General features: G+C 43.6%; 2 protein-coding genes across 3 annotated transcripts; one reads left to right on the top strand and one right to left on the bottom strand.

The window, feature by feature from the left end:
• The first annotated feature begins 31885 nt into the window (after positions 1-31885).
• On the top strand, positions 31886-35667 carry kcnj15 (potassium inwardly rectifying channel subfamily J member 15). Of its 2 annotated transcripts, none has more exons than XM_064981879.1 (2): positions 31886-32147; positions 32666-35667. In XM_064981879.1, exon 2 carries the CDS (start codon positions 32732-32734, stop codon positions 33752-33754), a length of 1023 nt encoding a protein of 340 aa, XP_064837951.1. In that variant the 5' UTR covers positions 31886-32147; positions 32666-32731; the 3' UTR covers positions 33755-35667. The 2 variants fall into 2 exon arrangements, with proteins under 2 accessions (XP_064837951.1, XP_064837952.1); XM_064981880.1 differs by lacking the exon at positions 31886-32147 and adding an exon at positions 32311-32391.
• LOC135550772 (transcriptional regulator Erg-like) lies at positions 35526-58412 on the bottom strand. Its single transcript, XM_064981878.1, is given in 12 exon segments — positions 35526-38035; positions 38205-38267; positions 38600-38647; positions 38743-38799; positions 39084-39146; positions 39669-39743; positions 40200-40229; positions 40232-40279; positions 42430-42633; positions 47281-47435; positions 51657-51874; positions 58071-58412. Coding segments are annotated over 12 exon segments (1500 nt in total). The 5' UTR covers positions 58089-58412; the 3' UTR covers positions 35526-37514.
• Positions 58413-72089: the final 13677 nt, after the last annotated feature.

Raw genomic sequence — 72089 nt, 5'->3', positions numbered from 1 at the left:
CAACAGTGTGTGAAAACGTTTGACCTCTGTCATTGCCAACAAAGGGTATATAACAAACTATTGAGATAAACTTTTGTTATTGACCAAATACTTATTTTCCACCATAATTTGCAAAGAAATTTTGTCTGTCATAGTTGAAGTGTACCTATGATGAAAATTACAGGCCTCTCTCATCTTTTTAAGTGGAGAACTTGCACAATTGGTGGCTGACTAAATACTTTTTTGCCCCACTGTAACACAAAAAAAATACAGCAACAGATTTAATTTACACATAGGTTATTCTACTAACAGCACAAGAACTTGCATTACCCGAAACAGTTACAAGCAATACAAAGTTAAAAATGCTCCAATAAATGTTCAAAATGAGCAAGGGGGACAAGAGTCTCAAGATTACGTTTAGTCTGCAGGCTATTCCATAGGCAAGGAGCGTAGCGGGATAAGGTAGCCATACCCAACTCTGTGGAAATCGCATGGGCCTCAAGTGTAATCCATGCTTGAGACATGATTTTAGGAATTCTAATTCTAATATTGATGAGTGATGATAAATAAGAAGATAGCTTATTCAGAAATGCTTTATAGACAAACACGAGAGCGTGTTGTTCTCGTCTCACGGACAGCGTAGTTCAACCCACATTTTGATATAAAACACAGTGGTGAGTTCTGTAGCTAGCACCCGTAATAAACCTATGTGCTCAATTATAAGTAGCATCCAGCGACTTAAGTGTTGATGCCGTAGCATGCATGTAGATAATATCCCCATAATCTATAACATACATAAAAGTAGCTTGCACAATTTGTCTTCTATTTGTAGAGGACTGTTTCTATAGAGCAAACCTAGCTTGATTATTAGCCGTTTACAAAGTTTGTCAATATGCATTTTAAAAGACAGATTATCATCCAACCATATCCCTATGCATTTATATGCAGAGACCTGATTAATTCGAGAACCATCTAAGCTCGTAAGTGCAAGTGTATTTTCAACCAACTTCTTGAACCTATTAAAAATCATAAAATGTGTTTTCTTTGCATTTAAAACAAGTTTCAGCTGTATAAAAGACCCTTGTAATATTACATTTACATTTAAGTCATTTAGCAGACGCTCTTATCCAGAGCGACTTACAAATTGGTGAATTCATATCTTACAATCTGTTTCTAATAGTGATAATGCTTGGTCATCCGTTGAAGCGATAGAGTACATGACAGTGTCATCAGCATATAAATTAATTTGACACTTTCTTATCTCATCACCGATATTGTTTATGTAGAGTGAACAGCAGTGGCGTGCCGTGGGCCTGGGGCCTGGGCCTTCAGTGAAGTCCTACACAGTCCCACCCAAATTAAACCACCTCTTATTACCATCATTATGATGCCATGGCTCTAGACACTATACATTTAGACAGAAATGCGGTATAACCAGGCGTTGCGTCACCTTGAAATTGACATTTTTATTCAGAGAATTGCAGGGGAAGAGTACAATACCTTTTCATTGTACAGCTTCGTTGCCCTGCGCGCTTGTTCGTTGAGCTGTAGATCCACTCGGGTGTCCCCAAAAGTTTTCAAAAGCACCATTGCTTGTAAGTGTCCAGCCGTACTTTGGTGTCTTGTTGCTGCCTTGGTTAGACAACTCAGGTTTGCAAAGCCAGTGTGGCTCCAAACACCAAATCGATCACTTGCAAATAATAGGCATTATCTTGGCCATGTTCTTTTATAATCTCCACCCGGCACAGCCGGAAGAGGACTGGCCACCCCACATATGCTCTCTCTAATTGTCTTTCTTTCTTTCTCTCGGAGGACCTGAGCCCTAGGACCATGCCCTGGGACTACCTGACATGATGACTCCTTACTGTCCCCAGTCCACCTGGCCGTGCTGCTGCTCCAGTTTCAACTGTTCTGCCTTATTATTATTCGACCATGCTGGTCATTTATGAACATTTGAACATCTTGGCCATGTTCTGTTATAATCTCTATCCGCTACAGCCAGAAGAGGACTGGCCACCCCATATAGCCTGGTTCCTCTCTAGGTTTCTTCCTAGGTTTTGGCCTTTCTAGGGAGTTTTTCCTAACCACCGTGCTTCTACACCTGCAGTGCTTGCTGTTTGGGGTTTTAGGCTGGGTTTCTGTACAGCACTTTGAGATATCAGTTGATGTACGAAGGGCTATATGAATAAATTTGATTTGATTTTGATTTGATTCCCAGCAGTACAGTTTGCAGTGCTTTTCGGAGCCTGTGAGCCATTGATAGCGCTCGTAGTTGGAACTTTAAAAGTGGCGAACAAACCCCTTTCCCGCCTGTGACAGGCTTTGTAGCGTCGGCGTCGACCTCTCCTGACAATGTCTAACTTTTCTTGAAAGGTTTGTCTTGATAATGTCGTTATAATTATATCCTCGACCAAATCGATATCTTCTCCTTCCGCCATTGTGGGTTGAAAAAACAGCTTAGTAGTACGCAAATTAATTTGTTTATCAGTTTCCTAGTTCTGAGACCTGCCCATATAGGACCTGCCTCTCAATATTGGTAATCCAATCAAAAGATGTGCACGCACTACGCCTGCTCGCTGGCTCCTGTGTAACACTGGAGCCAGCCAGCAGGTGTACAATAGCCAACACTAAAGCTGATTGGTTGACACTAAATTTTTATTTCCATTCACTTTAAGCTACAAGCGCCCGCACTGTTGATTCTGAAGGCCTTGGGGCAGATTTTAGACCCCTGGCAACACATGATGGCTGAATATGATTGGATAAAAGATCTAACAAAGACCAGCCCTCCAAATCTCAACCTGGGGCTGGAAGCAGTGCAACCAAGAGGAAAGCTATGAAATGAAGAGTGTAACTCATACTCTGGGGAATAATTTAATACATATTTGTGGGAAAATATATTTAAAAAAAATTATATTCTGATGATGTTTAGGCCAGCAGAGAAGGCCTTGCTGGCCCTGACGGCCCACCACTGGTGAACAGTAATGGACCAAGTATAGAATCTTGTGGGACCCCTTTAACCAACTCCAATGGCTCTGACTGGATGCCGTCGACTCTAACAGCCTGACTTCTATCCTTTAGATAGTCATGAAACCAACGACAGGCATCCAATCCCAGTCCTATTGACGACAGCTTACCCAAAAGTATCGCATGGTCTACAGTGTCAAAAGCATTAGATAAATCTATGAACAAGGTGGCACAGTACTTTCTTGGGCATTAGTAATATCATTTACAACACGTACAGTGGCCGTAATTGTACTGTGTTTAGGTCTAAGCTAGATTGATTACTAGAAATAGTATTGTTAACAGTTAAAAAAGATTGTAGTTGCCTATTCACCAGTGACTCTAAAATATTTGCCAGCTTGGAGATGGGCCGATAATTATCCAATTCACTACCATCATCTCCCTTGAGGAGTGGTAAAACAAAAGCTGTTTTCCAAGCTTTAGGAATCTTTCCTAGGACAAATGTTTTATTAAAAATATGCGTCACTACACCAGCAATAATAGGTGCCGCACACTTGAGTAAATATGGATCCAGATTGTCAGAGCCTAATGGTTTCTTAGAATCTATAGCCGATAGTACAGATAAGACCTCATCTTCTGTGACTTTTTGAAAATTAAAAACCGGCTTACTGTTTTCCACAACAGCTGAAGGCCGAGGGACTGAAACAATAGAGTGGTACGGATCATGTTGGCCATTTTTTCTTTCAAGAAGAAAACCAGCAGAAATAAAATGCTTATTAACCTCTTGGAACTCTAGGGGCGCAATTTCATTTTTGGATGAAAAACGTTCCCATTTTAAACAAGATATTTTGTCACAAAAAGATGCTCGACTATGCATATAATTGCTACCGTTCGAAAGAAAACACTCTGACGTGTCCAGAAATACAAAGATCTTCTCTGTGCGTGCCCTTTAACGTGAGCTTCAGGCAAAACCAAGATGAGATGGCATCCAGGAAATGACAAGGATTTTTGAGGCTCTGTTTGTCATGATCTCCTTATATGGCTGTGAACGCAAGAGGAATGAGTCTGCCCTTTCTGTCGTTTCCCCAAGGTGTCTGCAGCATTGTGACGTATTTGTAGGCAGATCATTGGAAGATTGACCATAAGAGACCACATTTACCACATGTCCGCCCGGTGTCCTGCGCCGAAATTGGTGCGCAAAAGTCACCTGCCAGTATTTTTCCAAACAATACAGAGAGTAAAGCAAGTTTCCACGAACTGCATGTCAATGAAGAGATATGTGAAAAAACACCTTGAGGACTGATTCCAAACAACGTTTGCCATGTTTCGGTCGATATTATGTAGTTAATCCGGAAAAAGTTTTACGTTGTAGGTGACTGCATTTTCGGTTCGTTTCAGTAGCCAGGCGCAATGTAGAAAACGGAACGATTTCTCCTACACACAGACGCTTTCAGGAAACACTGCGCATTTGGCATGTGACTGAGAGTCTCCTCATTGAAAACATCAGAAGCTCTTCAAAGGTAAATGATTTTATTTATTTGGTTATCTGGCTTTTGTGAAAATGTTGCGTGCTACATGCTACACAAAATGCTATGCTAGCTTTGCATACTCTTACACAAATTAGTCCATTTCTATGGTTCAAAAGCATATTTTGAAAATCTGAGATGACAGTGTTGTTAAGAAAAGGCTAAGCTTGAGAGCAAACGCATTATTTTAATTTTATTTGCGATTTTCAGAAATCGTTAACGTTGCGTTATGCTAATGAGCCTGAGACTTTAGTCACGATCCCGGATCCGGGATGGGGAGTTTCAAGAGGTTAAAACATCACAAGCTGCCGCGAGCTTCCCAGTGACACAAGTCTACCAGATGAGCTAAATTGCTTCTATGAATGCTTCGAGGCAAACAACACTGAAGCATGCATGAGACCATCAGCCATGAAGTGCTCTGAAAGGCTGGTCATGGCTCACATCAACACCAACATCCCAGAAATTCTAGACCCACTCCAATTTGCATACCGCCCCAACAGATCCATCTATTTTTTTATTTTACCTTTATTTAACCAGGTAAGCCAGTTGAGAACAAGTTCTCATTTACAACTGCGACCTGGCCAAGATAAAGCAAAGCAGTGCGACACAAACAACAACACAAAGTTACACATGGAATAAGCAAACGTACAGTCAATAACACAATAGAAAAGTGTGTGCAAATTAGGTAAATTAGGGAGGTAAGGCAATAAATGGGCCGTAGAGGCAAAGTAATTACAATTTAGCATTTAAACACTGGAGTGATAGATGTGCAGAAGATGAATGTGCAAAAAGAGATACTGGGGTGCAAGGGAGCAAAAAAATAAATAACAATATGGGGATGAGGTAGTTGGATGGGCTATTTACAGATGGACTATGAACAGGTGCAGTGATCTGTAAGCTGCTCTGGCAGCATATGCTTAAAGTTAGTGAGGGAGATATGAGTCTCCAGCTTCAGTGATTTTTGCAATTCGTTCCAGTCATTGGCAGCAGAGAACTGGAAGAAAAGGTGGCCAAAAGAGGAATTGGCTTTGGGGGTGACCAGTGAAATATACCTGCTGGAGCGCGTGCTAAGGGTGGGTGCTGCTATGGTGACCAGTGTGCTGAGAAAAGGCAGGACTTTACCTAGCAAAGACTTATAGATGACCCGGAGCCAGTGGGTTTGGCGACTAATATGAAGCGAGGGCCAGCCAACGAGAGCATACAGGTTGCAGTGGTAGGTAGTATATGGGGCTTTGGTGACAAAACATATAGCACTGTGATAGACTGAATCAAATTTGCTGAGTAGTGTGTTGGAGGCTATTCTGTAAATGGCATCGCCGAAGTCAAGTATCGGTAGGATAGTCAGTTTTACGACGGTATGTTTGGCAGCATGCGTGAAGGATGCTTTGTTGAAAAATAGGAAGCCAATTCCAGATTTCATTTTGGATTAGAGATGCTTAATGTGAGTCTGGAAGGAGAGTTTACAGTCTAACCAGACACCTAGGTATTTGTAGTTGTCCACATATTCTAAGTCAGATCCGTCCAGAGTGGTGATGCTGGACAGGTCGGCAGGTGGTGTCAGCGATCAGTTGAAGAGCATGCATTTCGTTTTACTAGCATTGAAGAGCAGTTGGAGGCCACGGAAGGAGAGTTGTATGGCATTGAAGCTTGTCTGGAGGTTAATTAACACAATGTCCAAAGAATGGCCAGAAGTATACAGAATGGTGTTGTCTGCATAGAGGTGGATCAGAGAATCCCCATCAGAAAGAGCAACATCATTGATGTATACAGGGAGAAGATTCGGCCTGAGAATTGAAACCTGTAGCACCCCCATAGAGACTGCCAGAGGTCCGGACAACAGGCCCTCCGATTTGAAACACTGAATTCTGTCTGAGAAGTAGTTGGTGAACAAGGCGAGGCAATCATTTGAGAAACCAAGGCTTTTGAGTCTGCCGATAAGAATGTGGTGATTGACAGTCGAATGTCTTGGCCAGGTCAATGAATACAGCTGCACAGTATTGCCTTTTATCGATGGCAGTTATGATATTGTGTAGGACCTTGAGCGTGGCTGAGGTGTACCCATGACCAGCTCGGAAGCCAGATTGCACAGTGGAGAAGATACAGTGGGATTCGAAATGTTGGTGATCTGTTTGTTAACTTGGCTTTCGAAGACCTTAGAAAGGCAGGGTAGGATAGAAATAGGTCAGTAACAGTTCGGGTCTAGAGGATGGCCGCGGCAGCTTTCCAATCTTTGGGGATTTCAGGCGATACAAAAGAGAGGTTGAACAGGCTAGCAATAGGGGTTGCAACAACTGCGGCAAAAAAAAATGTGCAACCCTTTCAGAACATCAGCTATCTGGATTTGGGTGATGAAGAAATGGGGAGGCTTGGGCAACTTGCTGTGGGGAGTGCAGAGCTGTTGACAGGGGTAGGGGTAGCCAGGTGGAAAGCATGGCCAGCCGTAGAAAAATGATTATTGAAATTCTCAGTTATCGTGGATTTATCTGTGGTGACAGTGTTTCCTAGCCTCAGTGCAGTGGGCAGCTGGGCGGAGGTGCTCTTATTCTCCATGGACTTCAGTGTCCCAGAACCTTTTGGAGTTTGTGCTACAGGATGCAAATTTCTGTTTGAAAAAGCTAGCCTTTGCTTTCCTAACTGCCTATGTGTATTGGTTCCTAACTTCCCTGAAAAGTTGCATATCACAGGGGCTATTTGATGCTAATGCAGTACGCCACAGGATTTTTTTGTGCTGGTCAAGGGCAGTCAGGTCTGGAGTTAACCAAGAGCTATATCTGTTCCTGGTTCTACATTTGTTGAATGGGGCATGCTTATTTCTGATGGCGAGGAAGGCACTTTTAAAGAATATCCAGGCATCCTCTACTGACGGGATGAGGTCAATATCCTTCCAGGATACCTGGGCCAGGTCGATCAGAAGGCCTGCTCGCTGAAGTGTTTTAGGGAGCGTTTGATAGTGAGGAGCACTGGCCGTTTGACCGCAGACCCATTACGGATGCAGGCAATGAGACAGTGATCGCTGAGATCCTGGTTGAAGACAGCAGAGGTGCACTCCACACTGCCATTTCCCACCGGGACAAAAGGAACACCTATGTGAGAATGCTATTCATTGACTACAGCTCAGCGTTCAACACCATAGTGCCCTCAAAGCTCATCAATAAGCTAAGGATCCTGGGACTGAACACCTCCCTCTGCAACTGGATCCTCGATTTCCTGATGGGCCGCCCCCAGGTGGTAAGGGTAGGTAACAACACATCTGCCACGCTGACTCTCAACGTGGGGGACCCTCAGGGGTGAGTGGTCAGTCCCCTCCTGTATTCCCTGTTCAACCATGACGGCAAGGCCAAGCACACCTCCAACACCATCATTAAGTTTACCGATGACACAACAGTGATAGGCCTGATAACCAACAACGATGAGACAGCCTACATGGAGGACCTCAGAGACCTGGCAGTGTGGTGCCAGGATAACAACCTCTCTCTCAACGTGATCAAGACAAAAGAGACAATGGTGGACTACAGAAAAAGGAGGACCGAGCACACCCCCAGTCTCATCGACAGGGGTGTAGTGGAGCAGGTTGAGAGCTTCAAGTTCCTTGCTGTCCACATCATCAACAAACTATCATGGTCCAAACACACAAAGACAGTCGTGAAGAGGGCACAACAATGCCTGTTCCCCCTCAGGACACTAAAAAGAGTCCTTAGATCCTTAAAGAGTTCTTCAGCTGCACCATCGAGAGCACCCTGACTGGTTGCTTCACCACCTAGTATGGCAACTGCTCAGCCTCCAACCGCAAGGCACTACAGTACATCACTGGGTCCAAGCTTCCTGCCATCCAAGACCTCAGAATTGCCCTAAAAATTTCCCTAAAAAGACTCCATCCACACTAGTCATACGGTTCTCTCTGCTTCCGCACGGCAAGAAGTACGGGAGCTTCTACCCCCAAGCCATAAGACTCCCGAACAGCTAATCAAATGGCTACCCAGACTATTTACATTGACCCCCCATTTTTACGCTGCTGCTACTCTATGTTCATTATCTATGCATAGTCACTTTACCTCTACCTACATGTACTTATTACCTCAATTACCTCGACTAACAAGTGCCCCCGCACATTGACTCTGTACCAGCACCCCCTGTATAGAGCCTTGCTACTGTTATTTTATTGTTGCTATTTAATAATTTGATATTTTTCTGTTCTCTTCTTTTTTATTATTCATTTTTTACTTTTTACTTTCTTAACACTTATTTTTCTTAACTGCATTGTTGGTTAAGGACTTATAAGTAAGCATTTCACTGTAAGTTGTACAGCTGTTGTATTCGGCGCATGTGACTAATAAAATGTGATATTTTTGGTGTGTCTGTATGGTATATGCTGTATCTTGTAGTTTATTTTTGCTGTTTTATTGATTTATTGAATTATCATGTTGTGAGTTGTTTGTTCTCAGGGCAAAATGATGAATGAGATCCATATCTAAATTGGGCTCCCCTGAATAAATAAGAATTGTCAGTTCCCCAGCTCTGTTCCCCGCCGATGCATTGATTGTTTTTTGTCTTTGTTTTCTTCTATTCTGACGCTGTTCCTGTCTGGTTCCATGTCCGTTCCTTATTAAATGTTTGACTCCCCGTACCTGCTTCGTCTCTCCAGCGTCAAATCATTCCATGTGATAGTTACATCTTCGGCTGATGTATGAAAGATGCATCGTTAAAAACCTGGAAACCTAAGTTCCATCGCTATCGGGAAACCGGGCCCTGGCCCGTGCTATGTCTATCTCCACACCAGCAGGAGTATAATGGAAAAAACACAAAGAACCCTGCATGCCAGCCCAGGGTCCGGTTTCCCGATGGTTTTGGGAAACAGCTCAGTGAGTTAACGATGCACCGATGAAGGTTCGTTCTAACAATGAACGTAGCCTTAAGATGCATTTGGTAAACCGGGCCCTGGTATAATCATCCTCACCATCTGCGGTTCAGCTGCACCTTTCAACACTCCTTGCTAAAGTCTGCACTCACACACAGACACACCACCACCACCATTGGATCTCATATGTTTGCAGAGAATATTCAACCACTCCTCCTGTTTGTACAGTATGAATTAAGGTGAATCATTTGAGTAATTGCACTGGTACAACCTATTGAGCTGCAAGACTGGATTTTTTTTTTTTTATCTACTCAGTAGTGCCCTCTGCTGAGACTTTTACAGTCTCAGCAGAGGGCCCCAGTGCAGTCAAAAACATGATTTGCCAATGTTTTATGTATATTTCCACACTATGAGGTTGGAATAATACTGTGAAATTGTGAAAATGATGATCACACCCTTTTACTGTAATAGATGTTTGAAAAGACTGTCTGAAATTTCAGCCTGTTTTGGTGGAATGGAGTTTTGGCCTTCCATGGTGACATCACCATGATGTAAATTGGTTAACCTCTCTGCGCACAGAACCCGTTAGCGGGATGAAATTCGACAACATACGGTGATCGCTACATAAAGTCATATTAAACATTCATGAAAATACATGCTTTGAAAGCCTAGAAACTTGCTAATCCAACTGCGTTGTCAGATTTTAAAGAGGATTTACTGCAAAAGAATACGATGCGATTATCTGAGGATAGAGCCCCATGAAAAACAACTATTTCAACCAGCATAGGCGTAACAAAATCACAAACTGCAATAAAATAAATAGTTTACCTTTGACAATCTTCCTCTGTTTGCAATCCCAATGCTCATTGTTACACAATGAATGGTCTTTTGTTTGAAAATACATTTTTATAGCCTAACTGTTACGGTATTCTATGTGTGAAGGAGAGTCGGACCAAAATGCGGCGTGTAGATTGCGATCCATGTTTAATGAAGAACACACTAAACACAAACACTACAAAAACAATGACCGTAACGAAAACCGAAACAGCCTAATACTGGTGCAAACTAATACACGACAGACAATAGTACAAAAGGACACTAAGGACAATCACCCACGAAACACAAAGAATATGGCTGCCTAAATATGGTTCCCAATCAGAAACAACGATAAACACCTGCCTCTGATTGAAAACCACTCCAGACAGCCATAGACTTATCTAGAACACCCACTAAGCTACAATCCCAATACCTATGAAAAAACCCCAAGACAAAACACACCACATACAAAAACCCATGCCACACCCTGGCCTGACCAAATAAATGAAGAAAACACAAAAATACTTAGACCAGGGCGTGACAGAACCCCCCCCCCTAAGGTGCGGACTCCCGGCCACACACCAAAACCCATAGGGGAGGGTCCGGGTGAGCGTCTGTCCACGATGGCGGCTCCGGCGCGGGACGTGGACCCCACTCTATCAAAGTCTTAGTCCCTCTTCCTCGCGTCCTTAGATAGGCCACCCTCGCCGCCGACCATGACCTAGTAGTCCTCACCCAGGACCCCACTGGACTGAGGGGCAGCTCGGGACTGAGGGGCAGCTCGGGACTGAGGGGAAGCTCGGGACTGAGGGGAAGCTCGGGACTGAGGGGAAGCTCGGGACTGAGGGGAAGCTCAGCACTGAGAGGAAGCTCAGGCAGGTAGTTGGCTCTAGCAGATCCTGGCTGGCTGGAGGTTCTGGCAGAGTCTGGCTGACTGGCGGATCTGGAAGAGTCTGGTTGACTGGCGGATCTGGAAGAGTCTGGCTGACTGGCGGATCTGGCTGCTCCGTGCTGACTGACGGCTCTGGCTGCTCCATGCTGACTGGCGGCTCTGGCTGCTCCATGCTGACTAACGGCTCTGGCTGCTCCATACAGACTGGCAGCTCTGGCGGCTTCTTGCAGACTGGCAGATCTGGCGGCTTCTTGCAGACTGGCAGCTCTGGCGGCTTCTTGCAGACTGGCAGCTTCTTGCAGACTGGCAGCTCCATGCAGACTGGCAGCTCCTTGCAGACTGGTAGCTCTAGCTGCTCCATGCAGACTGGCAGCTTCTTGCAGACTGGCAGCTCCATGCAGACTGGCAGCTCCTTGCAGACTGGTAGCTCTAGCTGCTCCATGCAGACTGGCAGCTCTGGCTGCTCCATGCAGACTGGCAGCTCTGGCTGCTCCATGCAGACTGGCAGCTCTGGCTGCTCCATGCAGGCTGGCAGCTCTGGCCAGGCGGGAGACTCCGGCAGCGTTGTAGAGGAGGAAGGCTCTGGCAGCGCTAAACAGGCGGGAGACTCCGGCAGCGCAGGAGAGGAGGAAGGCTCTGGCTGCGCTGAACAGGCGGGAGACTCCGGCAGCGCAGGAGAGGAGAAAGGCTCTGGCAGCGCTGGAGAGGCGAGGCGCACTGTAGGCCTGATGCGTGGTGCTGGCACTGGTGGTACTGGGCCGAGGACACGCACAGGAAGCCTGGTGCGGGGAGCTGCCACCGGAGGGCTGGTGCGTGGAGGTGGTACTGGGTAGACCAGACCATGCAGGCGCACTGAAGCTCTTGAGCACCGAGCCTGCCCAACATTACCAGGTTGAATACTCCCGGTCGCTCTGCCAGTGCGGCGACGTGGAATAGCCCGCACTGGGCTATGCAGGCAAACCGGGGACACCATGCGCAAGGCTGGTGCCATGTAAGCTGGCCCAAGGAGACACACTGGGGACCAGATGCGTAGAGCCGGCTTCATGGCATTTGGCTCGACGCTCACTCTAGCCCGGCCGATACGCGGAGCTGGAATATACCGCACCGGGCTATGCACCCGCACTGGGGACACCGTGCGCACCACAGCATAACACGGTGCCTGCCCGGTCTCTCTAGCCCCCCGGTAACCACAGGAAGTTGGCGTAGGTCTCCTACCTAGCGTCGCCATACTCCCTGTGAGCCCCCCAAGACATTTTTGGGGCTGACTCTCGGGCTTCCAACCGCGTCGCCGTGCTGCCTCCTCATACCAGTGCCTCTCCACTTTTCCGCCTCCAGTTCTTCCTTGGGGCGGCGATATTCTCCAAGCTGTGCCCAGGGTCCTTCTCCGTCTAGGATTTCCTCCCAAGTCCAGAAATCCTTATTATGTATCTCCTGCTGCTGCTGCCTGTTGACACGCCGCTTGGTCCTGTTGTGGTGGGTGATTCTGTTACGGTATTCTATGTGTGAAGGAGTCGGACCAAAATGCGGCGTGTAGATTGCGATCCATGTTTAATGAAGAACACACTAAACACAAACACTACAAAAACAATAAACGTAACGAAAACCGAAACAGCCTAATACTGGTGCAAACTAATACACGACAGACAATAGTACAAAAGGAGACTAAGGACAATCACCCACGAAAAAATCAAAGAATATGGCTGCCTAAATATGGTTCCCAATCAGAGACAACGATAAACACCTGCCTCTGATTGAAAACCACTTCAGACAGCCATAGACTTATCTAGAACACCCCACTAAGCTACAATCCCAATACCTATGAAAAAACCCCAAGACAAAACACACCACATACAAAAACCCATGCCACACCCTGGCCTGACCAAATAAATGAAGAAAACACAAAAATACTTAGACCAGGGCGTGACACTAACACAAAACTTTTTGTGAACCACTTGTGTCGTGAATTCCGTCTCATTCGATTTTCGACGACACATTTGATATAAATACACACACTAAACGTGACTTTTCCAGTCATGTTTGGTTTCATTGCAATCACCTGGTTTGTTTGTAACACAACCAAACCTGATGGGTCATTTGGAAGTGTTATGTTGTAAATGTATATTTGGGGGGGGGGGGTATTTTGTATATAGTTATTCTAATCAAAATGTATAACTTCACCAATTTGGCCACTTGGGTACATTTGGGCTACTTGTGTGGGACACCTGGTTGACTTCATGATAAATGTCATGTAGCACACTCATTTTGGAAGTTATCATTCTGAACCTTTGCACAAGTGCTGTTGCCCTCTTATGTTTTTCACTGAAATTGTCCCCATCATCCTATCTGAATGTTTGTTTTGTCTTGTTCATTTTTAAAGATGATGATACAACAATAAAAATGAAAAAACGTATGTTTTTTTTCATTGTATTATCTAAACCAGATCTATTGTGTTAAATTCTCCCACATTCAGTTCACATTTACACAAACTTCAGAGTGTGTTCTTTCAAATGAAACCAAGAATATGCATATCCTTGGTCCTGGGCCTGAGCTACAGGCAGTTAGATTTAGGTAAGTCTTCCGGCGGAAATTGAAAAAAGTAGGGGGTAGCTGTAAGAGGTTTTAATAGAACAATAAGAAAGACAGTTCCTAGCCTTTCTGACAATACCAGCAAATGTTCAGTTACCCCCTTTCCCTGTCAGACCACTCAGACCAGACAGTCCTACAAAATTCATGCTTGAGAAATTTCCCTTTGCTAAGAAGCAATTTTATTTGTATTTTTTTACCAAAACAATCACAATAAAGTACTGAATTTTTACCCAGAAATGATTTGATATTGAGATTAAACCAGCTGAATTGGATCTTTAATACAGTTAGTGTTCAATCTAAATTAAATTCAGAGCGAGAGAGAGAGAGAGAGAGCGAGAGAGGACATTTTCCAAGGCAAGCAACACAGAAAACAATTCCATCCCAGCTCAAATAACCAGCCTGTCACGAACGTTGTTGTAAGAATCGGACCAATGCGCAGCGTGCGTAGAGTTCCACATGTTTGTTAAATGAAACTCACAAAAACAATAAAGAGTAACGAAACTAATGTGAAGCTCGGCAGTGCTCAAGGCAACTACACACAAACAAGATCCCACAAAAACCTAGTGGGAAAGGGCTGCCTAAATATGATCCCCAATCAGAGACAACGATAGACAGCTGCCTCTGATTGGGAACCATACCAGGCCAACATGGAAATACCAAAACTAGAGTACCCACCCTAGTCACACCCCGACCTAACCAAATAGAGAAATAAAAAGGCTCTCTATGGTCAGGGCGTGACACAGCCAGCATATTTTGCCGCTGCCATTGACACCCAGGAGAAAATGGATCACGGTGTATTGATGAAACAGAGACTCATGTGAGTAGAGGGGATTTAAGATGAAATGGCAATGTCTGCCGCCCCAGTCTGTCTGTGGTAACATCACTGTGTATCCTTCTCACATATCCTGTCTCAGTGACATGATTGTTGCGGAGCTAACACTGTGGTAGGAGGACATTTATATGTGACTGTGTATTGCACAAATAATATTGATGATATGAACCATCGCATAAATATAGACACAGAATGGTGGACAGGGTATATAGTGTTGGAAAAAGTATAAGCTGGTTTAATTTAACTCATGAATTGCATTCTTTCATCATTTTGCAGTAAATGTTGTGGGAATATTTTTATTAAGCATTACGATTATTCGGATTGATAATGATTTATTATATTTACTGGCGGATACCTTCAGGGCAGGCATTTAATCCAGCTAGCACATAACATTCTGAGAACCATATGTTTCTTGGATTTTGGTGAGAGTGCAGTTGTCCTATGGTTATTTTGCATACGACCTTCCCACAACTTTGTGGGAATAGTGAAGGATAGTTGATTGGCTTTGGAAGCAAAGTAACAACACATTGTGGTCAAAGAGTTGGTAACTTAGTTGTAACTCTAAGTAGGCCACTCAGGAACATTCAGTATTGTCTTGATAAGCAACTCCATTGTAGATTTGGCCTTGTGTTTTAGGTTATTGTCCTGCTGAAATGTGAATTTGTCTCCTGGTGTCTGTTGGAAAGCAGACTGAACCAGGTTTTCCTCCACAATTTTGCCTGTGCTTATAGCTGTATTCTGTTTCTTTAAGTCTTAAAAAAAATCCCTAGTCCTCGCTGATGACAAGCAAACCGATAACATGATGCAGCCACCACCATGCTTGAAAATATTGAGAGTGGTACTCAGTGATGTGTTGTGTTGGATTTTTCCAAACATAACACTTTGTAATCAGGACAAAAAAGTAAAGTGCCTTATTGCAAACAGGATGAATGCTTTGGATTATTTTTATTCTCTACATGCTTCCTTCTATTTCACTCTGTCATGTAGGGCTACATCTACCATTCCAGTGTTTAAATTGCTGTATTGTAATTACTTCGGCCTATTTATTGCCTTAACTCCCTTATCTTACCTCATTTCCACTCACTGTACATAGACTTTTTGTTTTCTTTTGTTCTGCTGTATTATTCACTATGTTTTGTTTATCCCCATGTGTAACTCTGTGTCGTTGTATGTGTCGAATTGCTATGCTTTATCTTGGCCAGGTCGCAGTTACAAATGAGAACTTGTTCTCAACTAGCCTACCTGGTTAAATAAAGGTGAAATAAAACATTTAAAAAATAAAAAAGGTATTGTGGAGTAACTACAATGTTGTTGATACATCCTCAGTTTTCTCAAATCACAATAATTAATCTCTGTACCTGTTTTAAAATCAAAATTGGTCTCATGGTAAAATTCCTGAGCTGTTTCTTTCCTCTACAGCAACTTAGTTAGGAAGGAAGCCTGTATCCTTATAACGACTGGGTGTATTGATACACCATCTAAAGCCAAATTTATAACTTCACTATGCTCAAAGGGATATTCAGGGTCTGCTTTTTACATTTTTACACATCTACCCATCTTTGCGAGGCATTGAAAAACCTCCCTGGTCTTTGTGTGAATATGTGCTTGGAATTTACTACTCAACTGAGGGACCTTACAATTATCTGTGTGTGTTGGTTACAGAGATGAGTTCATTATTAAAAAATCATGTTAACCACTATTATTGAACACGGTGTGAATCTATCAAATCAAATCAAATTGTATTTGTCACATGCGCCGAATACAACAGGTAGACCTTACAGTGAAACCAAAAATGCAGTTAAGAAAACATCAATTTTATGAAAGTATATACTAAATAAACTGAAGTAAACAATAAATAAATGAAAATAAAAATAAAAAAAATAAGAAAATAGAAAAATAAGCGTTGGACTAGTAACCACTAGGCTACCCTGCCGCCCCAGCCTACCCTGCCGCTATCGGTGATATGTTGAACAGTTGAGTGTACATTTCTACTGGGCAAATGAAAATAGAGATTAAACAAAATGGACTTTACAGAATAAAACTGTAGCACATTGAAGCAGGCAAACACAACATTTGTCACGCCCTGACCTTAGAGCTTTTTATGTCTCTATTTTGGTTTGGTCAGGGTGTGATTTGGGTGGGCATTCTATGTTCCTTTTTCTATGTTTTTGTATTTCTTTGTTTTGGCCGGGCATGGTTCTCAGAATAGAGTTTGCAGATGATCAGTTAGTAAGCTGTGCTTAAATCTTTGTATTGGTCTTCGGATGCACAATGTAATTTGTAATTGTTGACTCTCCACATCTGAGGGCTTTTGCTCTCTGAGGTATCCGTTCAAACTGCTTCAAAAACCTCTAATTGGTCGAAAGAATTACCAATGAAGAGCTACATTAAAAAATAATGTGAAGGTTATAATGGTACCAACTTATGTTTACCTATGTGAGCACCAATGGAAGGCAGTTCTTATTTCTTCTCACAAAGTTAGCTTAGCCATATTCCACAAGTTGCCTGCTCCGCTGCTCCTGTTTTTCGGATAGCATCTTCCCAGGTCCAGTAGAGTAAGCTAAACTCTCTGTGAGTTGTGTGTACTGTCAGTCTGTAACTAACAGCCTGTGACCTGTGAGTCGAAGCGTGAAATTCGCTCTCCAAGGCTGTGTGAGCTCTCCCCTACTTATCCCTTTTTTACAGGAGGATATTGGGCTTCCTTTTCTTGTGCTGACTTAGCCCCCCAGCTAGTGTGTGTGTGTGTGTGTGTGTGTTGGCCACCTTACTTCGGTGCTAACTTTGTCACGATATCCTCCACTGTTGTGCTCATTGAGGCCACTGGGCACTAGTTTTAAAACTATTTAAAACTCGAATAACCATGTCTCATAGAGAGCGCGTCGTCTAGGAAGGTTGTTAGCCTAGCCAGTTATACAGGTATCCTTCTCCCCTGGTATTACTAGAATGCTACAAGCTAGCTAGTTAGTTTAACAACTCAACCTAGCTGCCATTGTGTGTCGTCAGCTTGGCTTACCAAAACGACGGCACTTAAACATCTCTCCTGCTCCAGCTCTGCAGTAGCAAGGCTGTTCAATTTCTACCAGGTAATTGTAGCTCTCTACTTTTACTGTGTATTGTGGTAGCTACTCTGTAATACACTTTCCTGGTTTCTATTGGATTAATTTGTATATATTTGCATAATATATTTTTGTTATTTTTTTCTTCACATTCTGAGCTGAGAGAACACACCTGAGTATGCAAGGCTGCTCCTCTTGTGAACTACAAATGGAAGACGGTCATGACCTGTGCCCTGTCTGCCTAGGCATTGGTCACCTGATAGAGTCCCTCTCTGATCCCTGCATTAACTGCCTGTGAAGGTGAGGGAAGTGGGCTAGCCAGAGTTGAGGGCCTGGTTGCCATTGTTCACCAGGAACCATCCAGGGCCATCAAAAGAGGGAAATCCCACAAAGTGCCCAACCCTCCACTGATCGGCTGCGATTCCGTTATTATCGAGATGTTACAAAATGACAGAGCCCCAACAACCAGAAATGTATGCTGGTCGCTGGAAATGGTGCTCAACCAGGGTGGAGGACCCGGTGTCTTGCTCCTTACCTGTCATACTGAGCTTCCTTCAGTCACTGTTGGACTCAAGTCGCTCTGCCTCTTCCTTGAAGGTGTATGCCTCAGTCCTATTGGCAAACCACAGGCATTGATGTTAAATCGGCAGGGGCCCACTACCTCGTTGGCTAATTCTTACAGAGTGTCCAGTGGCTGCATCCCCCCAGTGCCGTCCGCTTGGCATCCTGGGATCTGACACTTGTATCAGAGGCTCTGACCAAACCTCCCTTTCGAGCATAGGGAAGAGCCGGACATAAAATGGTTGTTTCTGAAAACAGCTTTCCTCTTCGCTATTTAATCAGCGAAGCGTGTGAGTGAGCTCAACGCACGCTCTATGAGTCCTGTCTGCCTATGAAGAAAAGCAGACAACCTAAGTGTGACCTTATGGCCCAATCATGCCTAAGGTTTTATTAACCCTTCACATCAACCAAGCCACCGAGCCTACTGCACCCCTCCTTTCCAGAATACAGAGGAGTAACAAGCAAATCTCCTGTGTTGTCTGTTCCCTCAAATAGTATATGCAAGCCTTTGAGCACTACAAGAAATCAGACCAGCTGTTCCTGTGCTCCGGTGAGAAGTCAAAAGGTCTTGCATTGCTCGGCTTTCACACTGGGTTGTGGATGTCATTGCTCAGGACTACAAGGGTATAGGGAAGCCTGTCATCGGTCAGCGCATTAATCAAAGGTTGGCAGTGCTATTCCTCACGATCTTGTTGATGTGAGCCATCCGTACTTTCTTCCGTACTGACGGTCTAAAGGGTATAAAGTAGAACGGAAGTTACAAATGTAATTATGATTCTACAAATACATGGAAGACCATCAGTACTTTGCTGTCACTCTGAATCTTTGGGCAAGAAGATTCTCTGAGACATTGCATGGTCTGACGTACGTTTTTATATGAACCGAACGTCTTCCCATGCTGTTACATCACCGTGACTTTGACTTTGTTGTTATTATTGCTTGAACTGCGTGGAGCGTGAGGGATATAATCCATACTTTCAACTGTACTGACGGTCTTCCAGGTATTTGTCTCATTCAACATGCCCAGCAGACACACTGTAAGTAATAAACTTGCAGATTCAATGAAATGTTCAACATGACTAATGGTGAATTAATGTTTACTGGGGTTGTACGCTCTTTCAATAATAGCTCTGTTCTCTCCCCTGGGTCCCCAACATGCATCTCTGGCTTATACAGAACTGTTTTCCTCACCATGCTGATTCGCATCAATAGAAAATGAATCCTCCTTGCTTTGTCAATTGATCGCAGTCGGCTAACTCTTGCACTGTTGAGGAGAGGGACCATGGGACTGTATCACAAAAGCTTTGGAAAAGACAAGTGGTTCTACAGTATATAATTCAGGTTATAAGGGCACAATGCGAGACACAGAAGCAGACGGTTTGAGTCTTTGATATTTATAGGCAAGAGAATGGTCGTGGACAGGCAAAAGGTCAAAACCTGTTCAGGAGGTACAGTGTGGCAGGCAGGCTCAAGGTCAGGGCAGACAGAATGGTCAGGCAGGCGGGTACAGAGTCCAGAAAACAGGCAAGGGTCAAAACAGGGAGGACTAGTAAAAGAGAATAGAAAAAGGCAGTGGCACAGGAAAAACACGCTGGTTGACTTGGAACACACAAGAAGAACTTCTACCTGGGCCCATACCTGGTTGCCCGGGGTGTCGGCGGTGGAAGTCGGCGATGAGGGCTGGGTCCAGGATGTCTGTAGCAGGAACCCAGCACCTCTCCTCTGGGCCATAACCCTCCCAGTCAACCAGGTACTGGTAACCCCTGCCCCTTGGTTGAACTCCCAGGAGACATTCCACCGTGTATGCCGGATGGCCTTTAATGACATGGGGGGGGGGGCCTGGGGACAGAAGACAAAGAACTGTGAGACACGGGCTTAATCCTACGCACATGGAACGTAGGGTGAATACGGGGGGTATGGGGTAACAAGAGATGGACAGCAGTGGAACTAAAGACTCTAGAGATGGTAAACGGACCAATGAAATGGGGGAACAGTTTGCGGGACTCTACCCGAAGGGGCAGGTCTTGTGTGGACAGCCATACACCCTCTGCCCAATGTGGTAGTGGGGAGCTGGAGTCCGGCGGCGGTCCGCTTGTTTGACGATCCCTGGAGTTGGTCTTGAGAAGTGCTACCCGAGCTTTTCTCCAGGTATGTTGACAGCGGCAGACGAACATCTGGGCCGAGGATATGTTGACTTCCAGTTCTTGTTCTGGGAAGAGTGGAGGCTGATACCCCATGGAGCACTCGAAAGGAGACAGTCCCATTGCTGAACAGCGAATGGTGTTCCATGCATACTCCACCCCGACCAGTTGTCGACTCCAGGTAGTGGGGTTGGCTGAGACCAAGCATCTTAAGGTGGTCTCCAGGTCCTGGTTAACTCGCTCCGACTGGGGGTGGATTCCGGAGGGTAGGTTGGTCGATGCCCCAATTAGGGTGCAGTACGCCTTCCAAAACTGAGATGAGAATTGAGGATCCCAGTCGGAAACGATATCCACCAGGAGTCCATGGATCCGGAAAACGTGCTGTACCATGAGCTGGGCCGTTTCCTTGGCAGAAGAAAGTTTGGGGAGAGGGATGAAATGAGCATCCTTAGAAAACCGATCCACCACTGTCAGAATTACGGTGTTGCCATCAGACGGGGGAAGCCCAGTGACGAAGTCCAGAGAGTTAACCTCTCTGGGGTAGGGGGCAGTATTTTGACATCCAGATGAAAAGCGTGTCCTCTCCATGGGCACAGAGAGGCTGAGTGGGAATACCAAGCTCTGAAGCTATCGTTGCATCCATAAGACATTCATCAGCCCCAGAGTCAATGAGCACTCAATGAGTGCAAAAAAAGGTGTGCGGGTGATGGGAATTAGGGAACTTCCAGTCTGGCTCACCAGAGTACTTGTACCCACCAGAGACAAGGGTTTCCTAACAGGGCAGGTAGCTATATAATGTCCTGCTCCTCCACAGTACAGACAACAGTTTGAACTCAGCCTACATGAGCTTTCCCCAACCAATAACCTAACACTTCCCAATTGCATAGGCTCAGGAGTATCCAACTCATCCGTCATTGATGATTCACAAGGGAGCTCGGGTGGCTTCAGATCCTCTTGGAAAAACTGCCTTCGTGAACTTACGGATTCCTTCGAAGGTGAGCGAGCCATAGCAGATGAACGAGTGTGCCCGAGACCTTCTCTCACTCTTGCGTTCCCTTAGGTGTCTATCAATTCTAATGGTAAGGGCGATGAGTGAGTCGAGGTCCACTGGTAATTCCCAAACAGCTAGCTCGTCTTTTACCATTTCAGATATTCTGTGAAGAAAGGTATTGAAAAGAGACTCCGGATTCCAGGCACTCTCGGCGGCCAACATGCGAAAATCAACCACGTAGTCTGCCACACTACGGGAGTTCTGACGTAATTCAAGAAGTTTACTGGCCGCCTCTCTCTCGGATACCGGAAAATCGAATACCTTCCTCACCTTTGCCATGAAGTCCTCCAGATGACAACAAACGGTGGATTGTTGCTCCAAAACTGCCGTAGCCCAGGAGAGAGCCCTTCCTGATATTAGCGTAATAATATATGCTATCGTCGACTGGTCTGAAGGGAAGGAAGATGGCTGCAGCTCAAAAATAAGGGAGCATTGAGAAAGAAAACCCTGCAGGTTCCAGGATCCCCAGAATATCGCTTCAGAGGTAAGCAGGGTTCTCAGGGAGCCGGGGTAGGCTGTACACACCCTCCACTGATAGTAGACAGGTTACTGGGTGGTTGGGAAGTCTCAGAGGTGGCAGGCTGCCTATGAGCTAACTCACGGATTCGCTCCATGATAGCCTTGAACCCTTGGTCGTGACGTTCCATCAAGGAACGAAGCCCTTCCAAAAGGTCCAACAGTAGCTCCTCATGCCTCCCTGCAGGGAGACTGCATGGCGGAGCTGGTCCAAGTCTGCTGGGTCTGTCATGGCCAGTTCGTACTGGTTTGAGTCTTTGGTACATTATATTTATTACAGAATGGTCAGGCAGGCGGGTACAGAGTCCAGAAAACAGGCAAGGTTCAAAACAGGGGGGACTAGTAAAAGAGAATAGACAACGGCGGGAGCATGGAAAAAACACGCTGGTTGACTTGGAACATACAAGACAAACTGGGACAGAGAGACGGGAAACATGGGGATAAATACACCAGGGATAGCAAGCGACAGGGGGTGGAGACAATAACAAGGACAGGTGAAACTGATCAGGGTGTGACACAGGTGGATAATAAATCCACTGTGAACAATTAGGTGAATATACAGTATCAATATCTTAATTGGCCTGCCATACTAAGTGACTTTCCCATGCATTAGTGCTAGGAGATTAATGTCTCAGATCGACTGAGATCACACTGCTGCTCCAAATATGAACCCCATTCATCTTCTCTGCAGAACAATACAACCCACGTTCTCTCTGCGATGCTGAATTGTCTTCAGCCGGCCAATATGGGGCTAATGAAAATCCACTAGCTGAAGGCTGGGAGAGGCAGATTGTTTGAGAACTTTGGTCTGTGTACAGGGCTCAGAGCCTTAGCTCATAATACAGGAAAATATAGCAATTTGATGCAGAGGCAGAAACCACTCTCAATATCACTGCTCCCCTAACTTAGACACACAGCCAACAAACATCTCTGGCTATTATTACATTAGGCAAAAGTGCAGCTATCTGTGTACCTAGACTATTGACAAAAGACATGTGAGGAAAACAAGCATGGTATTTCGTCTGGTCCATTCTATTTTAGACTTATGAGGTTGGTTGCATTCACAGACATGGGGAGCAGCATCAAAGGATGAGAAGCTTTACAATAAAGTTGGTTAACTGGTCTAAATATACCGTTTTTAGCGATAGGCAGGGCATCATCCACCTAGCAGGATAAACGACCTTGGTGAATGTCTACTTTTAAATTATCCATTGACTATATGGACTATTGTTTTCCCCCATTGACTCCAGAAATGACTGTCTAATGCTATTGTTCCTCTCGTTGTTTCTTCCACACTTTTAGTCAATATCTCTGTGGCGATGGATCACTTATACCAACCACTATGTAGCAATACCTGTAAACACCCACCTTAAACATTCACTGTCAGACCCCCTCACACAGCTGTGGCACCACCATATTCACCACCTTCATCATCCATCAACACCCTGTCCACACACCTGTTGACCCGATGAACACAAATGAAATGCTCCTGAAACTACTCTTCCTTGATCTCCCTGCTTCTTTCATCTCTTTATCATCTGGCATCTCTAGGGAGACCTGCATGGGCCGTGTCTCGGGGGCTGGGGAATACATTGCTTTTGTCAGGCTCCATTTCAATTAGCAGCCTGATCTCATAGACTAGCGTAACATAGTAAACATAAATCTGATATAGTGAAATTAGAATATGTTACATTTGGCATGGCTACATAAGACAGAAGGTTACTTAAGGCAAACAATGAAAGGAGGGTGGTTGGTTGGTTGTAACATTCTCTGTTTCATGGAAACATGGCTCACTTTGGATATGTTGTCAGAGTCGGTACAGCCACCAGGTTTCTTCATGCATCGCACCGACAGAAATAAACACATCTCTGGTAAGAAGAAGGGCGGTGGTGTATTCCACATGATTAACGACTCATGGTGTAACAATAACAACATTCAGGAAGTCAAGTCCTTTTGTTCACCTGACCTAGAATGCCTTACAATCAAATTCTGACTGCAGAATTATCTCTGATTATCTCGTTGGCCCTGAAGGAACTTCACTGGACTCTATGTAAACTGGAAACCATTTAATGTAGCTGGATATTTAAAAAAAACTTTGTAGTTTAATAGCGATTAAATAAATCACTTACTTTTGAAGATCTTCCTCTGTTTGCAATCCAAAGGGTCCCAGCTACAACATGAATGGTCGTTTTGTTAGGTAAAATCCTTCTTTATATCCCCAAAAGTCAGTTTAGTTGGCACCATTAATTTCAGTAATACACTCGTTCAACATGCAGACAAAGGAGTCCAAACTTCAGCCAAACAAGTCTAATGACGTTTCTTTTCAATCCTCAGGTACTCTAAAATGTAAATAAACTATAATATTTCATATGGAAAGTAGTATGTTCAATAGGAATGGAAAATTAGGAAGTGCGCGCCCTCTCCCTCACGCGCCGAAAGAATGATTTTGTTCCGGTGCTCTTCTCACCAAAACTCAAAATTCTTGCTTGTTTTTCAAAAAACAAGCCTGAAACCTTGAATAAAGACTGTTGTCATATAGTGGAAGCCATAGGAATTGCGGATTTACAATTGGTTTCCATTGTAAGAACCTGGGACCTCAAAGACCTTTTTTTTTGCCAGCCATATCAATTCTGTTATAGTCTCAGACATTATTTTAACAGTTTTAGAAACTTAAAAGTGTTTTCTATCTGCATATCCTGGCTTCTGGGCCTGAGTAACAGGCAGTTTACTTTGGGCACATCAGTCACGCAGAAATTCAGGAAACTGGACCCTATCCCTGACAAGTTTTAACAAAGCTAATTTGAGAACAAGACTACCTAAATTCTACCAGCACATTGACTGTTGTACCCACTCGAGCAAACACTCGACCACTGCTACTCTAACTTCCATGATGCATACAAGGCCCTCCCCCGCCCTCCCTTTGGAAAATCCGACCACGACTCCATCTGGTTCGTACCGTCCTATAGGCAGAAACTCAAACAGTATGTACCTGTGACTAGAACCATTCAACGCTGGTCTGACCAATCGGAATCGATTGTTTTGATCACGTGGACTGGAAAATGTTCCCGGGAAGCCTCAGACAATAACATTGATTTATATGCTGACTCGGTGAGTGAGTTTATTAGGAAGTGCATTGGAGATGTTGTACCCACTGTGACTATTAAAACCTACTCCAACCAGAAACCGTGAACTACCGCATTCAACCATGGAAAGAGGTTGTGGAATATGGCCGAATATAAACAGTGTAGTTATTCCCTCCGTAAGGCAATCAAACAGGTGAAATGTCGGTATAGGGACAAAATGGAGTCGTAATTCAACGGCCCAGACGTGAGAATTATGTGGAAATTACGGACTACAAAAAGAAAACCAGTTACGTCACGAACCCTGACGTCTTGCTTCCTGTCACGTCCTGACCTTAGTTCCTTTTTTATGTCTCTGTTTTAGTTTGGTCAGGGCATGAGTTGGGATGGGCATTCTATGTTTTGTATTCTATGTTTGTATTTCTGTGTTTGGCCTGGTATGGTTCCCAATCAGAGGCAGCTGTTTATCGTTGTCTCTGATTGGGAACCATACTTCGGCAGCCTGTTTTCCCACTATGATTTGTGGGTAGTTGCTTTCTGTCTTTGTATGTAGTTTACCAGACGGAACTGTTTCGGTTGGTCTTTTATTACTTTGTATTTTTTGTGTTCAGTTCAGTTGAATAAAATGACGAACACTTACCACGCTGCATATTGGTCCGATCCTTCCTACTCCTCCTCAGAAGAGGAAGAAAACTGTTACACTTCCAGACAAGCTAAACACCTTCTTTGCCCGCTTTGAGGATAATACAGTGACACCGACGCAGCCAGCTACCAAGTGAGTAAGACATTTAAACGTGTTAACCTTCACAAGGCTGCTGGCCCAGACGACATCCCTAGCCACATCCTCAGAGCATGCGCAGACCAGCTGGCTGGTGTGTTTACGGACATATTCAATCGCTCCCTATCCCAGTCTGCTGTCCCCACATGCTTCATTGTGGCCACCATTGTTCCAGTACCAAAGAAGGTAAAGATAACTGAACAAAATAACTATTGCCCCGTGGCACTCACTTCTGTCATCATGAAGTGCTTTGAGAGACTAGTCAAGGATTATATCGCCTCCACCCTACCTACCACCCTAGAACCATTTCAATTTGCATACCGCCCAATAGGTCCACAGACAATGCAATCGCCATCACACTGCACACTGTCCTATCCCATCTGGATAGGAAGTTAACATACACATAGTTTGGAGTCATTAAAACTCATTTTTCAACCACTCCACACATTTCCTGTCAACAAACTATAGTTTTGGCAAGTCGGTTAGGACATCTACTTTGTGCATGAATCAAGTCATTTTTCCAACAATTGTTTACAGACAGATTATTTCACTTATAATTCACTGTATCACAATTCCAGTGGGTCAGAAGTTTACATACACTAAGTTGACTGTGCCTTTAAATAGCTTGGAAACAGCTTGTAAAATGATGTCATGGCTTTAGAAGCTTCTGATAGGCTAATTGACATAATTTGAGTCAACTGGAGCTGTACCTGTACGGATGTATTTCAAGGCCTACCTTCAAATTCAGCACCCCTTTGTTTGACATCAAGGGGAAATCAAAAGAAATCAGCCAGGACCTCAGAAAAATAATTGTAGACCTCTACATGTCTGGTTCATCCTTGGGAGCAATTTCTAAATGCCTGAAGGTACCACGTTCATCTGTACAAACAATAGTATGCAAGTATAAACACCATGGGAACACGCAGCCTTCATACTGCTCAGAAAAGAGATGCGTTCTGTCTCCAAGAGATGAATGTACTTTTGTGCGAAAGTGTAAATCAATCCCAGAACAACAGCAAAGGACCTTGTGAAGATGCTGGAGGTACAAACAGCTACAAAATATCAGCAAGGAAGAAGCCATTGCTCCAAAACCGCCATAAAAAAGCCAGACTACGGTTTGCAACTGCATATGGGGACAAAGATCCCACTTTTTGGAGAAATGTCCTCTGGTCTGATGGAACAAAAATAGAACTGTTTGGCCATAATTACCATCGTTATGTTTGGAGGAAAAATGGGGCAGCTTGCAAGCCGAAGAACACCATCCCAACCGTGAAGCACGGGTGTAGCAGCATCATGTTGTGGGGGTGCTTTACTGCCGGAGGGACTGGTGCACTTCAAAAAATAGATGGTGACATGAGGGAGGAAAATTATGTGTATATTGAAGCAACAGCTCAATACATCAGTCAGGAAGTTAAAGTTTGGTCGCAAATGGGTCTTCCAAATGAACAACTTCCATGAACAACTTCCAAAGTTGTGGCTAAATGGCTGAAGGACAACAGAGTCAAGGTATTAGAGTGGACATCACAAAGCCCTGACCTCAATCCTATATGAAATTTGTGGGCAGAACTGAAAAAGTTTGTGCGAGCAAGGAAGCCTACAAACTTGACTCTGTTACACCAGCTCTGTCAGGAGGAATGGGCCAAAATTCACCCATCTTATTGTGGGAAGCTTGTGGAAGGCTACCCAAAACGTTTGACCCAAATTAAACAATTTAAAGGCAATGCTACCAAATACTAATTGAGTGTATGTAAACTTCTGACCCACTGGGAATGTGATGCAAGAAAGAAAAGTTGAAATAAATCATTCTCTCTACTATTATTCTGACATTTCACATTCTTAAAATAAAGTGGTGATCCTAATTGACCTAAGACAGAGTATTTTTTATTAGGATTAAATGTTAGTAATTGTGAAAGACTGAGTTCAAATGTATTTGGCTAAGGTGTATGTAAACTTCCAACTTCAACTGTATACAGTGCCTTGCGAAAGTATTCGGCCCCCTTGAACTTTGCGACCTTTTGCCACATTTCAGGCTTCAAACATAAAGATATAAAACTGTATTTTTTTGTGAAGAATCAACAACAAGTGGGACACAATCATGAAGTGGAACGACATTTATTGGATATTTCAAACTTTTTTAACAAATCAAAAACTGAAAAATTGGGCGTGCAAAATTATTCAGCCCCTTTACTTTCAGTGCAGCAAACTCTCTCCAGAAGTTCAGTGAGGATCTCTGAATGATCCAATGTTGACCTAAATGACTAATGATGATAAATACAATCCACCTGTGTATAATCAAGTCTCCGTATAAATGCACCTGCACTGTGATAGTCACAGAGGTCCGTTAAAAGCGCAGAGAGCATCATTAAGAACAAGGAACACACCAGGCAGGTCCGAGATACTGTTGTGAAGAAGTTTAAAGTCGGATTTGGATACAAAAAATTTCCCAAGCTTTAAACATCCCAAGGAGCACTGTGCAAGCGATAATATTGAAAAGGAAGGAGTATCAGACCACTGCAAATCTACCAAGACCTGGCCGTCCCTCTAAACTTTCAGCTCATACAAGGAGAAGAATGATCAGAGATGCAGCCAAGAGGCCTATGATCACTCTGGATGAACTGCAGAGATCTACAGCTGAGGTGGGAGACTGTCCATAGGACAACAATCAGTCGTATATTGCACAAATCTGGCCTTTATGGAAGAGTGGCAAGAAGAAAGCCATTTCTTCAAGATATCCATAAAAATTGTTGTTTAAAGTTTGCCACAAGCCACCTGGGAGACACACCAAACATGTGGAAGAAGGTGCTTTGGTCAGATGAAACCAAAATTGAACGTTTTGGCAACAATGCAAAATGTTATGTTTGGCGTAAAAGCAACACAGCTCATCACCCTGACCACACCATCCCCACTGTCAAACATGGTGGTGGCAACATCATGGTTTGGGCCTGCTTTTCTTCAGCAGGGACAGGGAAGATGGTTCAAATTGATGGGAAGATGGATGGAGCCAAATACAGGACCATTCTGGAAGAAAACCTGATGGAGTCTGCAAAAGAACTGAGACTGGGACGGAGATTTGTCTTTCAACAAGACAATGATCCAAAACATAAAGCGGGTAAATCCAGGTGTTAGAATGGCCAAGTCAAAGTCCAGACCTGAATCCAATCGAGAATCTGTGGAAAGTACTGAAAACTGCTGTTCACAAATGCTCTCCATCCAACCTCACTGAGCTCGAGCTGTTTTGCAAGGAGGAATGGGAAAAAATTTCAGTCTCTCGATGTGCAAAACTGATAGAGACATACCCCAAGCGACTTACAGCTGTAATCGCAGCAAAAGGTGGCGCTACAAAGGATTAACTTAAGGGGGCTGAATAATTTTGCACGCCCAATTTTTCAGTTTTTGATTTGTTAAAAAAGTTTGAAATATCCAATAAATGTCGTTCCACTTCATGATTGTGTCCCACTTGTTGTGGATTCTTCACAAAAAAATACAGTTTTATATCTTTATGTTTGAAGCCTGAAATGTGGCAAAAGGTCGCAAAGTTCAAGGGGGCCGAATACTTTCGCAAGGCACTGTATATTTGAATGGGAAGAGACTGTCACTGGCAGACATGGTTGCAGAACCAACAACAATATTTAGTATCCCCTACTTGTGAAGGAAAGCACATGAGCTGATTATAATACACAAAGTCAGCAAAACAATGAAATCATTCTGTCATTTCCTAAAATTATGAATAAGATACTAATGGCATTGGCCTACACCACATGACCAAAAGTATGTGGACACCTGCTTGTCTACGATCTCATTCCAAATTCATGGCGGCTGCTCGGCCATTGAAACCCATTTCATGAAGCTCTTGATGAACACTTATTCTGCTGATGTTGTTTCCAGAGGCCGTTTGGAACTCACTAGTGAGTGTTGCAACCAAGGACAGACCATTTTCACGCGCTACACGCTTCAGCACTCGGCGGTCCCGCTACTAAGCTGTTGTTGCTCCTAAATGCTTCCTCTTCACCATAACAATAACAGCACTTACAGTTGACCTGCTCTAGCAGGGTAAAAATTTGACGAACTGACTTGTTGGAAAAGTGGCATCCTCAGACGGTGAAATGTTGAAAGTCACTGAGCTATTCAGTAAGGTCATTCTACTGCTAATTTTTGGCTATGGAGTTTGCATAGCTGTGTGCTCGATTTTATACACCTGTCTGCAACGGGTGTGGCTGAAATAGCAGAATCCACTAATTTGAAGGGGTTTCCACATACTTTTGAATATATAGTGTATATAAGCAATATAACAATTGAGATGTACAAACTATGGCATAACGGAATGATGCGCTGATAAGAGGCATGCCGTAATTTCGAATAAGACATTAATGAGTGAGCTAAGATGGACGTCTTGAGATGGTTTGGGATAAGTTGGACCACAGAGTGAAGTAAAAGTATCCAACAAGTGCTCAGCATGTGTGGGAACTCCTTCAAGACTGTTGGAAAAGCATTCCTCATGAAGCTGGTTGAGAGAATGCCAAGAGCGTGCAAAGCTGTCGTCAAGGCAAATTGTGGCTATTTTGAAGAATCTCAAATCTCAAATATATTTTGATTTGTTTATCACTTTTTTGGTTACTACATGATTCCATATGTGTTATTTCATAGTTTGTATGTCTTCACTATTATTCTACAATGTAGAAAATAGTAAAAATAAAGAAAAACCCTTGAATGAGTAGGTGTGTCCAAACCTTTGACTGGTACTGTATATACAATATTATTTTTAGCTAAACAGGTGGGGCTTGAAAAAGGTAACATATCATATGTTCTGCAAATTCGTAACGAATATCATACAAATTGTAATCACAAATTAATAGACTTCTCAGGTTTACGTACAGAATAATATGAAATGCTCCAAGACCAGGTTGCCCTTTCCCTCTCCACTCCACTCCCGTGCCCTCCCCTCCACCACACTGGGGAAGCAGGCTGATTTGTGAATTTAACAATTGGTTAAGATCAAGGCAGAAGGCTCCCTTTAACTTCTTTGTCTGGGCCAACTTATCTCCGCCGCTGACCTATAAAATAGATGTGAGGGCCGGCGGTGCGGCGCTCTACTGAGTGCCGACAAACTGACTTTCTCATTTAATGATCTATTCAGCTCTGCCCACTTAGATAAAGATACTCTTGCAAATTAATGTCTTTGCTTCAGGCCATGCCGACTGTGTGTGTGTGTGTGTGTGTGTGTGTGTGTGTGTGTGTGTGTGTGTGTGTGTGTGTGTGTGTGTGTGTGTGTGTGTGTGTGTGTGTGTGTGTGTGTGTGTGTGTGCGTGCGTGCGTGCGTGCGTGTGTGTGTGTGTGCAGCCGCACAGGATGCATTAGCTATTAACTGTCTTTATTAATGTGTAACTGATCCTTAGTCATTGGTTGCATATCTCAAAGTGCAGGGTGCTTGGTTATGAAAGTTAATGAGGATAATGTCCCCACACACACACAGAAACATTAAGCCATTTATGGCCTGATAGCTACTGAGCAGATAACAAAAGTGAAATAATTAAATTCAATATGAATATGAATATGAATAGAATGAACATGTCAGTGAACCATACACTGACACTGAACCACACACTGACACAGATAAAAGGAAAAGCAGACACAAAACTGTCAATATATCAAGGGATTGACATCCTTCCACAGTCCAGTGTTCATATATCTTGGTAGCACCAGCCCTCAGCTCAGTTAATGACAAACGCAAGGAGCTCTTATCTGCACATCTTGTAACTTAATCCAAGGTCACAGAGCAATAGTTACACAGAGGATTGCATTAAATCTGGAGAGACACTTCTTGTGTTTTCCAATTACACAGATTCCTCATTGGCTAGACATGGGTTATGGGCCCCCACTCCCTATTTCCCTACATACATGCGCTTGTTTTAAATTTTACGTGATGATTTTAGATATGGTGTGATTGTGACTTGACTTGCCATTTTATTAATTAAATAAATGTCATTATATTTAACCCAATTCCGTTGACAATTTTCCATTTGTCTTTAGCAACAACATCATACAGTATCTTCCCTTTCATGTTCTGGTCAATGATTTAGAATGTCTGACAGTACATAATTAGTCTTTGGAGATAGTAAATCAGGGTGTGTGTATAAAGCAACAACAATCATATATGGAACTACAAAACAAACCATGAGGTCAGAGAAGGAAAAAAATGTGACAAGGAGCACTTGTTGCCATACCTACCCCTGGGTTGGTGGGGTAGATAGGTGGAGTTTGTCCTACACCTGAAATATAAGCTGACCTACAGGTAGCCAAGAACTCATTGAAGGAGCTTTCTTCCTTCTCTCTCCTTTTTGTTCTCACAAACTGTCCTAAATATAATTATGCCAAAGTTCAATGTGCATAAGCAAGGGCAATAGAGGAGTGGGGACATTGTGGAACTCTCCAGGAAGGGTATTACAGCAGGTTCATGTTGCAGATTATAACTACTGAGAACAAGTGAAGCCACACACCTGAGAAGGCAATAACACTAAATGTGAGTATACACCTTCCTTGTATTTTTAAGATCTAGAGGGGTAAAAGTAATTTAATGACATAAGACATTGTACAAAAAGTGTTGCTGCCTGCTGAGTTAATTTACAACTTCACATAATTGCTTATTAACCCTGGAAAACAATAAGGAAAAGAATATTCCTAAACTTTCCGTCACAAGGAGCTCTATTTTTGTACTTGCGGTGTCATGCTAACTGGCAAATAAAGAATCTTAGATTTACAAAAATGTAATGGTTTTGCATATAATATTAAAGAGACCCTGTTTGAATGTACAGTGGGGAATACATACAGTATTACACAATATTTAGACATTTGAGGAAATGTTTTTTTGCTCAGTGATGTACTATACATATGTCAACATCAGATGGAGGACAGTGAGAATGTTCTTGTTACTGACATTTGTCCAAATGCCAGTTAATGCTTGAACTATTCCTGAACTGTGTTACCTACTGTGTCCTAGTTTGTTGCCATTGACTAACATTGTTACTTCTTCTTTTTCAGCCTCACTGCTGGCCATGCAAATAGGGTGACAAACTACCAACCAAAGAGAACACACTTAAGACCAAGATGACCACCAAGAAGGCAGATTTCCAGAGGAGGATTGTCTCCAAGGATGGACACAACCAAGTGCGCATTGACAATGTGGAGGGCATGGTAAAGCTCTATCTCCATGACATCTGGACCACGGTGGTGGACATGAAGTGGCGCTACAAGCTCACACTGTTCTCCTCCACCTTCGTCATGACCTGGTTCCTCTTTGGCGTAATCTTTTACTTCATCGGCATGGGCAACGGTGACTTCAAGGGTGAGCTGCTGTCCAACCACACGCCGTGCATCATGAATGTTGAGACCCTTACCGGCGCCTTCCTCTTCTCCCTGGAGTCGCAGACCACCATTGGCTACGGTTTCCGCTACATTACCGACGAGTGTCCGCTGGCCATCTTCGTCCTGGTGGTCCAGCTGGTCACCACGGGCCTGGCTGAGATCTTCGTGACCGGGGCCTTCCTGGCCAAGCTGGCACGACCCAAGAAGCGGGCCGAGACTATCAAGTTCAGCCAGTCGGCGGTGATCTGCCGGCACGATGGCAAGCTATGTCTGATGGTGCGTGTGGCCAACATGAGGAAAAGCCTGCTGATCCAGTGCCAGCTGATTGGCAAGCTGCTTTCGCCCAACGTGACCGAGGAGGGCGAGAAGACTCTGATCCACCAGACAGCTGTGGACTTCTACATGGACTCATGCGGGGAGTGCCCCTTCCTAATCCTACCCCTCACATTCTATCACGTGTTGGATGAGAGCAGCCCGCTGGTGGGGCTGACCGCTGAGAGGTTGCGGACGCGCGACTTTGAGCTGCTGGTCACCCTCAACGCCACCATGGAGTCCACGGCAGCCACGTGTCAGAGCCGCACATCGTTCGTTCCCCAGGAGATCCTGTGGGGCTACGAGTTCAAGCCCGTGCTCTTCAGCACCCCCAGTGGCCGGTACGTGGCCGACTTCAACTTCTTTGACAAGGTGCAGTTAAGCAGCGACCCGACACTCCTCAGCAACAACACAGAGAAGCTGAAACTGGAGGAGGTGTACAAGAAGGAATAAGGGAGGACACTCAAACATGTTGGACACACTGGTAACGAACATGATACACTGGTTGTATTACCATAGTTACTGTTTAGAAACAATTTGGAAATACACCCAGCTAGCAAATTTGGTTCCTTGGAAGTTGTGGGAACGTATGTTTTTGATTTCACATTGGTTATGGGAACGAAGCCATATGTTACCATAAGTTTAACATTTTTACCTGTTCTGGGAACATTTATTTTTAGGTTGCAGGAAGACCCTGAGAAAGTTGGTTCTTTTAAAGTTTTTCTGGGAGGTTTTATTTAACCTAAAACCTAGCTTATTTTGGGTTAATGTTTTTGAACTCCAAGCATTTCCTTAAGCATTAATCATGCAAACACATGAATTTTTTATTGTGACACAGCATCAGCGGGATTTGAACCTTTGAACCTTTGATCTTCTGTTTTCTATCCATGGAATTAGTCCACTGCGCCATCAAGAAGGAGCTAACATGGCATAATTTTTACACATACAAAGCTGTTAATTTTAGTATGCTCATACACACCTAATTTCAAAGGAAACGAGAACTCATTAAGATCAGACGTGGCCAATTAGTGGCCGCGGCCAACACACTTGAACACACTTAACAAGATACAGCCTCGAGAGAGTTTTGTAGATGCTGAGAACAGAATGTATATGTTTTTAAATATCAATCTTAGAACATTCTCTAAACGTTACAAAAGTTTACTTGAGGATTTGGATAGAATGTATTCTTAACATTCTCTGGACATTTTGAGAACATGACTTTAAATATAACCATGAGGAAGCCTGTAGGAAACATTATACTGAAGTCCTGAAATTCCCACAGAATAACATTGTTTCTTAATGTTCTTGGAACATTTCGATAATGTGACTTTGAACATGACCATGACCACACATTGACTCTGTACCGGTACCCCCTGTATATAGTCTCGCTATTGTTATTTTACTGCTGCTCTTTAATTACTTGTTCCTTTTATTTCTTATTGTTACTAATATTTTTTTAAACTGCATTGTTGATTAGGGGTTTGTAAGTAAGCATTTCACTTTAAGGTCTACACCTGTTGTATTTGGCGCATCTGACTAATACAATTTGATTTGATTTGAGGAACTGTAATGCTGAAGTACTGAAATTCCCACAGAAGAACGTTGTTTCTTAACATTCTCTGAACTATTTGAGAACATTCCCAATGTCAAACCAGTTGGAGAACGTTTCTAGAACATTACCACCATTAAAATGAAACTTTTAGGAAACGTTCTGTTAAAGTAATGAAATACCAAGAAAATAAGTTCCTTAAATGTGCTGAGAATGTTCCAAAGAAACTATCTTGCATCAATCCCAGAAAGTTGTGGGAAGGTTGTTTCTAAAATAACCATAGGACAACCACACTCTCAACAAGCTCTAATAACCATATGGTTTTCAGAACGTTATGTGCTAGCTGGGCGTGGTACAGAAATATATATGTTTGTATAACTCATAAACCTAATGAGTGAATGCTGACAAATTTACGCAAAATAAATAATGTACCTGATCAGTGTGCATCTGGTCAGAGTACATTCATGTGCTGTGTACCGTATATTTGGCATATTGTTTGTATTTACAAGCTTTATAATAGGAATATGTGGACATGCATTCAGAATAAGGACTGCGTCTCAGGTGCTGGTGTTTGTGTAATTGAATTTGTGGCAGTAACTGTTGCTGTATTAGAAAAGAATTATGGAGGATTCCAGGAAAACAGAACAAGATGTTGTTACTTTTTTTCCACGCAAGTTGTATATTTTAATGAATTATACATATTTCACTCAAAAGGTAGATGGGGATATAACAAAACTAGTTTGAGATAATGGCTGTGTAATGCTTAAAAGCTGTGTTCCATCTGTATCTCTGAATAAACCATTGGCTTTCAAGAATATATGATCCATATACCATGAGATTGAAGGGATGTTTTATCTATAAAAAAGCTCAATAAGATTCCATTACCCCCATCCCACACTGCTCTACTCCTCATCTCTGTTGTTGTGGCAACACTCAGGGTAGAGCCAAAGGAGGTTTGTCGTTTGGTTGTTGGAATACATTGACTGTGTTGGGTCAAAATAATGGGGGCAACTCCTCTTTATACTGCATGCAGACAGGGCACAATAACACACAATCTGTCACCTTCTGAGACAAGAGAGGACAGCACTTTGGTTGAAGATACTTTATTAGAAATGACACAGTAGAAAATCTATCAAAGTATATCATTTTTATGGTCCCTTTAGTAAACAATCTCAGTATCTCAGTCCTGTTTCTCAGCTTACAAGGCTGGCAGCTTATAAGTGTTCTACCCAAGCCTGCATCCCATAAAATAATACTGAACAGGTCTGAAATGACTTGCCTGGCCGACACAATCAGTTTTTATATTTAGTATATATAGTTTATGTTGTAAACTGTTTACAGAGCATAAAGTTCAAAGGCCACAACTGCCTTCTTTAGTCTATTTCAATGACTTTTTTGTCACCATATCTATTATAAAAACATTGTCTGTGTCTTTGGCTGGCTGAGATCAACTCGTAGTGTATATATTGCATAAGTTATAAATGTATCATATAAAAAGAAATATAACACTGACTTGTATACTTCAATCTAACAAACGCACAGCGTTCGCGACTCAGAAAAACAATAATACAAAATTGGAACTTTGTAAAATCTCTTCAGCTGAACTGGGAGTTTCTGTGGTAAGTCACTGTGGTCAAGAAAACTCCTCCTTCCTTATAAAAAGATTTGAGGTCACACACAACATTTTACGAATCGTGCTTAATTCCAGTTTTTCAAAATTTCCAAAACACAGATGAATTGATTTCAAGGCACTCTCTTTAAGAATAACAGTCAAGTAAAAGAATCTTCCCTTTACGTTCAATAATGCCATACGCACTACTATGTAGTATAATAATACTGATAAGACATAAGGCAGTTTATATCCAAAGGAATAATACTTAATTTTTCACATATTTCAGTGTCTTTCATGATCCGCCGTCCTCTCTGATGTTGCCCCACCTTTGTTCACAAACAGTCTCTGAGTACATGCACGGTCATGTGACATGACCATCTAGCACACATCTACTCAAGGTGTTTCCTGCTGGTGCTTGTTTCACAGTTTACTAAAGCCAAGTTTAGTACTTCTCCCTACTTCCTCTGAAGTACACACTCATCTGTCACACCACACCCCTCTCCACACTTACATCTTACTTATCTTGCCTCATCTTTACAGTCTTTGATATGTTTACTTCATTAAAAAAGGTAGTTTAATAGTTTTAAAACATATATAATAAGTAACTGTTCATGCAGCTATTGTATTTTTGGGGTATATTTAGCGACCTTTATAAAAAGGACATGATCATGTTATATAGTCCACTGATAACTCCCTTTTAATTCTACTCAAAGACTTATCTTTCACTGTTCTCAGAAGCTACATGTCGCACAATGCCCTTGCTCATAGTAACGTCCACTATTGCCCTTTTTACATTTACAGTTTTCCCTCCTATATCATCTTATAGCGACATGTCTGTAGCCCTCCTCTTAATCCTTTACAGAACCTTTACAGTTTCCTCACCTGCTCATGCCCTAGACTTACACCAGTTACCCTACCTCTACCAAATGTCTTCATTATTGACCCTGCCCCTGTTTTTGTTTGGTTCTGACACTATCCAAACAGAAACCCTTTATGTTTTCCCGTTTCTTCCTCCAGTTTTAGCATAGCAAGATGCCCCTCCCTTGGCAGGTCTAATAGTACGTGCCCAGGTGGGAGGGCATGTGAGCGCCTGGGTGCCGGGTGTTGGGGTAGATACCTCCAGTGGGAGAGTTCCAGTAGGGGTTGGGGCCAGCAAAGAAGCTGGAGGAGTTGACGGGTAGCGCTTGGGGGTGGGGCGTGACGAAGTTGACCTTCTGCTGGTGTGTATGGTAGGTGCTCATGTAGGACAGATCGGAGGGGTACTTGTACATGGAGGACTCTGGCGGGTGGGGCTGCAGGGCCTGGGCGATGCCGTGGAAGTCAAACTTGTAGGCGTAGCGCTTGCCGTGCACCTTGGTCATGATGTTCTTGTCATAGTAGTAGCGCAAGGCACGGCTCAGCTTGTCGTAGTTCATGTTGGGCTTGCTCTTCCTCTCGCCCCAGCGCCTCGCCACCTCGTCAGGGTCGGTCATCTTGAACTCGCCATTGGTGCCCTCCCAGGTGATGCAGCCGGAGTTGGTGCTGTCTGACAGGAGCTCCAGCAGGAACTGCCACAACTGTATCTGTCCCGAGCCTGCAGGCAGAAAAGGTGTCAACACAGTTAAAATTACTAATACAGGCCGGGATTCAAACCGCATCGCATGTCGACATCGCACTGCACTTCACTTTCAAAGGCAATTTCCTTGATGTTCACGATCGCATTCAGGGTAAACGCTGCGGATGTCAGCTCAAGCGTAAATTACCTTTAAAGCTCAAGAGTAGTGCGATGTCGGCGGATTGCGGTTTGTTTGAGTCCCGGCCAACGTCTGGACAGAGACAGGAAGTCAACAGGTGTAACAGTTACTTATACAGTCGGGACAGAGTCAGGGAGTCAATATTGTAACAATTATAATACAGTCTGGACAGAGACAAGGAATCAGCACGTAATTATTTATAATACAGTCTGGAGAGAGACAGGTGGTCATCACCATAACAACTACATACAGACATGTTACAGTCAAGACCACAACAACAACTTATTGCAACAGTCACCACCATAACAGCTGTTCATATAAATGGTTCCCTTGTTAATGAATTTCTAAAATCGTACATTTTATCTAATGAAGTGATAATCCCTCACACCATCCATAAAACTCACCGGGGTTTGCCAGCCTGCTGCTCGTGGGCCCCAGGATCTGGTAAGGATCTAAGAACGGAAAAACATTCACATTAGTAGGAGAAAATATTTTATTCAGCTCAATCACCATCTATTTCAGAGTACTGTTCAAGCTAATATCTTACCTAGCTGAGGCCTCTGCTCCTCTGTTTTGGTGACAATGACTGGGGAGGGCTGGGAACCTTGAGGGATAAAGTTCCCAAAATATTAACAGGGGGTTGGTTTCCTTGAGGGCAATGTTCCAAGTGTATACAGTGGAGAAATATATTATTATCTTGAGGTATACAATTTCCTGTTCTCTGATTCTGCCCAGCCTGTTTTATTTACGTCTAGTCCACAGGCTTGTAAAGATGTACCCTCTTAAATTAATTGTGATGTACGTTGACACATTTCCCAATAGATGAAAAGCAAAGAGAGTGGCATCTTTTGACAAACGACTGATGTACAGGACATTGTGACTCCTTACCTTTGGTGGAAGACACAGCTTGTGTAGGCCATCCAGCTCTTCTGGCTGCTTCATATGCCAGGTCTGTAAAATAACAGTAATGACAAGTCAACCTGCTGCCTGCATTTATGAACCTTACCCCTAGATGGCCCTATGATAAAAACAAAAACATGATGTGAAAAAGTTGTGTTGACACCTTTTCTGCCCGCAGGCTCGGGACAGATACAGTGCATTTCAGTGGGTCACCTCATCGGTCTGAGGTGAGAGTGGTTGATTGCCAGAAACGTTCCATAATACAAGGGGCCTAAACACATAGGCACAACTACTGCAGTCTGGAGGATTATTTTAAGGGCAGAGGATGCTTGTGTTGATGCTTGTGTTGAAACAAATATAAACAAATTAAAGCACCTCTAAAATATTATTTAGACGAACGTCTTCTAAACACCTTTGTATATGAGTATTTTTGTACAATAATCAAAATGTAGTACTTTGTTCCTTGTTTCTCCTTTACCCATGTACTTTGCTCCTCTAAGTGTAATTGGATGTGCTCACAGTAAGCTCTTATGCCTCATCTACATAAACTTGTAGGAGTGATGAATCACCCACCTGGCCTAGTGGAGACTCTGGGGGAGTTGTCAGTGGGATAAACGGGAGTGTTGGGGAAAATAAAACTTGCACCTCCTGTGGAGAGTGAAAGAGAGGATAATTAATGAATTACGTAAATGATTTTGTACCCGTAATGTCACAACTTTTCATGACACATTGACTGAACGTTCCATATCCATGTGGGGAGGGATTTCGTGCAGCAAATGGGTAATTACAGCACTATGCATCAACGTTAGACTTTAGCACATGCCTTCATCTACGCTCTACAGCCACAATGCATTACTGCACCAGCATACAGTAACTTCTGCACCACATAACAAAAACACATTAGAAATAATAACAACCAGTATCAGATTAGATGACTTGATGCATAATCTGATAATCATATGAATACAAAAAAAGCAATGTGCATGTACAGTATATAAAAAGTGCACTGTATATACATAGGTGGGCACTGTGTGAGTGTGAGGATACTGTGGTGGCGGGAGCAAAGCCAGAGGTAGAGAAGGGGGGGGGCAGGGGTCTCCTTACCTGTGTTGCGAGCATGCATTAACCGCGGGAGTTTTGTAAGGCTTTGTCAACATCATCGGAAGTCAAGTGAGGAAGTGGAGCTGAGAAATAAAACATTCTTTTGAAAAAGAGATGAACCAAAAAAAGAAAACAGCTCAAAACAACCTATGATGTGCAAGGAGTTATGCGTTGGGGGGCGTCAGCCATGATAAACACAGACCTTTAGCGATGCACTAAGGTAAGGGCTGCTCTCAGAACTGCCATAGAGGCAACATTCAACAGGCAAGGAGCAGTACAGGGAGATAGTGGGTAAGGAGAGGGGAAATGGAGTGGGAAAGAGAGAGCGAGAAAGAGAGAGAGCATGTAAGTGTGGAACACATCGCCATAGCGAGAGGGGAGACAATGGCAGGGAGGACCAACCCAAATAAACAGTTAATCACTCGTGCCCACATTCGTCTGTGAGAATCCATCGATTTTCCCAATTTTCCCTCCTCCAGAGTAAATTCGGCAAGCGTGTGTACACACAAGGGGGAAAGAGGAGCAGAAACCATTACCAAAAACAAAAGGAGGAGAGGGCATTCTTCCTTTCCCTCCCATCACTAGTGTTTTTTCCAGTCGAAGAGACCTCAAATTCAAAGCCAGCCACCGTCAGGGTCTGTGAATAGTGTAGGTGTGCCTACCCACTCCCTTCAGACCATTTTACATCTAAAGCCAAACGAAAATAAGTAGGCCTATTGGCAATTCTCTCTTATCAATTTCAAACTGCCCACAGTATTTAAATGAGGGGGTGGGAACTGTTGATTGCACTAAAAGGAATGTATAAGAAAAGGTCATTCAAAAGATTTTGATGAGATGTGTTTCAAGAGAGCTTCAAGCACAGGATTGTGGAATAACACAAACAACAGCCCAGTTCAGAACGTGGTGGTACGCAAATCTAAACTCTGGACTCCTCCAGCTATCTGTCTGTCTGTGTGGTCTGTGTGTCTGGCTATCTTTCTGTTTTGTTCCTCTCTTTCTCCCATCACTTACCTCATCTGTACATCTGTGGCTAAACCCTACCAAAACCAACACTGATATCAAACAAACAAAACCATTAGCAGTCGTCATGAGAAGAGTAATGGTTCATTGGAAAGTTGTCTGCACGATCAAATGGAACTTGGACTACCCTATTCTTGGAGAGCAGAGAGAGACAGACTATCAAAGATACACATAATCTCAAGAGTCTGACAAACCTTCTCCAATGACTATAAACAGATACTTATCTTAAGATGGGTGTCAATTAGGACTTTGATGTAGTATATCTACTCCTCTTCAAAAACATCTTAATGATTTTATTATTGTTACACTACTGCCACCATTAATCCTACTACTACTACTGTCACATCTACTGCTAACAATTGAAAAACTGTGTGTGTGTGTGTGTTTGTGTGTGTGTGTGTGTGTGTGTGTGTGTGTGTGTGTGTGTGTGTGTGTGTGTGTGTGTGTGTGTGTGTGTGTGTGTGTGTGTGTGTGTGTGTGTGTGTGTGTGTGTGTGTGTGTGTGTGTGTGCGCGCGCAAGTGAACGAGCATGTGGATGACATGCACAAAAAACGTGTGTGTGTAGAGGGGAGGTGAGGTGCAGTGGACAGGAAAGCAGGCCTTGGAGCAGTGAGTCATTCAGCCAAAGCAGCAGAAGCAGCAGCAACAGGGACTCCTTCACCAGGTTGCATTCTAATCTGTAGTCAAGCAAAATAGCTGAGGCCCTCTGGAGTACGTCAGTGAGAGCTAAGTTCGATTCACACAACACACAGACAGGACTACTGAGGCTCGCTACTGGAAGGCTACTGGAAGGCTACTGGAAGGCTGCAGGATCTGCCTTTCCCCTAACTTTAACAAGCAGACACTTTGTTAATGGAACAAGTGTATCCTGTATCTCACATTCCCCTTTCTCCTTAATATTCTAGGCAAGTCTGGTTTTAGAGAGCCAGAGTGTGTACAGGCTTTGGTTTCAGGTCAAAATTTAAAGCACCTTATGCCTGCTTACCTTATAACCCCCCAGGACAAGTTTCCTACCTTACCCCTGGTATAGAGGTAAAGAATGGACCACCAGACTACAGCAGCCCTTCAGTAGTAGCCCTTTGTAGCATTTCCCTTTACCACCTGCCAACGCATTGTGTTGGTCAGCTGGGGAAAAAGGACAGAAGGCTGGAGTACGGAGAGGGAGGAGAGGAGAGAGAGATCATGAGGAGGAGAAGGAAGATACTAGACTCACTCTCTCTGAGGTAGTGCAGGTGGGAGAGCAGGATGTCTGCGTTGTAGCTGAGCGTGAGCCTCTGGAAGTCCTCCTTGCTCATCTTGCACAGGTCCTTGCCGTCCATGTTGTGGAAGAGAGCCACGTCCACGTCCAGCAGGCCATACTCTTTAACTGCCCACTCCAGCCACTGGCGCACATGCTCCGTGGACCAGAGTGTGGGATCTGCAAGGCCATGGACACAACATAGGAAGGGGGATGTGTTAACACTATAGAAGGGGTAAGATGCAGCGAGTAGCAATATTTAACTGGAGCAACTTATCCCACCACAGAGAAAAGAGAATGGAAACTCTCATAGTAAACTCTCACGTTTATACTTACTTATTTTCTTACAGTTCATACTTACTCTCATTCTTTATATGATAATAGTTGAGAATACATTTGCAATGAAACTGGTTTTAACAAACAACATTTTATAAATAAATGTTAATTTGTGCAAATACAGTCCAATTACATGAGTACTTTATTTAGAACGATGACATTCTCTTTTCCAGAGATAAAACCACTGTTACCAAACTCACACACACCTAACAAACTTAACAGGATCTAAAAAACAGCTGACAGGTACAGAAACAAACCACACTGTCGTCTGGTCCTCCGTTCCAGCAATATTTAACAGTACCTGTAACTCTGTATCTGTGTACCAAATGGCACCCTATTCCCTACATAGTGCACTACTTATGAGCAGAGCCTTATGTGCTCTGGTCAAAAGTAGTGCATCATATATGGGATAGGGTGCTATTTAGAACGCAGATGTAACCCTAGCTCTCTGAGAACGAGACTACGAGCCTCTAAATATTTTTTTTGGGGGGGGGGGGCTGGAAGCCAGAGTACTTACACAGGCTCAGAGAGCAAGGGGCAACGGTAACTCATCCCGCGGTACAGAGACACGAGGCAATGATCAGTTGGGCGAAGGGGAGGCTGGCCAGCACTCGCTCTCCTCAGCCCTCAGGTCTGTCTCAGTGCAATATTGGAGGACTTAACCATCCAAACAATATAGTGGATGTGGCATTAAGCAGTGAATGCACTGTAATGCAGATGGAATTCGGATGGGACAGAAACTATAGAGGGGTGGACTCAAGTACTACATATTATAAACCGGGTGGTTAGAGCCCTGAATGCTGATTGGCTGACATCCGTGGTATATCAGACCGTATACCACGGGTATGACAAAATATTTATTTTTACTGCTCTAATTACGTTGATAAACAGTTTATAATAGCAATAAGGCACCTCAGAGGTTTGTGGTATATGGCCAATATACCACGGCTAAGGGCTGTGTCCGCGATGCATTGTGCCTAAGAACAGCCCTTAGCTGTGGTATATTGGTTATACAGTATACCACACCCCCCGTGCCTTATTGCTTAATTATATCATAGGCAATACACTTTTGCATAAAGTTTCTGTATTCTCTCCAACAATATATAATCCTATATGGCAGAGATTTTGGGTGGGGCTCTAGGGCCTCTTAAAATGCACTAAGGGGTGCATTGCGCATCATATAGGAACAGATCTGTATGTATTTGAAGTTGAAATGCCCTCCCCAAGTCCCTATACCAAAATATCAGGAATGTGTTTCCTATACGTAGAGCAGAGAAGCCAGTTAAATATTGACCTCCCATTACATTCCGTGGAGCAGTGTGTGGCTATTGTCCTCTAAATTAACAGCAAAAACAGGATGTTCTTAACATGTCGCGTCATTGTCCTTGTCAGCTTCAGTTGGAGAGGAAGTTGCACTATGCCAGAAAAACTGTGTTGCACAACCTCCAGATAGAGAGTACAGTGCCCCGGGCAGTCAATGGACAGGTTTGTCTTTGGGAAAATTACTCTAAACTACGTTTCTCTATGGTTATTTCCCATTGGATACATTACTGTGGGGCGGCATGAAGCCTAGTGGTTAGAGCGTTGGGCCAGTAACCGAAAGGTTTCTGGATCAAATCCCAAAGCTGACAAGGAAAACATCTGTTGTTCTGCCACTGAACAAGGCAGTTAACCCACTGTTCCCCGGTTCGCCGTCATTGTAAATAAGAATTTGTTCTTATCTTAACTGACTTGCCTAGTTAAATAAAGGTTACACTGTGACAAAGGCTAACATAGTATCTAGTGTGACCTTTGGTGTACACTATGGGTCAAATGTTTAAGAATATTCAAGGGTTTTTCTTTATTTTTACTATTTTCTATTTTCATCAAAACTATGAAATAACACATATGGAATCATGTAGTGAACAGAAAAGTGTTAAACAAATCAAAATATATTTTAGATTTGAGATTCTTCAAATAGCCACCCGTTGCCTTGATGACAGCCTTGCACCCTCTTGCATTCTCTCAACTAGCTTCATGAGGTAGTCACCTGGAATGCATTTCAATTAACAGGTATGCCCTCTTAAAAGTTAATTTGTGGAATTGATTTACTTCTTAATGCATTTGAGCCAATCAGTAGTGGTGTGACAAGGTAGGGGGGTATACTGAAGATAGCCCTATTTGGTAAAAGACCAAGTCCATATTATGGCAAGAACAGCTAAAATAAGCAAAGATAAAAGACAGTCCATCATTACTTTAAGACATGAAGGTCAGTCAAACGGAAGATTTCAAGAACTTTGAAAGTTTCTACAAGTGCAGTCGCAAAAACCATCAAGCGCTATGATGAAACTGTCTCTAATGAGGACCGCCACAGGAATGGAAGACTCAGAGTTACCTGTGCTGGAGAGGATAAGTTCATTAGAGTTACCAGCTTCAGAAATTGCAGCCCAAACAAATGCTTCACAGAGTTCAAGTAACAGACACATCTCAACATCAACTGTTCAGATGAGACTTTGTGAATCAGGCCATCGTGGTCGAATTGCTGCAACGAAACAACTACTTAAGGATACCAATAAGAAGAAGAGACTTGCTTGGGCCAAGTAACACAAGCAATGGACATTAGACAGGTGGAAATGTGTCCTTTGGTCTGGAGTTCAAATTGGACATTTTTGGTTCCAACCGCTGTGTCTTTGTGAGATGTGGAGTAGGTGAATGGATGATCTCTGCATGTGTATTTCCCACCGTAAAGCATTAAGGAGGAAGTGTTATGGTGTGAGGGTGCTTTGCTGGTGACACTCTCTGAGATTTATTTAGAATTCAAGGCACACTTAACCAACATGGCTACCACAGCATTCTGCAGCGATATGCCACCCCATCTGGTTTGGGCTTAGTGGGACTATCATTTGTTTTTCAACAGGACAACGACCCAACGCACCTCCAGGCTGTGTAAGAAGGAGAGCAATGGAGTGCTGCATCAGATGACCTGACCTCCACAATCCCCCGACCTCAACCATTTAAATTGGGATGAGGTTTGGGATGAATCGGACCGGAGAGTGAAGGAAACGCAGCCAACATACGCTCAGCATATGTGGGAACTCCTTCAAGACTGTTAGAAAAGCATTCCAGGTGAAGTTGGTTAATAGAATGCCAAGAGTGTGCAAAGCTGTCATCAAGGAAAAGGGTGGCTATTTGAAGCATCTCAAATATAAAATATATTTTGATTTGTTTAACACTTTTTTGGTTACTACATGATTCATATGTGTTATTTCATAGTTTTGATGTCTTCACTATTATTCTACAATGTAGAAAATAGTAAAAATAAAGAAAAACCCTTGAATGAGTAGATGTTCTAAAACTTTTGACCGGTAGTGTAGTTCACAAAAAGTGTATTCATTAAAACCCCTATGCACGGCCTCTTGGGATGCACAGTGGTTAAGGGTGCTATACTTCAGCTGCGCCACCAGAGACTCTGGGTTTGCGCCCAGGCTCTGTCGTAACTGGCCCTGACCGGGAAGTCCGTGGGGCGACGCACAATTGGCCTAGCGTCGTCCGGGTTAGGGAGAGTTTGGCCGGTAGGGAAATCCTTGTTCTTGCATGACTTTCAACCTTCGTCTCTCCCGAGCCCGTACGGGAGTTGTAGCGATGAGACAAGATAGTAGCTACTAAACAATTGGATACCATGAAATTGGGGAGAAAAAGGGGTAAAATTCACACACAAAAAAAGAAAAAAAAACTATGCACATAGGCCAGGATTTTATTTATTTTTGATGCATCAAGAAGTGACTATCTAATGCAGATCTATGACTTTATATCAAAGAAAAAAGTGTAAATTCTGAAATATTTACGAAGTTAGCACCTAATTTCAAAGGTGCTTTATTTTGGGTATTCTGATACCGCTTTTTACCCAAAAGACACAGCACAGCCTCATTGGATGTTCCAGTCAGGATTCAGTGCTGTATTCTAGGTGTGTGTCTTTGAATGGGGAACTGATAAGAATACTTTTCTCCCATTTGGCAGGGACTCACATCCCCCCTCTACCCTGCTCCTTACTCCACCCAGTTGGACCGACACCATAGGAAACCGTCTAGACAAGGAAAAGCACACTCTGCAACAAAACGCTGGGGCTTCTGTGCTGCAGATAACAGGAAGTCTCTCCTTGTGACAGATGAATGTATGTGAGAGACATGAGGTCCCCTAATCGAAAGCAGTGAGTGACTCACATGACTGATTGGGACTGGTATTGAAGGCTCCTTTAACCGCAGAGGGCAACGCCCTGCTTCTCATTCTAAAGCAGGTCCTCTTTAGCTATGTTTACATGTGTACATAGGACACATGAGCTCGTGAGCTAGTTCACATCAGACGAGATATCCATTTTTATTATCATCTCAACTGAAGACAGGTGAGTCGACCCAAGGTAATTGAGAAGATCTAAGAGCTTCAGTTGTCTAAAGAAAAGTTTTCTGGTGTTCAAATCACTGTGGTGTCATTTGATGTGGTAAGGTGCTCTGTTACCTGCGGGAACAATGACGCGGCGCTCATTGGTGGTCATGTTGGGGGGAGCGATGTGCTTGTCCTCCAGGTAACTGCTGTAAGTGACAGGGGTGCTGCCCTCTCCTCCACTGGACAGCTTCCCGTTCTTCCCCACGCTGCATTCGTCAGGAGAGTTTCTGTCAGGACAAAACACAGAGGGGAGGAGTTGGGTCAGTCACAGGGAGGCGCAGTCATCCACATATGGGCGGAGTCAATGCCAGAGGGGCGGAGTCAACCACACCTGCAATGCTCATCAAGACAATTGGTTTACCTAACTGGTCACACTACACTGGAACATCTGTTAAAAGACTGTTTGTAAACAGTTAGTAAAATGTTGGTTGATGATTATCTATCTGAATCTATGTATTATCCCATGCATTCATGTTGACCCAAAAATCTCCCCATAACATTGCTAGTGTGTGCCTTGATGCTCAAACAGAGGAGACCGTGTAATTGTGATGTCAACTCTCCTCCCACCACAGATTGCGAAACAAAGTATTCTCAGATTTTTCGTATCTATCATTCCAATCCATTATTCTTTCAAATATCCCAGCTATGGCTGCAACCTGAGCCCCACAGCTCTCCTGAAGCCATATTAAAAGACGAATCTCCACTAAAATAAAGTGGAGGGAGGGAGGCGTGCCAGGGGCCCTGGGCCCCATAAGTGACCCCATTCCAAATGACTCTTCTGCCATTATCATAGCTTCTGATTCCCCTGGGGCGCGGCCACCAGATGGGATGGATTACCCATGGAATGTCATATAAATTCATATCAACCTGTTGTGGCCAAGATATGAACCATTTTGGAACCATTTCTTGGAATCTAAGTCATGTGTCAACCAACTGTTGGCCTCTCCTGACCCAGCCTTGATGGAGAATATGTCCTTGCCACGGGTACAGCCCCCAGATGCATGTGATTTGGGAATAGCTGTTTCAAAGTAAAAACACATACAAGTGATTTATTCTCAGATCTGCTGGAGGAGGGATTTTTTAATCCAGTCGTATTTCAATAATCTTAGTCCCAAAGATTACAGTATCTATTTTATGGCACTTTCATAAAGAGACATTTTATACTTCTTCTGTGAATTAATTGCCTATACTGCTGTTAGTCTCAGACTGTCCATTGACAAAATGTTGATGGCCATTTATTTTTCCTACAGGATTATTCTTATAACCGGAATGATCCAGTTTCCAGATTGTAATGTTAACATGAGACTTTGAACTGAAATTACCACATTGCTGCAAAGTGGACCACCTTAAATACCTTGTTTTTCACTTGCCAGAAATTCTGCCTCCCAAAGGGGGTCTCACTTGTGTCCATAAATGTTAGCAACTTGACTGCAGAAACTAGAGACCCCATTCAATGGGGTTCAGAAGGTCAACATAAAAAATCAGGTGAAAGCTTCACTACAAATATTTCCCGTGGAAGACAATAGCCGCTTTCAGCCAAACAGCATAACCTGAGTGATTACCTTCCTCTTCCCAGAAGATGGAACTCTCATCATTAGGGAATCCATCATTAAACCATAAAGATATGGTATCTGGATCTACGAGTTGAGCAAGGGGTGAGAGATGTCCAAGGTGTGACTTGTACTGAAAAGTCCCTCGGAATTTGTCTGATTGAAAAACATTCTGCCAGTTTGAGTTTGACAAAAAGAATTGAAAAGAACGTCTGATACTAAGCCAAAATAAAACATTAAATATGAACAGGAAAATGGGGGGAATCAATGGTCTTATTTACTATCGCAACCCTGTTTTAAGGATCAAAACAAGCCTAGACCAATTCGTTTTATAGAACATTTGCTCATGCACAAATCACACTTTACATGCATTCCCAAAATGTAATGCACAATGCCCATACTACAGTTTTTATCATATTTCATTTCAATCAATACAGAGAGAGCGAGAGAGAGAGAGAAAATAAGCAACAGAATTCATCTTTGCTAATTCAAAATGCATGCTTTTTTCTTGCGTACCAGTTTCAGAAGAAAAACCAAGTATCTTTTGCAACTGGAGAGGGAGTCAACGAGATGTCCTTTATGTAAACAATTTAAGCATGATTGAAGCTAACAGTTTGGGCAGAAGATCATACTACTGCACCCTTCTAAAATGTTATTGTGAAAGTATCTGATGTTCATTTGACTATGGAGAGCAGCCATGTCACCACATGTGCTGTTCGAAAAATATCACAAGAATTGGGGATGTTATCTATTATTGTGAAATGAATTGAGATTGTATTCAAAGGGCGGCGACTGTGGTAAATTTGAGCTAATTAGCCAAAACAAATTAACTATGTTGGGTTAGAATGTCTGATTGAAGATGAACGCAATGGGATCGATGGAAAACTAGTATACCTGTGTGTCTACTGTGGAAGTCTCAGTGTCTGTGTGTAGACATATGTATTTGTATGTGATGCAGCGAAGTGCGCTGCAGTTCAGCCCTGATTTGTGTGTGTGTGTGTGTGTGTGTGTGTGTGTGTGTGTGTGTGTGTGTGTGTGTGTGTGTGTGTGTGTGTGTGTGTGTGTGTGTGTGTGTGTGTGTGTGTGTGTGTGTGTGTGTGTGTGTGTGTGTGTGTGTGTGTGTGTGTGTGAGTGTGTCCGAGCCCATTGGACACAAGTTCACTTACTCTATTGTCTCCCACCCAGTATGAGTCACCATCAGAGGCTTACGGAGACCAAGCAACTGTAAACTGCTCTCCACTGGGCCCAGACACATGCTAAAACACATTCAACCCTCTATCACTGTAGAGAGAAAGAAAGAGACAGATACAGAGAGGCAAAGACTGGAGACAGATATCAAGATAAGAATGAGCGAGAGAGAGAGAGACATAGCGAGGTAGACAGAAAGAACAAACAATCCAAGGGAATCCTAGCGTAGAGGAGTGCAGGCGTCTCGTCGACCTTGTCTTGAAGCTAACTTGTTCATTGTTCTCCAGGTTTGGGTCAGCTAATTAATCTGCCAAGAGGTTGGGCTCCCGGGCCCACTTCACTTCCCATAAACCCTGCTGCTGCTCACTGAGGGTACTGGGTGGGGGGTGATGGAGGGGGGCATGGGAGGGGAGGTCCACAAATCCATTAAATCCAGATAATGAGGGTAGCCTCAGGACCCCTGCTAGCCCCCATGTCAACATTCCCCGTAATAATTTCCATCGCTGAGGCTATCTGTCACCCAGCTGTACCCTTATGCTACCTCCCTTTTCTAAAGCTTCAGCCATAAAACCCCCATTGCCATGCCATGTAACACAATCTTTAAGATTATCAACTCTGGAAACTAGGACCAAACTCCTGGGATGTCGGAGTGCTTTGGAACACTCCGGGTTGAGCTTTGGGTCCCCAGATGCTAGCATACACATGGTGTGCGCACACACAGACACACACACACACACACACACACACACACACACACACACACACACACACACACACACACACACACACACACACACACACACACACACACACACACACACACACACACACACACACACACACACACACACACACACACACACACACACACCTGTCTTCCCCCCTCCAAACACACACATACATTTATGTGGCAGTACAGTAGGCCTCCGTCTAGTAGCCTAGTGAATGGAGGGGAGGATGGTGGTGTGTGCAGGAGCAGCAGTGCTGTCTGTGTTGATCTCCGCTGTAAATCTTCCTCTGCTCCCTGACTCGTCACTAATTGGAACAATCTTTCCCATGTCTCACCGCCAGATAAATAAGGCCCTCTGCCTGGGTGTCTATGGAGAGGCCTGCTCCAAAGATGGAGATGGCTGTGTGGTGATTGGAGGGTGGCTAGATGGATGGAGGGGGGGGTTCTTGCGCGTGTGAGATGTGTTAGAAATATGAATGCAGTGGCGGTCCTTCTATATTTTTTTGTGATACAGCTGTTTTGAGTTTGGGTTTCCAACAGCAGCAACTCTGTCTTGGATTGGGTCTCAGGCAGCTTTGCCAGTTTTTTTCCTCGTCTGTTTGGCAAGTAGCTTGGCTGCTGGCTGTTACTGTGTAAGCCAGCCGAGACTCTTTACTATTGATGGGCGTAAACAGCAGACATCCCTTTAACTGACTCTATACCACCGCATTGAATTTTCTGGCCCCGTAATTCAAAATATTTACATTACGACGTTCGATTTCAGGCCGCATCGACCCACTTGTTTAAAGTACATTAATAGAAATGCAGACAATAGACAGGAAAACAGGGCCACAGGCAGCCTGGCTGCAGCCCAGTGCACAGTGGACCCCAGGGTGTAAAGCACTGTCTCACTTCGCCCCTTGTAATGCTAGCACTCTCCAGAGCTCACACGATATGGGCCAGACATATGTAAAAGTGAAGCTAAAAGTGGACTGCTGTACCTGTTGCCGTTGACCTGTCCACTGTTGCACTCCATCTTGATGGTGACGCGGGTGGGCGGCTGGGACAGCCAGTCCTGCTGGTGCACCCTGGGGCTCATCTTGGCCGTCTGGCCATACTCGCTGGCCGCCGCCGCCGCCATCTCAGCCTTGGCGTGGTGGGGCGTTCCGTAGGTGCACTCGAACAGCGACTGGTCCTCACTCACCACCGACAACGCTTCCTGTACGCAGAAAGAAAGAGCAAAGACATATCCCTCTTAGATTTCTATTACAATCAAAACTCCATTCACTTGGTTTACAATCAACTGGTTCAGATTCATTAAGTGTGGATTTTGGCATGAACCGAGTATGATTGATTTGTGATCCTAGGGGCTCTGCTCAAATTGCAGGTAATTTGGGACCGGGCTGTGATTTAAACCCTAAGCTCTATGCACATATGTGGTGGATATAACATTAGATTGCAGTCTGATGAATACCTCCTTGTGAGCTCATTGTTTTGTGGGTAAAATGGCAGACAGAATGACCCCTGGAAAACTCACCTGAAAACCAGGCCCCCTCATTATAGAGGGATTACCATGGCCAGTACAAGTGCTCCAGTTTCATTCACTTCTACCTGGGTTGAATTAGAGCACAGAAGTATACGCTATGATTAAACCAGCTGGGTGTCTACCAGGCTCTATATGATCGACAACATGGGCAAAGAGTACCAATATTAACCAACCTGACCCTCTAAACTACCACATGCTAACCCTCTTGATCATTAACTTTTCACAGGCATTTTGTCCAACTTTTTGTCTTCCTCACAGGACAATTGCTACATCCTGGCATCACAGGTCTGAGGTAAGTTCACCTGGTGCCATCTAGATGGGATAGGCCTCCTAGTCTGGGTTACTTCCTGTAATTTTGGGGGGATGTTTTCCCCTTTTTTCCCTTAGTTTTCCCCTCTATTTATACAGGTTATTCATATTGAAATTAAATATATTTTACATGAGAAATCTGTTAGGTTCCCCTGCTAGCCACTGTCGCCCAAAGCCTGCTTTAGGGGGTTTACACTTTTGATTTCTAATTAAATACTCTGTGTCAACAAACATTTTATTAAGTGTTTTATACTTTCTCAACTGTTCAGTTATTCCCTATCCCAATACCCCCAATTTAGCTGTAGAAAGACCTGAGAGTTTGTTTTTGTTTTTCCAGGTATTCTTTAGGTTATTGGGTTAGGTCAAGGCATTCTAAGCATATTCAGCCATTCTTGGGGGAAATGTAAATTGAGACTCTACTTCAACTTTCATTCCAACATCCATTTGTTGTGATGTCAGGAGACCACAGTGCAGACCACACTCATGATTATCTCATCACTGGGTATACTCCCTCTAACCACAAGGCCTCAGTCAGGTCCCCATGTGTCCTTCATCCAAGAAAGATGGAATCATATGCAATACAAAACGCTTTTAGGATTTGTACATTTAAAGATTAAATGCATGTTCTAGCCAAGGAGTTAATTAAATCTTGATTAACCTAGTGTTTATTCTTCATTTATTTCAAAGCCATTCCTGTCTCCTCCCATCAACCTCAAATGAATGGGATCCAACAGTAAAAATCCATTCAACACCAATGACTAACACAAACACATATTTTCCCACAAATGCCATGACATGGCAACCTGTCTCTAATTTTCCCAGTATTGTTCGTAAAATCTCTTAGCCAAATCTTTTATTGCTACATATTCCTCAGAGGGCTTCCATCTGAGTCAAACACCAACCCTTCTCTTCTCTTTTTCCTCTGAGCTCGTCAGCCCTCCTCAACCTGCCCTCTTCTCTCTCTCTCTCGTGGAAGGAGTGCCCCTCCAACATCTCGGTGTAAGTGACCCACCCTGATCTCAAATCACTTAGGAGGAAAAGGAAGCTGTGTCGGAAAGCAGATTAATCTAGTGGGGACTGGTCCTCCCTGATATGTCAGCTGCAAACCACATTACAGAGCAGGCTCGGCTCATTGACCGTCATCTGAGAGGGGGGGGGGGGGGTCCAGGCATTAGAGATAGAGGAGAGCAGAGCATAATATACACGAGGTGACCCCAGCCAGCATGAATAAGGGGCACACACACACAGCTTTTGTTCACCCAATGCAAACAAAACAAAACCACATCCATTCACAGCTAATGTTCAGCCACACTGCTCCATACTTCCTGAGCTTTGATCCTATGGAAAAGACCATAAAGCCAGGAACTGACCAAATAACAACCAAAAGATAGGCCACAAAGAGATCCGTCATCAATCACAGCTGGGATTTCTGATAGATGTGTAGCCATCAAGTGCCATTTTAATGCAGTCTGTTTACATCGTGTCTGGGAACAATTTACAGATTTAGGACTTTAATGTGATCACCCTGTTGCAGGAGAACTTGCTTGAAATGTAGAAAATGCTAAACTTGTACTGTATTTGAGGTTTAAAAAGGCTTCAGAAGTTTGTAATTTCCACTATGAAAATTCAGAGTTGATTTACCCTTATAAAAAATGTATCAACCCCTACAAAAATGTCCACTAATTATAATCCACATAATAATTCACATTTCTTGTTGCAGTAGGACTATTATTTTCCTGTAGTAGCAAACTGGATCAATTTAAGATCCTACAACTGGAAACACTGGAAACCAGTTATAAAATATTTTGCCATCCTGAAGCCAACAGAAATATGTGACAAAATAACATGACACTAAATACTAGATTTGGCGATCACAACATAGAGAAGATTCAGATATTCCATAAACACCAAGACAAAATGAAGCAAACATGCCTTTAGATTTAAACTAAACTAGCTTAGATCACAACAACACCAGAGTCTGACCAGGTCTCCATCTTGCCCCAACTCAGTACAGTACATTCCTCTAAGGTCCATTATTCCTCTTCTATGGAAAGTGAGAGATAGTTTCATAACCTTAGTGTCATGGTCAAAGAAAATGAACACATAATTAGGCAGGGAAGAATGAGGCTGTGCTGAGCCCAGTTTTCCTACCGAACAGTGTCCACCATAGAATAAGTCATATAATGTACACATTCAGGGAGGTCCTCTATGGGAGCGTGTAGTGGAGTTCCAGGGGCTGCAGCATGGCAGTCTGGGTAGGGAAATGAACTGCTGACCAGAGGGCAGCTGGTTCAAATCAAAACTTGAGCCCTTCTGAGGCAGTATAGTAAATTACCCTCCATAAATATTGTGCTTTATAAGTGTAAATTGGTATAGTACACTTAATTTCACCTCATATAATGTTGTGTATATCACATTTAACAACAGTCAAAATCATGTTAGCCTGAGCAGGTTTACAGTCCTAAAACAATTCTTCCTAAACATGCAAGTGACATAGAGAGCCATATTCACAGTGTATGAGTAGCTCTAGTCCTGTACTCCCTCTCAATGGAGCCATTGGACCCATGCATGGAGAATGTCCCAGGCAGCCTTCCCAATGAGACATGGTGTGGTGTGGCTGAAGACAGGAAGCTCCCCTTCTCCCAGCATTTCCTGTGTTTAAAGTTCCTTTTAGGGGGAGGGATATCGGGAGGTGGGGAGCGCATAACAGGAAGTGCTCATCGTTGGCATTTTGATTGTGGCTGAGATTTGGAACACTAATGGAGTTGATGGCCGGATGAAGAGAGGGAGAAATAGAAAGAGGGAGTGGGAGGGAGGGAGTTCGCCCTGCAATTTCTACACAGCAGGCCATTGGGCAGTTCACCGCAGGTTGACGTTTATTTTAGTCTTGTCCTGGAGGCAGAACTGAGCAATTTCCCCTTAGATAGGCCAGCTGCAACATTGGCAATTGTAATAATTCGCTTTTTGGTCTAAAGGGTTAGGGTTAAGGTTAGGTTTGAAATCAGATGTCATGGCTTTGTAGCTATGAGATCTAGTGACCACTTTGCAGGACTGCCTCCAGAACAAGATGCAGTAACATCAGTAGTGCAGGTTATGGCCTTCAATCGGGGGCAGTCATTCTGGATGTTGTTTTAGCAGCTCCCTCCCTGATTCCACCAATTAAGACCACCTTAATTTTCATTTGGTCAGACAGGCAATATTGGGGTGTCCTGCTATGAATTGACAGAGACAAACCTCTCAGTCCAAAACACAAGATCTGTTATTTTTCAAACAGGAAGAACACCTTGTGTTACGTTTCCACGAAAGCCGTTTTGTTAGCATTGAAAAGCAGTCTGATTTGTACATGACTGCTGGAAAACATGTTTTGTTTCACAATAGGATACCACAGAGAGAATGTTTTTGCCTAGTAGAGATCCTATGATGAATAACTTCCAGGGGCCTTGATTTGGCAGTAACATGTGTTATGGAGAAAGAGACGGAGCTTATGTGTGAAACTATAGTACAGGATGAAACGTGGAACGGCAAAAGCCTGGAGAGTTTCAATTTGAAAAATGATGGGTATTTTTATTGCCATAGGTCAGTGACAAAGGTTGGCCAGAGCCTCAGACCTCACAAAGACACAGAGGTTGGTTGGCCACAACTTCCTGGATCCCCCTCTGGTATGTGTAATACACACACATATACACACTATCTGCATTGTTTGCCTCAGTTCTGTCCATAGGCGGGCATGATAAACTGTTTTGTTTGTGTCCTGATATCCTGATGTGGTTGACTCACTGAACTGAATGCTACACTCTTCATTGTGTAATTAATTGTACATTGTATTAAGTGTATTTCTATTTTTTTTAACACATTTAGGACTAAAGAAGTGGCTATGAACCAGCAAAGTTAACAGGTTGGTCTACTAAGAACATTTATGATTGGTAAGGGATGAGATCTGTTCTCTGATTTTTTTCTCCCTTATGTTCTGTGAACATTGCTTTCTAGGTGTGTACTAGATACTAGAGGACCCAACTCACTGACCCCAGGTGAACTGTCTAAGATGATAGACTGTTCATAACGTGTCTTCAAGCTGAGAATAGTGTGACTAGTGTGACACTATCAAAACAACATGACGCAGCTTTTCAGTTGGTTGCGTTATGCTCATTTCAGCAAAACTATTCCCCAATCGTCTTGTGCTATTGTGACAGAGAGTATCTATGTCAGATGTTCAGAATACTCTTATAGGTGTAATGAAGTTCGCCACCACCAAACCTGTTCCACAAAAAGCCAGCCAGTGCATTGAGAAGGTGTTTATAAACAGTAGTCACTCTCCTCTCTGCCTGGGAATTCAACTCAACCACGGTCCCAGTGCCACAATATCACGGGTCACAAAGGAGCAAGCTCCCTCGCCAAACATTTGGGTTCTACTTCCAAAGTGTACCTGTTTGCATTGAATACCAGCAAGACAGCTGATTATGTAATTATGGCTTCCCTGCTTTTGTTTTATTGCTCACACTGTGATTTGTCTGTAAACATCTTGTGCTGCCACTGGCAGATGCAGAGGGTGGAAATATTAGACGCCATGTTGAATTAGGTTTGCAGGTGACTGACTCCCTAGCAGGACTCTAAATTAAAACATGTAATGCGTAGCACTGGAGCTCCCAACTTTAAAGTTAGGAGCACAACATAAAATGTAGGAGCACCAGAAAAAATATTTTTGTTATATTGATTGAGATATAGCCTATGAGTTCCAGCTACTTATGAAGCATGTTATGCCCTAGATTATTGGATTATTATAAAAAGCAAAAAATGCTTTTGTCCTCTGTCCATTGTCTAATTGGTGTTGTTACAGTAACTACACAAGGGTAATTACTTGATAGACTAACACTAGGATGGCCATGTCAAAGTATTAACTATTTACTACTACTAGTTACCATTCATTTTGATTATGATGTTAACATAGGCATTAATGCAACAATAACAGTAGCATGATAAAATGTCTTCAGAGAATTTAAACTTCCCATCATTTCAGTTCCTTCAGCACAGGATTGCATTTTTCATTTCAAAGTATAATTTTCGCAGATGGTTCTTTGACAAGATAAATACCTATGACTCACCCCCCCCCCCCCCAAAAAAGACCAATACATAAGAATGCAAAAAAACGGTAAATTTATTTTTCTTAATTTTTTTGTAAAGGTAAAAATATCAACATCAAAAACATAATAGACGTTAAAATTGGTGCCTCTCCATAATGGATCAAATGTTCAAGAAATGTAAATTCCGGTTTGTTTAATTTGTTTGTAAGACAAGCCAGGTCAAATAAATTCATCGTCCGAAAGAACGAAATCTCAGATTTTGTCATTAACCCAAAGATTTTTGAAACCGTACAACCCATCCGCATAGGAAAAAGGAAATTTGCAAGGAAATCTTGTCGCACCTCTATGGCAGAAGGGTGTTACCCTTCGCTTGCTTGGTCAGTGTTTCTTTAAAGTGCCACAAAAACTAAAACAATGCCCAAGCACTACAGAAAATAACCAATAAAAAGCCAAAACTTTGGCGAAAAAAAAAATGTACTTACCTTAATGGTGCTGGCCATATTTGTTCAGGACCTCTCAGTCCTGGTAAAACACACTGGTATAAATTCTAATATTTTTTTTTCTGGACAGCAAGCTAGTTGAGGTTCCACTAAGCGGTGTTTGGAGCGGATGAGATTGTGCTAACGTTGGGAAGTGAAGTCAGCCAATAGCAGGAAGAGGTTTCTATTGGTTCTGGCCACCGCAACTCGAAGAAACAGGATATTTGGGAGAGAGGAGATAAGAAGGGCTAAAAACAATGTTGTTATTCTTGATGTGTGTTAGTAGTTTTTATTTTTAAGTAAGGAGGGATAAGGTTGTAGAAGGGAGACTAACTAAAGGCTGATCTAAGAGTAGGTTCTCTACTGAGGCAGGCAGATGTGAAGTGTGTGTGTGTGTGTGTGTGTGTGTGTCACACACGTAAACCGGTGACAGGATGCAAATGTCTGATCATACAATCCATACTTGATACGCTTGCCTGCCATGTGCCTCTATAGATGGCTACAGTGAGTACAGCACCAACCTCTCTTGCACAGAGCACTCAACACTTTAGAAAAAGGGGCATTTCAACATTACTACACTTAAACCATTTTTAAAATCAGGTTTAAGTATATTCCAGTATAAATTAACCTTTATAAACTCACTTAAATAACAGGTTACATGTATGCGTCAATGTAGTAGGCTACCTGCATAATAAACAGAAAAACTGAATGTCCACACAATGAATGAATATTAATTGAATGGAGAATGAGATGTGAGCAGCCCGGCCCTCTGTTCTTCGGGGGGTCTGGTTGGGTCTGGATACTAGAGGTGAGAAAGCAGCAAACCTGAGCAGGCCTGATAAGGAGGTGAAGTCAAGGAGAAAGTCAAAGAGAAAGTAAGAGAGGAAATCAGAGCGCAGCCTGACATCCTGCTGCCGACCTCTGTCAAAACACACCCGTGACTGACCACCCCTGGTCCTGTACGTTGATTACACACACACATACAAAACACACACACACAAACAGGCAGGGGCAGACCCACTGCACTGTGACCTCTGACCTGTGACCACTCTCAGGTGTTTCAGACCAGAAAGCCCTCGAGGTAGTACTCCATTCAACTGACCACTGTGAGGCTCAGGGCCATAGCCAGGGTCAAAAATGTGGTGTCCTTATATGTAGCTAAAGCCGTGAGGTTCACAGTGTTTGTAAACCAATCGTGGCATGGCATCATATCATTTACACAGAGGAATTATTTTCCAAGATGGCGTAGTAGTAGGACGTGTGTGTTTGTCTTTGTCTTATCCCGTTTAAATAGCCAGTCTTTTTGTATATATCTTCATCACACTTTCTATCTACGAACTCAATATACTTTCCTGCAACCCGCCTCACCCAATGTGGTACGGATCAGACTGCTTCTCTCTACCACATCACCGGATTCCTGCCACCCTGGATCATTACACCGGATTATCACAGCTAGCTGTGCAAACGAGTGGCTACTGTTAGCTAACGCCTCTGTCCCGAAGCAAGCACCAGCTAGCCTTAATTTATTTTTTATTTCTTTATTTAACCAGGTAGGCAAGTCGAGAACAAGTTCTCATTTACAATTGCGACCTGGCCAAGATAACGCAAAGCAGTTTGACACACAACACAGAGTTGCACATGGAGTAAAACAAACAGTCAATAATACAGTAGAAAAATAAGTCTATATACAATGTGAGAAAATGAGGTGAGATAAGGGAGGTAAAGGCAAAAAAAGGCCATGGTGGCGAAGTAGATTTGCAGTGGAAGAATGTGCAAAGTAGAGAGACATAATGGGGTGCAAAAGAGCTAAATAAATAAATACAGTAGGGGGAGAGGTAGTTGTTTGGGCTAAATTATAGATGGGCTATGTACAGGTGCAGTAACCTGTGAGCTGCTCTGACAGCTGGTGCTTAAAGCTAGTGAGGGAGATAAGTGTTTCCAGTTTCAGAGATTTTTGTAGTTCGTTCCAGTCATTGGTAGCAGAGAATTGGAAGGAGAGGCGGCCAAAGGAAGAATTGGTGTTGGGGGTGACCAGAGAGATATACCTGCTGGAGTGTGTGCTACAGGTGGGTGCTGCTATGGTGACCAGCAAGCTGAGATAAGGGTTGGACTTGTAGATGACCTGGAGCCAGTGGGTTTGGCGACGAGTATGAAGCGAGGGCCAACCAACGAGAGGGTACAGGTCGCAGTGGTGGGTAGTATATGGGGCTTTGGTGACAAAACAGATGGCACTGTGATAAACTGCATCCAATTTATTGAGTAGGGTATTGGAGGCTATTTTGTAAATGACATCACTGAAGTTGAGGATCGGTAGGATGGTCAGTTTTACAAGGGTATGTTTGGCAGCATGTGTGAAGGATGCTTTGTTGCGAAATAGGAAGCCAATTCTATAAATAACTTTGGATTGGAGATGTTTGATGCGTGTCTGAAAGGAGAGTTTACAGTCTAACCAGACAACTAGGTATTTGTAATTGTCCACATATTCTAAGTCAGAACCGTCCAGAGTAGTGATGTTGGACGGGCGGGCAGGTGCAGGCAGCGATCGGTTGAAGAGCATGCATTTAGTTTTACTTGTATTTAAGAGCAATTGGAGGCCACGAGAGTTATATGGCATTGAAGCTCATCTGGGGGTTGATAAGTGTCCAAAGGGACAGAAGTATACAGAATGGTATCGTCTGCGTAGAGGTGGATCAGAGACTCTCCAGCAGCAAGAGCGATATCATTGATGTATACAGAGAAGAGAGTCGGTCCAAGAATTGAACCCTGTGGCACCCCCATAGAGACTGCCAGAGGCCCGGACAACAGGCCCTCCGATTTGACACACTGAACTCAGAGAAGTAGTTGGTGAACCAGGTACTACGCACGCCTGTGAAGAGGGAACGCAACACCCTGCTACAACTCAACTCCCCATGAAGTGAAAGACGTATGGGACTGTAGGTGCGAGTAAAGATGACAAAGGCAGAGAGTGGTACCGTTTACAAGGAATTTATTCTGTCACACGGTAATAGGGGGAAAAGGGGCTGGACGGAACCAAAGCAAAGAAAGTAAATCTCAAAGCCCTTTCTCCTACCTTACCTGCCTACCCACTATTTACCTAATTTAGCACCACCTGGTGCCCTTACCAAAATGCAGGGGGTGGTCCGCCCAGGACTTACCTAGTGTGCCTAGACAGTGAATATACTACGGGTATATGTATATGTCCGCGGGCCTCTTGCCTAAGCACTCCCTAGTTACCTTCCCCTTCCCCCGTGGGAACAAATGAAACAGAATTTTACAAACAATTTCACAATCAAAAACAGTCCTTTTGTCATACACATACCTTAGTAGGACCGGCTACAAAATACTGGCAACAAATTATACCACTGCGCAACAATGAAAACAGGACATACTAATCATCTCCCTCTGAGAACAACCAACACATTATATAACCCACAGCCATCAGCCTCCTCTCTCAGCAATCATCTCTCTATAGCACAATCAAACTCTCGTCTGAGCAACAGAACACTTGCTTATATAGCTTCAGAAGGAATTGATAATTGGAGACAGCTGTGTCCTGACGAGGGGGCGGGGTCAGCTCTCCAATCAATGGGGGCCAACCAATCAGCTGCTTGGGGAGAATTCAGGAAGCATAGTGGAACGTAACACCAGGCGAGGCAATCATTTGAGAAACCAAGGCTATCGAGTCTGCCGATGAGGATGTGGTGATTGACAGAGTCGAAAGCCTTGGCCAGGTCAATGAATACGGCTGCACAGTATTGTTTCTTATCGATGGCGGTTAAGATATCGTTTAGGACCTTGAGCGTGGCTGAGGTGCACAAATGACCAGCTCTGAAAACCAGATTGCATAGCGGAGAAGGTATGGTGGGATTCGAAATCGTCGGTAATCTGTTTGTTGACTTGGCTTTCGAAGACCTTAGAAAGGCAGGGTAGGATAGATATAGGTCTGTAGCATATAGGCCTGTAGCAGTTTGGGTCAAAAGTGACCGCAGCTGCTTTCCAATCTTTGGGAATCTCAGACGGCTAATAGAGGTTGCAACAATTTCAGGCAGATCATTTTAGAAAGAAAGGGTCCAGATTGTCTAGCCCAGCGGATTTGTAGGGGTGGTCCAGATTTTGCAGCTCTTTCAGAACATCAGCTGACTGGATTTGGGAGAAGGAGAAATGGGGAAGGCTTGGGCGAGTTGCTGTGGGGGGTGCAGTGCTGTTGACCGGGGTAGGGGTAGCCAGGTGGAAAGCATGGCCAGTCGTAGAAAAGGGCTTATTTAAATTCTCAATTATACGTGGTGACAGTATTTCCTATCCTCAGTGCAGTGGGCAGCTGGGAGGTGTTTTTATTCTCCATGGACTTTACAGTGTCCCAGAACTTTTTGGAGTTTGTGTTGCAGGGAGCAAATTTCTGCTTGAAAAAGCTAGCCTTGGCTTTTCTAAATGCCTGTGTATATTGGTTTGGCAATTTTTTTTAAATAACCAGGCATCCTCTACTGACGGGATGAGATCAATATCCTTCCAGGATACCCCGGCCAGGCCTTGAGCTAGCCTCGAGCTAGGCCCATATACCAGCTAATTCTTGGGCTACAATACCTTCTTTGCCAATTGGCCTGGACCCTTTATTGTCGACACGGAACCCCGCAGATCCATCACGACTGGACTGCCGACGTGATCGCCCGATGTGGTCATAACAAGATATTCTGTTACGATGTTGCCGAAAAACCATCTACTATCCCCGGCCCACTAGCTTTTCTGAACGCTGTGTCTCCTGCTTGCATAGTGTAGTAGTGACTACTGAACGGCACCCTGACTCACCTATTGCTGCTCTTTTGACCCTATGATCACTCGGCGACACAGCTGATGCCCCCTGGACTGTATCAATAACACGGTACCTCATTTTGTTTACCTGTCGGCCCCAGCCTCAAACTCAGGTCCTGTATGTACCTAACTGACCCGCTCTGCCCATTCATCGCCATTTACCCATTGTTGTCTTAGCTCTCCTGATCAACACCTGTGATTGCTTTATGCCTCTCTCAAATGTCAATGTCTTGTCTACTGCTGTCTTGGCTAGTTCTTATTGTTTTATTTCAATGTAGAGCCCTCAGTCCAGCTCAAAATGCCTTAGATGGCTATTTTGTCCCAATCATCACTCAATGCCTAGGTTTACCTCCACTCTACTCACATCCTACCATACCATTGTCTGTACATTATGCCCTGAATCTATTCTACAACGCCCAGAAATCTGCTCCTTTTATTCTCTGTCCCCAACGCACTAGACGACCAGTCCTTATCCTACTCCTCCTCTGTTCCTCTTGTGATGTAGAGGTTAACCCAGGCCCTGTAGCCCCCAGTTCCACTCCTATTCCCCAGGCGCTATCATTTGTTGACTTCTGTAACCGTAAAAGCCTTGGTTTCATGCATGTTAACATCAGAAGCCTCCTCCCTAAGTTTGTTCTATTCACTGCTTTAGCACACTCCGCCAACCCTGATGTCCTTGCCATGTCTGAATCCTGGCTTAGGAAGGCCACCAAAAATTCTGAAATTTCCATCCCTAACTGTAGAGAGAGCCTGCAGAGTTCTGTCATGCTATCCAGGTCTACTTTTTAAAATCCACCTTTCCAGAAATCAGTCTCTCACTGTTGCAGCTTGTTATAGTTATAGACCCTCAGCACCCCAGCTGTGCCCTGGACACCATATGTGAATTAATTGCCCCCATTTATCTTCAGAGTTTGTACTGTTAGGTGACCTAAACTGGGATATGCTTATCACCCCAGCAGTCCTACAATCTAAGCTCGATGCCCTCAATCTCACCCAAATGATCAAGGAACCTACCAGGTACAACCCTAAATCCGTAAACACGGGCACCCTCATAGATATCATCCTGACCAACCTGCCCTCTAAATACAACTCTGCTGTCTTCAACTAGGATCTCAGCGATCACTGCCTCATTGCCTGAGTCCGTAATGGGTCCCTGGTCAAATGACCACCCCTCATCACTGTCAAACGCTCCCTATAACACTTCAGAAGCAGGCCTTTCTAATCGACCTGGCCCGGGTATCCTGGAAGGATATTGACCTCATTCTGTGAGTAGAGGATGCCTGGTTGTTCTTTAAAAGTGCTTTCCTCACCATCTTAAATAAGCATGCCCCATTCAAAAAATGTGAATTAAGAACAGATAGAGCCCTTGGTTCACTCCAGATTTGAGTGCCCTTGACCAGCACAAAGACATCCTGTGGCGTACTGCATTAGCAGTGAATAGCTCCCGGGATATGCAACTTTTCAGGGAAGTCAGGAACCAACATACACAGGCAGTTAGGAAAGCAAAGGCTATCTTTTTCAAACAGATTAGCATCCTGTAGCACAAACTCCAAAAAGTTATGGGACACTGTAAAGTCCATGGAGAATAAGAGCACCTCCTCCCAGATGCCCACTGCATTGAGGCTAGGAAACACTATCACCGCCGATTAATCTACAATAATCGAGAATTTCAATAAGCATTTTCCTACGGCTGGCCAGGCGTTCCACCTGGCTACGGTCTTCCACCCGCCCGCTCGTCTAGCATTACTCTGGGCAGTCCTGACGTTTTGTCACCAAAGTCCCATATACTACCCACCACTGCGACCTGTATGCTCTCATTGGCTGGCCTTTGCTTCATATTCATTGCCAAACCCACTGGCTCCAGGTCACCTATAAGGCAGGGCTTTACCTAGCAAAGACTTATCTCAGCTCACTGGCCACCATAGCAGCACCCACCTGTAGAACGTGCTCCAGCAGGTATATTTCACTGGTCATCCCCAAAGCCAACTCCTCCTTTGGCTGCCTTTCCTTCCAGTTCTCGCTGCCAATGACTGGAACAAATTGCAAAAATCACTGTAGCTGGAGTCTTATATCTCCCTCACTAACTTTAAGCATCAGCTGTCAGAGCAGCTTACACAGCCCATCTGTAAATAGCCCATCCAACTACCTCATCCCCATGTTGTTGTTCTTTTCTCCTTTGCACCCCAGTATCTCTACTTGCATATTAATCTTCTGCACATCTACCACTCCAGTGTTTAATTGATAAATTGTAATTATTTCGCTACTATGGCCTATTTATTGCTTCACCTCCTAGTCTTACTACATTTGCACACACTGTATATAGATTTTTCTATTGTGTTATTGACTGTACGTTTGTTAATCCCATGTGTAACTCTGTGTTGTTTGTGTCATACTGCTTTGCTTTATCTTGGCCAGGTCGCAGTTGTAGTATTTTGTACCAAAACCAACAAACATATGATAGCACTTTTGACTTGAGTTACAAGTATTATTGGTGGGTGTACATTTTTGGGAATGACTTTTTTACGGTCATGGGTGTACATTTTGTAAGACTGAAATGTTGCAATTATTTTGCGTATTGTCTTTCAACAGATGATCACCAGATGTACCCAAATAGCATTAAGAAAAACAGGAGGATGTTGTGTTGCTCAAATTGTACTGGTTTTCACAAGTTTCTGCTGTTTGTTGTTGCATCACCAAATGAAGTAATACTATGAAGTGTGTGAGAATCTCCAACAGCCAAATTAGGCCTACATCTATAGTCTTTCATTTTATTTCAGTTTTCAGTCTCTTTCTCTCTCTTTCTCACTCCTCCACCATCCATATCTCCTGTTGTCTGACTGGTTTTATGGCCTCCTGCAGGAAGTCTGTAGGATGTGACCCCTGTTCTCCTCTCACACTAAATCTAGGCCACCCAACAATGCTGACACACACACACATGTACACACGGACACACACACACACCTCAACCATCCCAACCCTCCACCTCACCAAATCCCACCCATCCTACCTCTAGTACCCATCACCCAATACCACCATACCCCCTCACTCCCCTCTTCCATTTACATCTCCACCTTATCTCCCTCACCCCATCTCCAGTCTACTCTCCATCCACCCCATTTTCGGCATACCCCCAGTCACCCCCCTACTCTTGTACCCTCCACCCCATCACCAGCAGTCATGACCTGGAAGTGCTAACTCCACAGGGGGCTGGGAAGCCATGCTTCTCCCTCTCATAAGAATGTCCTGTACTATATGCTCACAGATACAAACACCTTTCTCTGGGACTATCTATAAATACAGCAGCCTCCGACGGTGCTGGGCTTCACCCCCTCTAGCCCTGCTCCCCACAACACATCCTCTACTTCAGAAGATCCGGAGGAGGAAGCTTCAGTATAGACTTGTGTGTGTAAAGAGACAGATTGATGGTCTTGGAAAAATGCTTGATGTCACAATTGAATGTCTTGTTGTATGGGGGTTAGTGTGGTGGCAGCTGAACAATAGAGGAAGAGTGTGAGGTGCTTGGTCACATGCTGGGTATTTGTGGATTATGAAGCACTTGGGCACAGGGCTAATACATAATCCCCTATTAACGGCTCCATCTACAGGCAGCTTGGCGAAACAGCACCCAGTACACAGGCAGTGTTCCTAAGATGTGTCTCAATCACAGGAGGTTGGTGGCACCTTAATTGGGGAGGACGGGCTCATGGTAATGACTGGAGCAGAATCAGTGGAATAGTATCAAGCACATGGTTTCTATGTGTTGCTCTGTTTCAGCCATTATTATCAGCCGTCCTACCCTCAGCAGCCTTCACTAGTCTCAATGGTATGCGTCTCTGAAAAGTCGTCCATGTAAGTAGGTGAGGTAAAAGTGTAGCCTGAGAAAAACATATTTACATTTCAGGCCGTGTTAAGGCTCTAACGATCTACCTTTCTCTCTTTCTCCCTCTATCAATGAATGATTCCCACTCTGAATCAAGCTACATAACTTATTCTCTGTTTACCTCCTACTGGAGCTTAATAGAGCTTCTCTTTTGAACCTCATCTGATGTAAACTACTGTAAACAGTGGAAGGTTGCTCTCTAACGTTCAACCTAATGGCCAGGTATGTGTGCCTCTTTTGGCACAGGGATCATAAACTCCATTAACAGTTGGCTGGCTCCTAGAGCGCCACCATCACTGTCTGGGAGCGAAGGGTTGAACAGATCTCAGTCTGTGTGCTGGTAGTCTGCCTGGTGGTCTAGCTGTAATAGCCCTGTGGGGAAGCAGGTTGGTCACGAGAGCGAGAGCAGGAAACCAGCATCCCTCCACCCTCCGACGTACACTACATGCCCGGCGGCCACCGGCTTTTATGGAGATACCTACAGCATGGGTAGTAGTACACCTATTGTGATGCTTTATAAGCGTGTTTATGACCTGTCGTTAACATTAGTAAGGCTCCTAAGTGGCGTAAAAAATTGTGCATAAACAATGTGCAGGTTAGATTACAGTTCATGCTAAGTATTATAATTCTGGAACGGATGACAGAGTAAATGGCTATATCATGCCAGTCTGCATTGGTTTTCCTATTTACTGCAGTATTACTTCAGCAGCAATCACAATAAAAAGTAAAGACGTGACCTCCCGGGTGGCGCAGTGGTTAAGGGCGCTGTACTGCAGTGCCAGCTGTGCCACTCTGGGTTCGCTCCCAGGCTCTGTCGTAACCGGCTGCGACCGGGAGGTCCGTGGGGCGACGCACAATTGGCCTAGCGTAGTCCGGGTTAGGGAGGGTTTGGCCGGTAGGGATATCCTTGTCTCATCGCGCACCAGCGACTCCTGTGGCGGGCCGGGCGCAGTGCATGCTAACCAAGGTTGCCAGGTGTTTCCTCCAACACATTGGTGCGGCTGGCTTCCACGTTGGAAGCGTGCTGTGTTAAGAAGCAGTGCCGCTCGGTTGGGTTGTGTATCGGAGGACGCATGACTTTCAACCTTCGTCTCTCCCGAGCCCGTACGGGAGTTGTAGCGATGAGACAAGATAGTAGCTACTAACAATTGGATCCCACAAAATTGGGGTGAAAAAGGGGTAAAAAAAAAGATGTAAGAAATACTTTCTGCCCAGGATCTAAATAAACAACAGCCCAGGATCTAAATAAACAACATTTCAGAGAATGTGCATCAAATTTAAGAGCAGCTTTTGACTCTCAAAAGCCAATGTGTGAGAGCTTTGAGCTCAATGCATGAAATGCACTGTAAAAAAAAAGTTATCAATATGATTTGCTATTAATATATAAAACAAAACCGATGGGCATGTATCATTTCCATTTAAGAACAGTAATAAAATATGATGACAAATGAATTCTAACCATTAGTTTCCCTCAGGCCAGCTCTTTCTCAGTTCTTAACCTCAGTAAAACGCTGACTGAGCACGGTCATCCCGCCAGCCCAGAAGTGTTCCTTTTGAAGCTGAAGGAGTGAAAGGGGACATTTAAGGATCACTTACATCTAAACACAGCCTTGCAGTATCCTGCAGCAGCACTGCACAGATGCTCATTTAGCATTCCACAGCCTCCTGTAGCATTGCCTTCATACAGGGGGAGGGAGGGAGAGAGAGGAGAAAACACCATATGATTTGAATTAATCACCGTGGCCAGACAGTTATATTAAAAATAACATTTTTTCCCCCTGCTTTCGGTCACAATGGTTCGTCTGTTGCTTGACAAAACACTGGCCTGAAGCTGACGGTATAATGGGCTATGGGCGCTTTCTGTTTTTTTTCTGGCAACTCACACAACCGTCATGCGTTTTCTATTTGACAGGATTGGACGACACAGGGAACCAGTCACAGCACAGGCTGTATGGACCCTGCCCCTGAAGTGATAGGATAAGGTTTTAGATACAATACCTTGCAACTCATTCCTAATACAAACAAGGTTTTGTACACAGTAGGTTTGATCGACTGATAATACAACCTTGCACGTGTCCTTCCACCTACATTGATTTAATAGGAGATATTAAGCCATGGCTATTTCAACATAAGCACAGATCAGGCTTTTCTATGTATACCCCATAAAAAGTGTCCCAAATATGGCCTTGCAGGTCACAGTGTTGGCCTGATGTTTGCAGTCGAGTTGTAATAATAGAAAATTACTCAAGTAAAAGTCAACCAGTATAAACCTACTTGAGTAAAAGTCAAAAAGTATTTGGTTTTAAATATACTTAAGTATCAAAAGTAAATGGAATTGCTAAAATATACTTCAGTATCAAAAGTAAAAGTATAAATCATTTAAATTCCTTATATTAAGCAAACCAGACGGAAAAATGTTTGTATTAAATATATTTTATTTTATTTACAAACAAGCAGGGGCACAATCCAACACTCAGACATTATTTACAAATGAGGCATTTGTGTTTAGTGATTCCGCCAGATCAGCGGCAGTAGGCATAACCAGGGATGTTCTGTTGAATTGGACCATTTTCCTGTCAAAATTTATGATGGAGGGAGCATCATGGTTTGGGGCTGCTTTGCTGCCCCAGGGCCTGGACAGCTTGCTATCATCAACGGAAAAATGTATTCCAAATCTTATCAAGACATTTTGCAGGAGAATGTAAGGCTATCCGTCCACCAATTGAAGCTCACCAGAAGTTGGGAGATGCAACTGGACAACGACCCAAAACACAGAAGTAAATCAACAACAGAAGACAATACACCTTCTGGAGTGGCCCAGTCAGAGTCCTGACCTCAACCCAATTGAGATGATGTGGCATGACCTTAAGAGAGCAGTTCACACCAGACATCCCAAGAATATTACTGACCTGAAACAGTTTTGTAAAGAGAAATGGTCCAAAATTCCTCCTGACCGTTATGCAGGTCTGATCCGCAACTACAGAAAACATTTGGTTGAGGTTATTGCTGCCAAAGGAGGGTCAACCAGTTATTAAATCCAAGGGTTCACATACTTTCCCACCCTGCACTGTGAATGTTTACACAGTGTGTTCAATAAAGACATGAAAACATATACTTGCTGGTGTGCTATTAGTTTAACCTTTCTAGCGCAGGCGCTCCGCTAGCGGAACCCCTCGACAACATTCCGCTGAAAAGGCAGTGCGCAAAATTCAAAAATATTTTTAGAAATATGTAACTTTCACACATTAACAAGTCCAGTACAGCAAATGAAAGATAAACATCTAATTAATCTACACATTGTGTCCGATTTCAAAAATGCTTTACAGCAAAAGCACAACATATGATTATGTTAGGTCATAGCCAAGTCAAAAAAACACACAGCCATTTTTCCAGCCAAAGGAGGGGTCACAGAAAGCAGAAATATAGATAAAATTAATCACTAACCTTTGATGATCTTCATCAGATGACACTCATAGGACATCATGTTACACAATACATGTATGTTTTGTTCAATAATGTGCATATGCAAAAATCTCAGTTTACATTGATGCCTTACGTGCAGTAACGTTTTGATTCCAAAACATCCGGTGATTTTGCAGAAATACTCATAATAAACATTGATAAAAGATACGTGTTATTCACAGAATTAAATATAGACTTCTCCTTAATGCAACCGCTGTGTGAGATTTCAAAAAAACTTTACGGAAAAAGCATAATCTGAGAACGGCGCTCAGAGCCCAATCCAGCCAGAGAAATATCCGCCATTTTGGGGTCAACAGAAGTTAGAAATAACACCATAAATGTTCACTTACCTTTGATGATCTTCATCAGAAGGCACTCCCAGGAATTCCAGTTTGACAATAAATGACTGATTTGTTCCATAAAGTCCATCATTTATGTCCAAATAGCCACTTGTTGTTAGCGTGTTCAGCCCACTAATTCATCTTCATGAGGCGCAAGCACTTCGTCCAGACAAAAACTTGAAAAGTTCCATTACAGGTCATAGAAACAAGTCTTTGTTTTTAACATAAAACATCAATAAGCTTCCAACCAGAGAATTCCTGTCTGAAGAAAAGCACTGGAACGAGAGGTAACTGTCGAGAGCGCGCGTCTCGAACCAGAGACACTCTGCCAGACCACTGACTCAAACAGGTCTCATGAGCCCCTCCTTTATAGTAGAATCCTCAAACCAGTTTCTAAAGACGGTGACATCTAGTGGAAGCCCTAGGAAGTGCAACTTTATCCATATCCCACTGTGTATTCGTTAGGCCAAGCTTTGAAAAACTACAAACCTCAGATGGCCCACTTCCTGGTTGGATTTTTCTCCGATTTTCGCCTGCCATATGAGTTCTGCTATACTCACAGACATCATTCAAACAGTTTTAGAAACTTCAGAGTGTTTTCTATCCAATACTACTAATAATATGCATATATTAGCATCTGGGACAGAGTAGGAGGCAGTTCACTCTGGGCACGCTATTCATCCAAAAGTGAAAATGCTGCCCTCTATCCCAAAAAGGTTAAGCAGACTGTGTTTGTCTATGGTTGTGACTTAGATGAAGATCAGATCTAATTTAATGACCAATTTATGCAGAAATCCAGGTAATTCCAAAGGGTTCACATACTTTTTCTTGACACTTTACATATGAGATGAGTAATGCGAGATGTGCAAACATTCTTAAAGTGGCTTTATTAAAGTGACTAGTGTTCCATTTATTAAAGTGGCCAATGACATCAAGTCTGAAGGTAGGCAGCCGCCTCTGTGCTAGTGGTGGATGTTTAACAATTTGATGGCCTTTAGATATAGCTCTGTCCCAGCTTTGAAGCACCTATACTGACCTCGTCTCCTGGATGGAAGCGGTGTGAACAGGCAGTGGCTCGGGTGGTTATTGTCCTTGATGATCTTTTTGCCTTCCTGTGAAATCAGGTATTGTTGTAGATGATTTGGAGGGCAGGTAGTTTGCCCCCGGTGATTTTGCAGACCGCACAACCTCTGGAGAGCCTTGCGTTTGTGGGCGGTGCAGTTGCCGTACCAGGCAGTGATACAACCCGACAGGATGCTGGCACTTGTAAAAGTTAGTGAGGGTTTTCGGTGACAAGCCAAATTCTTTCAGCCTCCTGAGGTGTTGCGCCTTCTTCACCACACTGTGTGCATGGACCATTTCAGTTTGTTGGTGATGTGTACACAGAGGAAGTTAAAATGTTCCACTTTCTCCACTGCTGTACCGTCAATGTGGATAGGGGGGTGCTCCCTCTGCTTTTTCCTGAAGTCCATGATTGTCTCCTTTGTTTTGCTGATGTTGAGTGAGAGGATATTTTCCTGACACTACACTCAG

The sequence above is a fragment of the Oncorhynchus masou genome, chromosome 12 (genome assembly GCF_036934945.1).
Source record: "Oncorhynchus masou masou isolate Uvic2021 chromosome 12, UVic_Omas_1.1, whole genome shotgun sequence".
NCBI lineage: Eukaryota > Metazoa > Chordata > Actinopteri > Salmoniformes > Salmonidae > Oncorhynchus > Oncorhynchus masou.
Note: the sequence above shows the minus strand (reverse complement) of the source record. Positions and strands in the feature narration are given on the sequence as shown.

What these genes read in the sequence shown, in the direction of transcription:
- kcnj15 (XM_064981879.1), top strand. Translation starts at nt 32,732, where the DNA reads ATGACCACCAAGAAGGCAGATTTCCAGAGGAGGATTGTCTCCAAGGAT.